The sequence below is a fragment of the Cryptomeria japonica genome, chromosome 8 (assembly GCF_030272615.1).
Source record: "Cryptomeria japonica chromosome 8, Sugi_1.0, whole genome shotgun sequence".
In the NCBI taxonomy this organism is placed as follows: Eukaryota; Viridiplantae; Streptophyta; class Pinopsida; order Cupressales; family Cupressaceae; genus Cryptomeria; species Cryptomeria japonica.
Window position 1 is genome coordinate 84,578,045 of NC_081412.1, and position 72,089 is coordinate 84,650,133.

The window sequence follows — 72,089 nt, forward strand, 5'->3', positions numbered from 1 at the left end:
ACACGCGATATAAAATGCAGCAATGTGTTCATCAAGATGTTGAGCACCATCCCCCCAAAGCTTGGGTAATTTTTTTCTAGAACCTCGAGGAAGTTCATGTGGAGGTGGTGTTAGGCTTAAAGGGCCAAACATAGTACCCCGTTGACTTTGAGCAGCCATCCTTGGTGGATTATATGGGGGAATTACAAAACATCTTACAGTTGGGATAACTGCAACTTGCAAACTTAATGTCTCACTTGGAATAGGATATCGTTGTGTAGTAGGAGGAAAACTCCTTGTTCGCTGCAGAGGAGATCTTGTTCGTGGAGGAGTCACAAATTGAAAATTATGTTTCTACAAAAACTCAAATGTAGGATCAAAAAATTATTGTACTCTTCGACCACGAGTATAACTTCGATCAGCCAGATTAGCACTTTGAAAAAATCAGCAATATAGATATAATAATGGAAGAATACACTGCAACCCAAAAGAGAAAACACCGGTTGCACGTCGCTCCCTAGCGGAGTCGCCAAAAAACTGTTGGGTGAATATTTTGTCACGAGCATACAAATGACAAAATATATATTTCACACACAGCTATGTTAAGACAAAGTCTTTCCTCTCATCAAGGGGAGTTTCCCTAGAAGAATTTGGGTATTTCAACAACTTTAAAATTAAATTTGGGGGGAAGCTTAGGCATGTAATTCTTTTTTTTTTCAGAATTAATGTATCTCCCTTCACTTGATGATATTTCTTACAACTAACAAAACTAACAACTAATAGAACTTCTTTACAATAATTTTTAATATTTCAACAATCATGTAAGCTCAAAGTCTTACGTGAGTGCAACTTACTTTAATCACCACACTTACAAGTATAATCACAACTTGTAGCTCAAAGTCTCCAAGATGTGATTAGTTTTCCTAAAAACTAAGAGCAACTAATAGCAATATAAATCTTAATATGTAATCACTTTACTTATCAGAAGAATTCCCAAATATGCAAATAGCACAAAGTCTACTTGTCACAATTAGAAAGCTCTCTTACTCATATAAACAATATCACCAATAAGATTCAAGTATTTAAGAAATGATTATGAGAACTAGACATAAGAATAATTCAATCATAAATCCAATCTTCGGCCCAACACAAAGTTTGGAAACTAGCGGATTGCTATCTTTATTTCCTTGAATCAATCTTTACATCAAAAAGCTCAAAGTCTTCGTTGAGGCAAAAATTCGATAAGTCTTGCTTAGCATAATAAAAGATAAATATTTGCAAATGAAGTCCTCCTTATATAGGAAAAGAAGTTGAGAAAAAGGTGGGAACAATTGACTAATTCAACTGCATAGTCCCACTTGACTATAACTACTGCATAAAATAAAAATAAAAATGCAAGAAAATTTGCAGTAAGAAAAGATGCAACTACATGAATTCTACTTAGTGTCAATGAGGACACTGTATCCTTCATTTTATTCCATCTAGATTTAGTTGGAGAAAGATCAGTCATCCGCCAAAATCTGCAACATTTTCATCATGAAAATCAACATTCACCATTAGATCGCCAACTTCAAAGATCTGGAATGATGCCTGAAAGATCAAATTACCCTTAGACAAAAAGATAGAAAAATCAGCAGATTGGGTTTTAAAACTCGATCTGCACTTAGGTAGGTCAAGGCTGCAGGTCAGGTTTTAAAACCTGATCTGCAGTTGGACAAAACTTAGGTTGTAGGTTGGGTTTGCATAAAATGACATGCAAGTCGGGAAAAATTTCCCGACCCGCACTTAGGCACAAATTTCCCGACCTGCATTACTTTATAGACCAAAACTGCACTTCGGGTTTTAAAACCTGTCATGCAAGAAAACACAAGAAACACTACATTTCGGGTTTTAAAACCCGAAGTGCAGTCAAAATATGAAATAAAAGATTAAAGCAAAAAATGAAAATAAAAAATGACAAAAAGGAAGATGCAAACTAACACGACTTACAATATAAGTCAATCGATTTTGGAGGACGTTGGCTACGAAACAGACAAATTTCATAGAGGTTGTCCCATGATTCATGCTAGTTAAAATCAGTGACAACAAGGATCAATTGTTGTGATCTGAACAACTACATTTTCAAACACCTGTGACACCTCATATGGGCCTAGCCATCTTGTGTGAAGTTTACTCGGATTATCTTTATACCAAGAATCATATAGAAGAGCCCAATCTCCTAATTGAAATTTATCGTCTTTGATGTACTTATCATGCCACTTGATTCGTTGATTTTGCATAAGTTTTGTGTTTTGCAAGGCAGTTGATCTGATTTCATCTAACTCATTTAACTGCATGATTCTTTCTTGTTGTGCAGCAGTGATATCTATCCCCAATTCAACTGTTGTTCTGAGATTTTTATGCTCAAACTCAATGGGTATCATTGCCTTCTTCCCATATAGCATCTCAAAAGGAGTAAACCCTATTGTTGTCTTTCATGATGTCCTATATGCCCAGACTGTTTCGGGCAATCTAGCTGCCCAATATTTTCTATGGAGATTAACAGTTTTGGTCAGGATGCTTTCAATTTCTCTATTTGTGATATTTTCTTGGCCATTGGCTTGAGGATGGTATGTTGTAGATTTCCTATGCCTTATATTGTATTCATTCACTAATGTTGTAACAAGTTGAGATGTGAATTGTGATCCTTGGTCTGTGACAATTTCTCTAGGAACTCCATATCTTGTGAAGATTTCTTCATATAGAAACTCAGCAACCTTGTTATCTCTTGCACGTTTCATTGCCTTAACTTCTAACCATTTAGTGATATAATCAGTATAGACCAGAATATAATACTTACCATTAGAAGGTGGATCAATTGGTCCTACAAAATCAAGGCCCCACTTGAGGATGCAAGGGCATCTCATCTAATTTGGTTGGTCTTCCCATCCGCTAGCACCTGTTGCAGACACCTAAAAATAATTAAATTAATATTTAATTAATTTAAGCCTTTCCACATTATTAATTAATTTTATTGTGTTGGTCCTTCTCTTCCTAAAATTAATTAAATGAAATGTAATTAATTTTATCACTACAGTCCTATAATTAATTTATCAAAATTAATTATTCCCCATTCTTCTAAAGTCTTCTTAATCATTAATTCTTCTAAATTCCTCTTATTTAATTAATTTAAGTTATGTGATTCCTACAAATCACTTCTTCTAATCCTTACTTAGTCTAATCAATTCTTCTAGAAGCATGATTTTTATTATTCCTCAATTTAATATTCCTCCACTCCTTATCTCTCCTCATGTCACATCCTCCTAACTTTCCCACTTTCACTCTAATCCCTCACTAAGCCACCTAATAAATCCCCTTAATAATTTGCACATCCCTAATCACATTGATTAGGGATGGGTCAACTTTGATCCTTTCAAGGAAATTCAAATTCTTTGAATCTACCCATGCATCCTCTTCCCAAGAAATTTTTAATTCCTTTATCCATTTAGTCCTCCCACACATCCTCTTATTTTGGAATTTTTAATTCCTCCTCCCTCTCCCCAAGGAATTTTATATACATTTTTCTCTTCCCAATGTACTTGGGATCTCTTGCCCATGAACCTTGAGAGGTGAGGAGACAAGAAATGCCTTTATGGCATATCTCTTGAATCCCACACCTTGTCCTCTCAATCCATTTTCTCCCTCTCAAATCAATCTCAACCCTTCATTTCAAAATAAATCTTGGCCCTTCATTTTGGCCTCCTCCAATCTATAAATTGGTGTCTCTCCTCACAAACCATCCACTTTTCATACATTCTTATGATGTCCATTTTATCCCTTGATCCACTTCTCATCTAATCTTATGTTGTGAATTTGGAATCCAAAATCATCCATCACACCATCATAATGCCCAAATCTTCTCTCATCTAATCTATATCCATCATCATTAAAATCCAATCCAAATCCAACCAATCTTGTTGTGTGTGGAGAGCAATCAACATTGACAACCAAACAAAGGAGCACATCCAATCAAGTGGAGCAATAGGGTGCATTCCACTTATCATTTGCTCAATCAAAGGAACAAGATAGATCTTCTCTTGAAAGGTATAAATTAGTTAGTTTATTGTTCTCATTTGGTTTTATATACTTATTTGTATTTAAACTAACCCTCTAACGCCTTGCATGATTTCCCTTGGTTCACCTATCACATTTCTTTGTATACTTGGCTACATCTTTATGAAGGGTTGGCCAATAATAGTTTGTGTTAAGTATTTTGATAGCTGTCCTTTTTGCTGCAAAATGCCCCCCACAGGGTTCATCATGGCATGCATGCAGTATGTCATAAGTATCATCTTCTCTCACACATCTTCTCGTGACCTGGTCTGGTCCTGTGTAGAATAAGCATCCTTCTATCCATGTGAATTTGAAACTTTTTTCAACAAGTAGTTTTCTTTCTTTTGGAGAAAAATGAGAGGGTACCTTTTGAGCAACTAAATAGCTGGCTATATCAACATACCATGGTATTTGAACATCAATGGAGAATAGATGCTCATCTAGAAAGGAATCATCCATAATGGGTGAATCTTGGTTTGTTGTTAATTGTGAAAGAAAATCTGCAACTACATTTGCCTTCCTTGGTTTGTCTATGATTGTGATATCAAACTCTTGCATCAAAAGGATCCATTTGGCCAACCTTCCTGAGATTGAAGGTTTGTTTATAAGATATTTGATTTCTGCATGGTCAGTATGATAGACTTTATATCCAGTTATATAATGTCTGAACTTATTAAGAGCATAGATGACTACTAACATCTCTTTCTCTATTACTGTATAATTAAATCTAGCACCCTACAAGTTTTTGCTAACAAAATAAATTGCATGTTCCATTGTTGTTTCTGTTTGTCCTAGAACAACTCCAATTGCATAATCAGATGCATCAGTTTGTATATGCAATGGAAGTTCCCAATTAGGACCTTGAAGTACTGGTGCATGAGTTAGTGCTTCCTTCAACCCAGAGAATGCTTTGCTACACGAGTCTGTCCACTGGAATTATGCATCTTTAGTGAGGAGTGTATAAAGTGGTGTTGCATTTTTATTGAAATCTTTGATGAATCTCTTGTAATAGCGTGCATGTCCTATAAAACTCCTTACATCTTTTTGTTTTGTAGGTACAAGCAAATTAGAAATAACTTCAATTTTTGCTGGGTCTACTTGAATGCCTTTATGAGAAAGATAGTGGCCAAGAAAAACACCTTCCTACATCATCATAAAGCACTTCTCACTATTCAAAGACAAATTATGATCTTCACATCTCTATAAAGTCTTTTCTAGGTTACTCAATTCTTCTTCAAAAGTGCCACCATGGGTAGTGAAGTCATCCATATATATCTCCATACAGTCATGAGAAATATCTGAGAACATGCTTATAACTACCCTTTGAAAAGTAGTTGGGGCATTACATAGACCAAATGGAAGTACAGAGTAGGCATAGGTCCCCCATGGGCATGTGAATGTTGTCTTTTCCTAGTCCTCGGGGGCTATCCTTATCTGGTTGTATCCACTAAAACCATCTAGGAATGAAAAATATTTCTTTCCTGCTAAGGAATCCAACACTTGGTCAATGAAAGGAAGAGGGAAGTGATCTTTCTTGGTTGCAGCATTGAGCTCCCTATAATCTACACAAACCATCCACTTGTCATTTTTCTTAGGAACAATAATAGGAGGTGATACCCATTCACTGTCAGAGATAGGATATATAAATCCCACATTTAACATTTTTTGTAATTCTTGCTTAACTATTTCTCTTAATGTAGGGTTGATCCTTCTTTGAGGTTGGCTCACTGGTTTATAGTCTTCTTTGATGTAGATTCAATGCATGCACAACTTAGGATGTAAACCTTTCATATCTGTATAGTCCCATGTAAATGCTTCCTTATGATAATTTAGTACTCTTGTTAAGGACATAGTTTGATCTTGAGTAAGGTTACTATTAACATTCAACCATTTATCTGGAGCCACTTAGTTCTATTATAGATGTTGCAGGAAAATGCGACATTGTTATTTCATGTGGTAGCAATGTATGCAGTAAATTTATGGCTGCAGGAGATCCTGCATAAGAGGCCGGTAGTAGTGGTTGTAAAGAACATGCATTTTGTGATTTACAATGATCAGTTTGATCAAGAACTACATATTTATTTTGTAAGATATTAGAGAGCACATCCTCTTCTTCTTGAAGCTGGAAGAAGGGGTCCCTTCTTATCATCATAAACTATTGTATTGTATTGACTTCATCAGATTCTTCCTCTATATCAGGATGGACTATTTTCTCTTGCTCAAGTTGAGGTTGTGCAGGTGAGTATAGTGAAAGTGTTTTAGTTTTTGTCCCATCTGAGATGGTCATATCCCTTGACCTACATCCTATGAAAGCATTCATTGTGGCTAACCATGGTCTACCCAAAAATAATAGGATAGACCCCCAGAGTTGCTTTAGGTGAGAGGATGACAAATTCAGTTGGATATTCCCAAGAATCTAGTGTTACAATAAGGTCTTCGACCATACTGTCTGGTTTAACAACAGAACTATTTGCAAGTTGTAGGATAGTAGGTGTAGATATTAGGTTGGTAATGTTGAGTTTTTGCATCACATCCTTTGACATAACATTTATTGCTACCCTGAGGTCAATAAGAGTATTTTGAACTTGAACTCCATTAATGACTACTTGTACAACAAGACTCCCTGGATCTGAATACTTAGGTACACAAAATTTTCCTAGCATAAGGTCTGCTAATTGGCCTACAACATGGGCTGTCTATGGGTCTTTCTTCTTTCTTTCTGGCTTTTTCAAACAAGCTTCTTTAATTGCCTTTTCATGTATTGGAACATCCTTTATTGCTTGAAACAATGGAATCTTGATGCATACATTCTTTAATTGATCCACAATATCAAACATGGGTTCTTCCTTTTGTTTGGTTGGCTCTACCTCCAATCTTTGAGGAAATCGAGGTGTAGTGTTTGATTCTTGTTGTACTGGCTTTCATGGAATAGGTGGGGTTGTGACACTTTGTTGGATGTGGTCTTCAACATGCATCTCAGTTATCACTGAAGGCGAAGGTGCAAGAAGAGTTGTTCTTGACCTTAAGTGGATGTCACTAATATTAACATCATAGGCAGGATATTGGTTTGAATCAGTAGAATAAAATTGTTGTTGTTGTGGTTGTTTACTGTTAGGATTGGGCATAGGCTGAGCTGGCAACTAAGTAGGTTTTCAGCGGGGTAGAAATATTTTGATTAGGTGGAGGCATTAGAGCCTGTTGTTGGGGTTGTTGAGGAGGCTATAGGAAACTAGAAGACTGATTTGGCCATTGTTGTCCTCCTCTCCACTGAGGTGTTTGTTGCCACTTTCCTTGAGGTGGCTGCCAACCTCCTTGATTTTGTTGCCAAGGAGGAGGGAGGTTTCGGTAATTGGTCCATGCATTTTGGTAATTATTCCAATGTTGCGGAGGAAAGTTCCCATAATGAACGGGATATGGATTTTGCCACTGATTACTAGGATTATATGAATTTGAATAAGGACCATTAAAGGATAATGGATTAGGTGACATACCTTGTCATGGATCCCATGGTCTCCTTTGGTCCTCCTCTCTTTCAATAGGTTTGAACTCTAATGAAGCATGTAGGTTTTCAATATTCACTATTGTCTTGCATCTGCAGTCTCTTTTCTTTTGCCTATAGTGAGGGCAATATTCAACTAAGATTGCCTTTGTTTCCTCGTGCTTCCTCTTTGCCTAAAGTGTGTCCAACTATGTGGCCATGTTGTTGATAATATCTTGCTTGAAGTCAAATAGTAAGTGAGTAATTTCCATCCTTGAAACTCCATTGGAAGATTTTCCTTTGGTAGCTTGATATCCTCTTCACTTCTTTACAGCTGCTCGGGAATAGTTCTAACATATCATCTTAATATCATCCCAAGGAACTTGAGTGATATCTCCTCCTTCTATCAGGTCTAGGGAATCAATACAATTGTCATTGATCCCTCTAAGAAAAAACAACTTTTGGTACTCTTGATTAAGAGTATGATATGAATTTTTCTTCGGGAAGAACAAGAACCTTGAAATGTAGTTCTCCAAATTTTCATCATCCTTTTACTGCATCTTGAAGATGTCATCTCCCCTATTACCACTTCTACAATATTCTTTGTATTTCTCAATAAATTTGGTTTGCATGGCTTCCCAGCTATCAACAACATCTCTCCCTAAACTCATAAACCATCTCAAGGTTCCTTCTTTCAAAGTAGCAGGAAACAGTTTGAGTCTATGAGCATTAGTAGTGTAATCATAGCTCTGACAGAGAATATCAAATTCAAACAAAAAGGTGTTTGGATCCTCTGTTACAAGCCCATAAAACCTAGGGAGAACTGAAGCAGGGATATTCTTGAGGTTGTTATTATCATGCTGATTGGTGATAGGGAATTCAAAGGTAGCTTGATTAGGCTGATTTTGTCTAGCACCAACCATCATTTCCTGTAATAAAATGCCTTTAAAAGTTACAAAGACCTAGTTGGACTATTGAGAATTGGGTAGAGGATTCTATAGCTATTATAAACACCTTTGATAAAGTTTATATTTAGGGAAGCTAATGGTGTTGTCGACTCCCTTGCCAATATTGGTGTCTATAGAAATCATAAACTGGAGTGGCAAAGGGGTGATATCTTGCCAACTCAAACCAAAGATCTAATAGCCTACGATAGGTAGCACACTTGTCCAATGAGCTTTACTTTTAATGATCATATTGTATCAAAGAAAATGCGTTCTCAATAGGTTCTTGGTCAGCGAGCTCCTCAATATTGGCAAACAACTCAGCTAATGGGTTTATATCTTAGTCTCCATCTTCAAATAGATTATAAGCTTGCTCAAGATTATTGCCATGATAAGGGTCGTTAGGAAGAAAACTCCCTAAAGTGTCTCTTCTCCTAGGCATACAGTAGTATTCAGAAGTAATTATGGGTCATTACTCTATGAAGGTAAATGGAAACAAAAGTTTTAACTACTAAAAACAAAGTACAATTATCAATGACTGCAAAGGTTTCTAGTTTGGCACCATCCCCAATAAAGGTGCCAAAAATGATTGACCTTCTTAATGGTTCAACAATTAGACCTTGAAATTATACCTCAGAGATTGGACATCTAACTAAGTAATTATCTTTCATCATGAAGGTGCATTTAGTTGTCAACCCAGGGCGTATACTTGAAATGGGTCTGCAAAGTATATGCACTAGAAAGACCAAAACAACCACCTTTCCTACTGCTAGAAATGAAATGTTGCTTAAGAGAAATGTTGAAAACAAGTAACTAAAATGCTTGAAAGGAAAACTAACTAACTTATAAGAAACAACTAAGAAAGACAAGACTTATCCATGATCAACAAATGGGTTTCTACTCAGTTTGCAGTGGTTGCAGGAACAGTCACAGGGAGTATTCCTGTGGCTATAGGAACAGTCTGTGATCAAGATAATGCTAAGTACATAATAAAAAATAACTAATAAAAGAAATCAAAGGAATACTCACTAAGTGGGGCCCCTTAGCAAGCATCTAAATAACTAAATCAAATGCCTAGAACTTAAAGCATCATCTTATTGATTTAAAAGTACTTGATAACATAACAACATATTGCTGGAAGTCTGCTTCTTCAACTTAGAACTGTATTACAATTGCTGGAACTATCTTATTCTCCACCACCATACAAAAGAAGGTGAGAGATTATTTAAAGCATGAAATTCCTAACTAATTAGCATACCACTCCCAAAGTTCAAGGAGGATGCTTTTATTGAACAAGGAGAAAAGGAAGGTGAAGTTACAAGTGTTGAGAATCAGTCAATAATCTGTTGGAACAACAAAGGGAGTCTAGCGTAACCTTAGTCCTAAATCTACTCCTTCAGCAAAGGAAATCATTTGTCTTCAGATAAGTCATAATGAACCACTTTCAACCACTAGCTGACTCTTTCAATGACAATCCTTGATGTCTCTTTTATCGACCAGCAACTCCATTATCTTTATTGCTAAGCATCTTGGACTGGTTCAACATTCTTCTTTAACCCTGCATGAAATTGTTAACGTGCACAAATATAGGCCTAATTATCCTACTAGAGTAACATTCAAAATCTACATGCAACATTACCCTGGATATTCCTCATAGCACAATTACCTATTATATTGCATCAAAAAGGAACATATATCAAACGAGTTCATGTCACATGACCATACCATCAAAACATATAAAATCTTATCACTTTAGCAAAGGTTTTGAACTCAAAAGACATATCTAGACTCCGAATGTCCCAATAATGACACATAAACATAGATAAAATAGAGCCATTCTTTTGGCTCATCAACAGGTATGGGGGAAAATAAAAACCTTAAATTTCTAAATTCTACATATATGAAGATAATATTCTAAATATCATTCTCATTTATCTCCCAATCTTGATCATAAGGGGAGGGAGGTCAATCTTGTACTTGGGAATTATTACTAATAATCTCATTGGCAACAAGAGGTAGAGAAATAGCTATAAGTATAACATCATCTTGGATGTCTTGTTGGGCGAGTGTCATTGATCTTGCAAGGATCATGGATAATGCTAGAATTTCCATTAAGGATTCAAATAGATTCTCATCATAAGGGGAGTCTAATGAATCACTATTGGGATATGTGACAAGAAGGCTACCACTAACAATCTCTTAAATGGGATTAGTGACAAGAATAGAAGTGTAAACAACTTCTATAAGAAGAATAGATGTAGAATGATTAAGAGGAAATGGATAAAGTGGATTTAGCTTTTATTTTCTATAGGGTGTGGTTGAGAATTGTTCGAATTTTTTTGGGTTGGTTTGTGGGAGTTGTTTACATCAAAGTTGGTGGGATACAAAATGTCTAGAAAAACTTGATGGCAAGTGCACTAAAATGGAGGAAGTGGAACAGAGTAGCACTAGATACAATATTTGTGTTAGGAATACTAAATTAGATGTGGATGATATGCAAGTGTATGTGAAGAAGCAAAAGTTCGAAGAAAAAGTAGAGGAATGTCAAAAAAAAAAGAGTAGAGGAATATTAGGAAGGTCTAAAATGAGGGGAGGTTCCATCAAGGGAGCTAGAAACATTTACACCCTTTTAGAGTGAGATTCATCAAGATACTAATGAAGAATAAAAGGTTTTATAAGTGTAATACTAGGAGGTAGAGATTGGACAGGGGGAATGCCAATATATGGAGGTGGTTGCATTGGAAGAGGATGCTTGATGTCAAGCATCTACATGGTATCCTATTGTTAGGCCAACACATGTTGATGGTCCTTACACCTATATACAACATGATTTCGTCAATAATGGAGTCTAAGTATAGCTATAGAAGGGTGAACAAGATCAATCTACTCCACATATGAGGATGTATTCACTTCTAAAATAGGAGGAAGAATAGTCTTGGTGGGTGAAGATGGCACACATGATTTAACTTACATTGTAGGTTCTTTTCGTCTTTCCATTGTAGAGGCAATTGGAGGATTTTGTGGTACCATTGGAAGATCAATTGTAGTTACTGAATGGGATGATTCTCATTTAGTAGACTATTTTTCCTTTCCTATTAGAGAGGTAGGTATAGAAATGAGAAGTACCACTAGAGGATGAAAAAGTTGGGGAGAAAATCTCAGCAGTGTGGGTTCCTTTTCTCTATTTATCATACTAACATGAAGAAAAATGCAAATATCTAATCTTTCATCTCCATCAATATAAAAAAAGTTGTCAAATTTTATTTATTAAAATATTATTTTTTCAATTTAAAAAACATTGTCCAAACTTACAAGTTATCTCTTTAGTCAACATAAATTTTCAATAAAATCCAGCACCTATCTATTTGTCAAAATTTATTTTCACTAATCAAAATAACTTGTAAATAAAATCTAACCTACTATCAATTTTGTCAAAGTTACTTTTGTTTTATTCTGTAAATAAAACTCCAACCATTATCTACTTTGTCAGACTAAGATTAGAAATAAAATCCATTGTCAATAGAACCTAACAAGAATTGAAATAAAATTTAACCTAACAAGAATTGAACTGTGATCCCACCTAACAAGAATTGAACTGTGATGAGCTCTGGACTTTTTATTAAAAAGACAGTTTTTAGTTAGATCTGCCCAACAATCCAAACAAATAGATTTACTGTTTAATTATTAATTAAAAAATTAGCCCTTTCATACCTTAAAAAAAGAAAAAGAAAAAGCACCCAATTCTTATTTTCAACTATAAGAAAGATATCTCATACCATTTGTATGTATTGACTGATTAATGAAGTAAACAAAAGCAATGGAAGAACTTCACTCATCAGACAAATATGTTAGAGATGGATCAGTGGACCTCCATGGCCACTCTGTTATCAGAGCTCACACTGGAACATTGAAAGCATCCCTTTTTATAATTGGTGTGTATGAATATACTCTCTTTATGGATGTTTGTGAGGTTTTACAAAATTATTATCACCACTAAGAATGCTTCTGGAAAATCTGTGACAGAAAATTGATAACATATAATATAGAATTCATCTCTTGGATTAATGTTTTCAAGCTCAACTAATAATGGAAAATTTACTACATTGACAATTTAGATTACAGTAACTGATTACACTAATATGAGTCCTCTCTGTTCTCATGTTTTTATTTTTACAGCAGGAATATAAAAGAGAATTTTTTTTGTATTTTTTTTAGAAGAAACAATTATTTTGTATCCTCTTTAATTTGTCTGAAAAAGGGTCTAGATGTTAGGCCTCAAAAAGTCAGTGAATAAGAGGGGATGGCACATAGTTATTTTGTTTCTGTCTGTGTTTCAAGAAAGAAAGATTAGTTTATGGTTCTTTATTAATTTTTTTGAATTAAATCTTATTTTGAGCTGATAATTTGCAAGGATCAGTTATAACTCATCCTAATTACCTCCCATTTTGTGTTGAGGTCCTGTAACACTGAGCTACAAGTCCTTTTATACTCAGAGATTGTAGATTGTTCTATCGAAACGAACAATCCTTTTCTTAATGATATCAGATTTTTACAATCCATAATAAGTAATGCAATTGTTTCTGGATTAGATTGTATAGTGATTTTTTTTCATGCAATCTAATTAAGAAATAATTGCATAACGTATAACCCTTTTTTAAGTTTTCTTCTTTGATTTTGATGTGTCTATCTATTCACAGTTACCATTACATTTATTTGTTACTCACAGGAGTGGAGATTGCAGAGAGGTTTGCTCATGCTGGCATATCTTCAAATTTGATAAATTATCTCACAAGTGTTTTGAATGAAAGCACTGCTACTGCTGCAAGCAATGTGAACATATGGTCAGGGGTACAATACATTTTGCCTTTTTTGGGAGCTTTTGTTGCAGATTCATATTTGGGTCGGTATTGGACAATCCTCGTTGCTTCACTCGTTTATTTACTTGTCAGTATTCTTTTCCTTCACAAAATCCTTTTCCTTTGCATTACAATCGATGGGCAGAGTAATTTGGATCCTTAAACAGTATTATCTACAGGCTAGGAGTTCTTGTGAATATGGAAACTGAAAATTATACTCTGAGTTTGTACACTTGTTGGAAATTGAATCAGACGTCCATTTGCTTTCAAAATAGCTGAATAAGTTTTCATTTTCCTGTGTTTTGACATATCCAAGTAACACTTCATACAATGGAATGTGACAGGGGCTAATCTTGGTGACTCTATCGGTCTCTCTCAGGAGTCTCAAACCCTCACTATGCAAGTATGAGTCAGAGTCTTGCTCCAGACTCAGATCATCACAATTCAAGATCGGGTTTTTCTTCTTCTCACTTTACTTGGTTGCTTTGGGGTCAGGGGGTCACAAGCCATCTCTACAGGCTTTTGGTGCAGATCAATTTGATGATGAAAACCCAAAAGAGAAGAAGCACAAAAGTTCATTTTTTAATTGGTGGTTTTTTGGTATTTGCTTGGGATCCCTTGCAGGGGTCACTTTGCTCGTGTACGTTCAAGATAATATTGGGTGGGGTGTGGGATTTGCCATTCCTGCCGTTACCATGGCAATGTCAATTCTTGTGTTCTTGTGTGGGACTAGGGTTTACCGAAACAAACTGCCTGGTGGAAGCCCTCTCACCCGAGTCATCCATGTGTTTGTTGCAGCATTCTACAAACGGAATGCCCCTATTCCTTTCCGAGAACAAAATCAATTAGCTTCTATTCAAGAAGAAGAGTCTCTGATAGAATCAAGAAGACAGCTCCTGAAAACAAAAGAGTTCAGGTAAGCACTCCATGGTACAGTTTGCTTTAAATCTAGTGCTATCATATTTACCCAGAATTCTACTCTAGAGTTCAGGCTCAAATAATTACAACATAGATCATTTTTATGTTTTCAACCTGGGAATGGACCAAATGGGTCGTGGTTTACTGATCAGATAGAAGGGAGTTTCAAGGTGTCCAGTTCCACCAAGTGTCCATTCCAGGCATGCCAAATAAAAGGGATGTTGGATGCAATTTCAAATTCTAGTTCAGTAATAGTATTTGGGAATAATGCTAGTTCAAATTCTTGGAGTTCTCATCTGTGTTTGTTTTAGCCCTATACACCAGGGATAATTTTTTTGGTGAATGTCCTCGTGTTGTTTTTTCAGGTTTCTTGACAAAGCAACAATTGAAGATGAATTAGACTTTGAGTGCAAAACAACTCGCAATTGGAGAGTTTGCACAGTCCAACAGGTTGAAGAGGTAAAACTTCTTCTGGGCATGTTACCTATTTGGATGGCATGTTTGATGTATGGCGTTGTCGTTGCACAGTCCTCCACATTCTTCACAAAACAAGGCAGCACAATGGATAGAAAAATTAGTCGACATTTTGTGATCCCTTCTGCAAGTATGCAGTGTTTTATTTGCGTATCTATTATGCTATTGGTCCCTGTCTATGACCGCTTCTTTGTTCCCATTGCAAGAAGATTATCAGGGAACGAAAGAGGCATATCATTGCTCCAAAGGATAGGTACCGGTATGTTTGTTTCTGTAATTTCCATGATTGTTGCTGCAGGGATAGAAATTAAAAGGGTCAAGACAGCAAAAGGCAATGGACTGATAGACGTGCCCTCTGCAACAATCCCAATAAGCATTTTTTGGCTGCTTCCACAATATGTTCTCTTTGGCATGGCTGATGTGTTTACAATGGTAGGAATGCAAGAATACTTTTATGATCAGATGCCAGACACAATGAAAAGCTTGGGTATTGCTGTCTATTTGAGTGTTATAGGAGTTGGTAGTTTCCTCAGTAGTTTCCTAATCTTGATCATTGAGAAGGTGACTTGCAGAAAGCAGGAGCATTGCTGGTTTACAAACAACTTGAACAGATCTCATTTAGATTACTTTTATTGGCTTCTAGCTTCTCTGAGTCTGCTCAGCCTGGGCATTTTCATGACCTTAGCTAGCTGTTACAAGTACAAGAAGACTGCATCTACTGACAAAGAGAATGCTACCTAGAAACTAACTTCATGTTATACTTATCAGTTTTACTGTTGTATTTTGTTATTTCAATGTAAATATATGGCCTGGTTGGTGCTTCACAAATTTATGAACACATCAATGCACACTCTGTAAGTAGCATGCAAGTGGAGGAGTCAAACTCTCATATTCTACAAATTCAATGGGTTGGCACCATAAATTCGATCTAAAAATTCATACCTGGACCTCGCTTCCACCATATCAATTCTACTTGCAACTGTTGGAACATCAACTTATATATGTAACTGAAACTTAATTTCCTATTTCCACTTAATGAAAGTGTATTTTAAACCATAACGGTTCTACAGGAAAAACTACTCACCTGTGAATTCTCAGGAGGTGGTTTTCTCTATGTATAGTAAAAATGGATAATGTTCTATTAGTTGGATAAGTCAAAAACCTCGTTGGTCTGATTTGGTAAATGGGTTTGGGTCCACCTTTTGAGACTGAGGAGGGCTTTTCTCTTGATTTTTCATATTCTCGAATGTATAGCATAGTAGTAACAAGGGAGAATGTCTTTTCTCTTTCTATCTTAATATAGATTTGGGCTAATAAGCTAAGAAAGTTAAAATGTTGTGTTACTATGAGTTGTATGACAAATTTTTATTTTTATTTTTTTTCCTTCAAAAAGGATATGCACAAGGTTCTAGTTGAGGAATTATAGTTTTTTTTGTTACAATATTAGAAATAATTTTTCATTACATAAATAAAAATGTGGTGTTGACTCAAGTGTTGATCTTTGTGCAATAGTTCTTACCTAGGCTCATTTACTAGACCTAAACCTCTTGAATTTTGGGATCTTATAATCATAGATAGTAAATTGTCAATTCTTTTAGTCAATTTATAATTACTGAGAGAGTCACTAGAAAAAAAAATGTATTTGTAGGGTTTTGTGCAATTGCAGAATTAAATAAGGTTCTACCTTCACAAATAGTCTTACAATCCAAGTTTAACAAATAGACTCAATAGTACATTAAAAATAATGCATGTCCCTCAATATTAAGGATTGATTCATTGCTTGTTAACAATATTACATTAAATATAGTGCATGTCCCCCCAATATTAAGGATTGATTCATTGCTTGTATCAATTTAACCTTAGCCTTGCCCCTATTCTTCTCTTTTGGTGTCACAAAGGATGCCTCAACCACTACTATTAAGCCTCTAGGTTTAAGCCATAAAATGAAGAGCAAGAAAAAAAATCTATAAGACCCTTTAGCATAAGGAGAAGGTTGATTTTAACCTTCCCCCTACCTAGTCTCTTAAAGTTGTTGCCCCCACTACTCTTGGGAAGTTCCCCAAAGTTAATGCTAGTATGAACTAGCAATTGCACCTTGGTGTACAATGGGTACGCTGAAGAGGTGTGGAAGGTTTGACAAGAAAAAAATTGGTCTATATTTTTTACTTTTTTTTTGTAATACATTAGGTTAATTGGTAGCTCACTTAGTAAATGATATTATTTTTGCAGTAGAGGTCTTAAAAAATGAACAAAACATAGCTAAATAAAACCTCTCAATTACAAAGACAATTAGACTCCATTATTAATAGGCTCATCTGGTGAGGGAGAGGAAAGATAGATGGAGGAAAAGAATGACAAAGAGAGAGAGAGAGGTAAGGAGATATAGAAGAAGATAGAGATATAGATGGAGGTAAAGGAGAGGGATATGGAGAGGAGAGGGAGAGATAAGGAGAGAAAGAGATATGTAGAGATGAAAGAGATAAATTATAAAGAATGAGAGGAGAGATAGAAAGATAAATATAGAAAGTTATATAAAGAGAGAGAGGTTGAGATATAGATGCAAAGAGAAACAAAGATATAAAGAGATATAGATATAAGAATAATTATGGAGATATAGAGATAAAGAGGCATAGACATAGAGGTTTAGGAAGAGAAAGATGGAGAGATAGTGATGGATGGATAGAGGAAATTATATATATATATATATATATATATAGAGAGAGAGAGAGAGAGAGAGAAATATCTAGGGAGATATAGGAAGATAAAGAGGGAGTAAAAGAGAGGAAGAGATAGAGATATATAGAGGAAGAGGGAGAGGGATATATGGAGAGAGATATAGATGGTGGTGTAGATTGATAAAAAGAGATCTAAGGAGATATATAGGAGGAGAGATAGATAGAAAGATAGAGAAATAGAGAGTAGATATAGACACATACAAATGGAGAGAGGGAGAGATATAAAGAGGTAGAGAGATCTAGGGACATAAGAGATATAGTGATATAGATATATGGGAAGAGAAAGAGAGAGATAGATAAATATGGGAAGAGAAAGGGAGAGATAAAGATATAGATAGGTGGATAGTGAGGAAGCAAGAGAGGGGGGAGATAGAGAGAGGGGGAGAGAGAAATTGAGATAGATAGGTAGAGGAGAGGGAAAAATAGGGAGAGATAGGTAGAGATAGGTAGAGAGGGGGAGAGAGAAGAAGAGAGGGAGAGATAGCTCAAGGGTGAGGAGATGGAGATATGGATAATCAAGCACCATTACCAATATGCTCATGTTATGTTTGCAATAGGGATGAAGAGGAAGAGAAGAGAATAGAAAGAGGGAGAGATAGAGAGAGGAAGAGAGAGGGATGGGGAGACAAAGATAGGGGATAAAGATAGAAAGGAAGATTGAGATACAGATGGAGAGGAGAGGGAGAGATAGAAAGATAGAAGAGAGAGGGATGGATAAAGATGAGAGAGGATAGGTGTAGCATTAGAGTGTTCATAATCCAATTTGTCATTGAAGTGACTCTTTGATTCTTGATTGATTATGCTAATGACCCATAAAATGTATGTTTGTAGTCAATAAATTTAAATTTTAGAACTCGGGAATTGAAGTTGTAATGAAGAGAATATTAAGTGGCCTAATCCAAGATATCAAATGATTAAGATATATGGATCATTTTATATTAAAATACTCTATAATAAAATTTGCCTAACAAATTTTAAATAAAACTTAATTTTAAAACCAAATAAATCACAACTTTATTTAGTTTACAAATGATATATAAATATAAAAATAAATGTTTTTATCCCTTACATATAGATACAAAAAATGAAATCTTTTTTTTACATTATTTTAACTTATGTAATATTTTTCTAAATTACATTTAAAAGAACGAAATAAATATACAAAATACAAAAGACCAACATTCTTCTCATGAAATATGTTGCAATAAACATTTGTGATAAAAATAAAAGACAAGTAAGCCCTTCTTTTTCTACCTTAAACTGAAGCGCCATTAAGAATTTGAAATGGTTTTTTTTAATATTATATTATATTAGTTTGTTACTATAAATTATTTTATTATATCAATATTATTTATACCATAAAATGTTTAATTGAATGTTCAATTTGTTGGATTCTTAAACTATTTGATCTATCTTCATCTTCATGATATATCATTTGTCTTAAAAGAAAAGAATTAAGTTTGCAAACCTTAAACTTGAAACCACAACTTTTATAAGTTCATTACTTCAATGTGATATGTATGTATGTATGTATGTGTGTGTGTGTATATGTGTATGTGTATGTGTATGTGTATGTGTATGTGTATGTGTATGCGTATGTGTATGTGTATGTGTATGTGTATGCGTATGCGTATTCGTATGCGTATGTGTATGTGTATGTGTATGTGTATGTGTATGTGTATGTGTATGTGTATGTGTATGTGTATGTGTATGTGTATGTAATGTGCGCCCTATCTCCTCCCACCCACCCCCAGGGCATTCACTGAGACATAGGCCTAATCCCTGTATATATATATATATATATAGTAACACAAGTACAACTTAATTTTATCTTAAAAGCAATTAAAAAAAATTAGTCATTCTTTTAGCAATTAAACTAGTAATATTTTTTTTATCAAAAGACACCTACAACTCAATATAGAGTTTGTTGTTAATAGATTATCTTTGAACCAATTCAATTACCAATACTTAATGTGTGAGAAATATGTAATTCAATAGAAATTTTATCAAAATAAAGGTTTTGTTTATATTTGAAACTATTGGAATAAAATATGGGGAATTAGTTCAATTTGAGAGATACAAAATAATTGTTGTAGATTTTAGTTATAAAACATTAATAGCTTTATAAATAGATATTCAACTTGTTAATAAAATTTTCTTAATTTTAATCATATTTACAATATTAGATAAATTATTAATATAATATTCAACATTTTTACAAATAAAGTAATTATGATAAATATTATTTTTTATAATCTATAATAATGACTAAAAGTTGTATCAACATGTCTTCAATGAGATGTGGTGATCCATTATTAAGATAAACACATGAGATGAAGATTACATGACTTCTTACATAAATTATTTATCTTAATAATAAATTAAAAGATATACACTAAAATAATAAAAATAAATAAGTAACAAAAACATTTCATTTAAAAAACACTAATTTTTTTTAAAACCACAATGGGAAAACCTCATCCAAAAGAAATGGAATTCAATACCTCAAATAGCTTTTGATATGAATGTTAGGAATGTTGGTCATCCATGATTCATAGCTTCATGTCCATGTGTTTAGCTATTTGATTTTTCCAACACCATTTGGAATTTCAATTTTGTAAATTGCCATTCAAAATATAGTCTAACGAATCCTATAATTTTCATGCTTTTTTTTAAGAGATTGTGGTTGATTTTGTGATGTCTTTGACTACATAGGAAGATACCTTTAATCCGATCAAATTGAATATATGTATTTATTGGCATTTGATAGAATGACACAATTATTAATAAATAATAAAAATCAATAGAAAGTTTGACAAATTTATTCAATTCAACGCACTTCACTTTAAAATCACAAATAACACAATACAATAATGTTAGTTCCACATGCATAAGCTTCAAATCAATTAACCTTATCAATTATGTGCTCAAATCACTCACTCATGCTCTCAAGAAGAACCTTTTAAGAATAAAAATATATATAACATTTTCAATAAAGTTATGCCCTTAAAGAAACTCTATCCCTATTCGTATTTGTATTCGTAAAAAAGGGGAAATAAAACTACTCTCAAAGAAATGTAGATAGTTAAAATGTTTACAAACACTCTTTAATGGGCACTTAACTATACCTTTTTGTACTATTTTTTTATTTTTCAAACTAAACTTATGCGTCGATTTTAATTTGTATAATACTTTTATTCGTTGGTTTTTAAAAGATATCGAAGTTGGAGAAGGGTTTTAGGCTTTTTATTGTGCTTCTTGGTTGTATGAGACAATTTTTGATCCAGTTTTGATTCGCATCTTTATTGGAAATGGTTGTGTTACCCACTAACTATGTCTATCCAAAGGCTCACAATATCCCATGTGAAGCAGGTAACAATCGAGATCGGTTGATAGACCAAGCAAGTAAGTTGCATGTATGTAGTCATTTTTACTCTGATAAGGTAATGGATGACAAAGATCTTTTGAATCATCTTAATTGATTTGTAACCATTGATTTGTAAATGTAGGTCATTCCTTTCAAATAAGAAACAAATAAGAAGCCTCCTTACTCTATCCTTAAGAATATTATTGTATATTTGAAATAAAATCAGACTCGCCATGTAATTGAGATGAAAGGAAAAGAGAGGGGGAGGCTACACATAGAACAAGGCATCAAGAATGAAAAAAACACATGGACCAAAGAGCAAACCAAGAGACAAAAAAAGATCAAAAAGATATTAATTAAAATAGATCGAAAATTAAATCATTGCCACTATTTCACATTTTCATTCATTATATTTTTTGAAATTAAATTGACTTATATATTTACCACTAAAAATCATTGAGAAAAAGTGGGTCATGGTTGTCTCATTATTATATCTACAAACTTTGTAGTAAGTATAATTTCATCTGAATTTAAGAAAAAAATAAAAATAGTCAAATAGAAGATAATCATGTTCTACTTTTGGAAAAAAATTGAAGACTTGAAACTCATCATAAATATTTATATTTTGCATTCAAATTTAGATGCTTTAGATATTGATAAGTTAAATATTATTCTTGAATAATTTGATTAAAAACTTTAAAATTAAAAAATAATAATGTACAAAATAAATTCTTGAAGCTTTATTATAAAAAAAAAAATGTGAGTTTATAGAATATTATAAACAACGTAAAGAAAAATAAATCATTAAATATATTAATACATATAGTTAGTAGCAATAAAGTTAATGTTTTATAAGTTGATTCAGATATATCTGAAGTAATTTGCATACATTTGGATCTCACCATTTCAAAATGGTAATAGAACAAAGTTGTGGTCAATGCCAAGGATGATTAATGGTTTATTTTAGCACTAGCTTGCACATAAATGGTGATGACTTTAATTTGGATTAAATTTATGTGGTAAGGGATTGAAGAGGCGAAATAATCATTCATGTAGATTAATAAACATGAAACATATTATTGTTGGTATTTTGAAGTAAGGATATGTGTGTGTGTGTCTGTGTTTGTGTCTGTGTGTGTGTTTCTTAACAATTTATTATAAATAAAATATCCAAAAAAAAAAGTATTAGTGATTAATAAATAATAAATAACTTTATAAAATCTTGATAAAATGAACTAGTCAATGGTTTAAAAGGAATCCTACAACTATTATTTTAAGGAATCAATAAGTAAGGTGTTTCATTATAGTTTACATTAAAATCAACTTCAAGCTCTTTTCTTTTATTGTTTAATTTTTAGATTCTTCTAATATATGTTTCATATCTTCAAGCTATTAACCAATTTTATGATATCATTTTTTTGGGTTCTAATACCAAATTTGTTTGTGTTTTTCTAGTCCTTTGCCTTTACATTCAATATTATGGATACGTTTATTTTCAAGATCATATATTTGTTTAAATAATGGAGGGGAAGTAGATGGTTCAATTATAGACCTGGTACCTTTAGAATCACTACCACACATACATGCCTCCTCATCATTATATGCCTTATAAGTTTTAAATAAAGAAATAGGATGGTCATAAGCCTTTCAATTAACGTTATATTCTTCAATAGCACAAGGCATGGAATCTAGTGATGTCTATCATCATTGGATAAATTTCCCTTATTAAATATGATACCTTATTTTAAAATATTCTTGTCAATAAAATAAATTTACGTAATACGACCATTTGACATATATTATATAGTTGAGGAACAACATATTTACAATTTTTTAAACCTATGTGGCAAAATTCCACTCATCTATATAAATTGGATAGTATGACTTTCATAGCATGTAGCCATGGGTGTCTTATGATCGAATTTTGTAAGATATGTTTTGGCATCACATGGAACAATGTATCTAATATGCAAGGTCCAACTATGATTGAAAGAGCAATAGTATTGGTATAAGACTTGCCAACATGATCAAATCCTCTAATGGTAAGCTTAAATGGTTGTAACTTTATCATGTCTACATTTAACTATTTTAAGAAATATTTCTTACATATATTTGGATGATCCATTATCACCTAAATATTATTTAATAGTGTTATACCTTGCCATGATGTGTAAAGGCAAAAATTTATCAACAATTAACTCATGTGGTAGCTTAAATTTATCATCAAATGAAATAGTGTGTGGCTCCTTATGACTAATAGATTCTATCAATGATGTTATCAATTGTGAAGTAATAATAGAATTGATTTGAATCTTCTTTAAGACTTTTTCATGAACACTAAATACCAAAGTAATTTCTTAGCATGTGTGTTCAATATTTCATTAATAGTATCATAGTCCTTTAAAATTTGAGTCATGAGTGTAGGCTTAAAAACTGAGGATCGGGTATAGTAGGAAGTAAGGTAGGTTTTTACAAAGGAACAACTTGATCTCTAGCTAGTCTTTGATGTGCATTGCTAACTAGGTTATAATCATATTGTAGACACATAAATCTATCCACTAAATTAAATAAATATTTAATATTTGTTTAATACACAAATGTTCTTCTATTAATTAAATTCACATTTAATTAATTCATTTTAATCCTATTCTTCTAAATTAAATAAATTTCATAAATTTATTTAAATTAAAAATTTCTAACTATAGTCCAAATATTAAATAAATTAAAATATAATTAATCCCCCTTTCCTCTCATTTAAATAAATTGAGCATTTATTTAAAAATCTCCAACAAAATCCCTATTTAAATAAATCAAATATATATTTAAAATTCCCCATCCACTTGCATTCTCCTACAAATGCAAGTGGCACTATTATTTTGAATAAATAAATTATTTATTTAAAAATCCTTAAATCTTCACCCACTTGCAATGCCCACTTGCTCACTAACCTTCTTCTAGATTCTTCTAAGCTCTTCTAAATGAGCCTAAACCCCCTTCTAACCACTTGCACAATCCTAAACCCAAATTAACCCTCAACTCATTATCTCCCTCATTTAAGACTCTTACAGAGTCTTAAAAGCTTTCCTTCTTCAACACACTAACCCCACATGGGTTTGGTTCCCTTTGGCCAAAGCCTAACCATGGGTAAACCTTGCACAAGAGTTTACCCGTTGGATAATAGCTTTACCATTGGATAAAGCTTTTATCCAATAACCCAACCACATGAGGTTACCCTCATGTCCTCTCAAGCATTTAATGCTTCTTCCCTCTCCTCTCAAGCCCTCTCATGATGCCACTTGTCACCATTGCATTGGTGGAAGTTGCAATAATGGATTTAGGATCAAACCCTTCTCATGCAATTCTAGCCCTTTTTAAGCCATATCAATCTTGACCCTTCAATCAACCATTTTGCCTATAAAAGGAGTCTCATTCCTCAAGAAAAAAAAGAAGCATCTTGAGCATTATTCTTATAGTTGCATTAGCATTTTACTTAGCTTTCTCATAGCATTCCAGTTTATACATTTGCATAGCAATAGAACTACACTTCCAACCATATTCAATCCTTCAGTTGGCATCCATGACTTCATGCTAAAAACTGAGGGCTACACTCAAGCAAGCTTTGGATCTTGGAGAGAAGAAGAACAAGGGAGAGGCAACAAGAGCACAATGGGAGCATCTTAGGGAGTCTATTATCTCTTCTTTTCATTTTGCTTCCATTTGTGTGGTTTTTAATCTCTCTTGATATGTATGTGAATGTTTTGAGCTCTTTTGTTTTGGTTTTTGGTTGAGACTTAATTATTGATCATTTGAACTTTATTTTTGGCTTGTTCTGCTTTCATGTGCATCACATATAAATTAGGAGAGAAATAAAAATTAGGCAAGATGTCCATGAAAATGTGCATCTATCAGAATTGAAAAGGTAAATTATAATCAAAGGTATTGATACATCTCTACTGTCCTTGTGAGAACTAAGTTTACCAAATGAATTATGAAAAGTGTGTTAAATTCATAAAATAATTATAAGGAAAAAATGATGAATCCAACCATTGCAAAGGTTTAATATTAGGATGGATTCTAAAATCACTATCAATAAGATATACATACTTATTGTATGCCTAAAATATGGTGTCAACCTTCAAGAGGGAAAAATATCTCAAACATACACATGGGACATTGCATTAGAGGTTAGAAATCAACAAAGCAAGTTAGTGAATCTAAACTCTTAAAAACATTCCATGCTCCTCTATCTCTTAAGATCCTCAAGATTCAAGGTGGCCCTCACTTGGAAGAGCACTTGATCTCTTGGATGACAACCTAGAGAACAAGATTTAAATGATTCTAGGATCAAAATGAATGCAACTAAAATCTTAGTGGATGGTGAGATGATGGATGAGAGCTAGGATGCAAGATGCAAGACTAAATGCTCAAGATGATGAATATGATATGAAACTAGGTTGATTCCAAATTTAAGATTAAATGATGTAGTTAAGCTAAATGAAGATAAGATGCTATGAAAAGATATGCAATAAAGCTAGATGATGTTCTAAAATGCTAAAATAAAGCTAAAATGCTATGAGATGGATGCTTGATGCTAATGCTTGGATGCTTGATGATGACTTGAATGCTTGAAGATGACAAGATGAACTCTTTTAATAACCTACAAAAGATTATGATTTTGATGCACAAGATTGGGATCATGGTCCATTTTGATATGAGACAAGAGCTCATTTTATAGAGTTGATGGCTTAGAAATGGATGGCCAAGATTGATTATCAATTAAGGGTCAAGATTGAAGGAGGAAAGTGGTCCCAAGTTGAGAGGTTTAGCCTTGTGACAAATGTCACAAGAGGGAGATGGTGAGGATCAATGTGGTCTCAGATTTGCAAGCTTAGCCTTGTGACAAGTGTCATAAAGGGGAGAAGGTGAAAAGTCAATGTGGTCCCACAAGTGTGTGTTAGATACTTGAACAGTCCCAAAGACACTGAGAGAGAGGGGGGGGGGGGTGAATCAGTGTCTAACCGGTAAAAAAAGATTTAAACTTGTTTACAAATTTATAACCCAAATTAATATTTCGGTAAACAAGTAATAATGCAATAAAGAGAAATAACAATATAACCATCAATGCACACCATAACACAAATATTTTTGGCAAGGAAACCCGGTAGGGGAAAAACCTCGGTGGGATTTGTGACCCACAATATTTACTCACTGGCCAATATGAATAAATATTACTTATACAATAGGGGCCTGCACATGTAGGAAGGCCAACAACCTAGAGCTCACTGCTCAATCACAAAAATGGAGTCACACTGACTACAAAATTGGATGATTAAATCCAATGACAATGTACTGCTCAAAATAGCATCTGCAATGTTGGATTCAGTATCGGTTTAAGCTTTGTCAGATACCTCTAGCATAAACGTTGCTTCTCTCTGCTCTGCTCTTATTTGCTCATAAAATAATTACATCGTAATGCATATACAGATATTCGCTCTCATATAGCACTTATATTCATTACCTATACATATTTTTCTTACTTACAAAATGACCTATAAGATCTCATACATATATGAGTCTTTACAATACATCATGTCATCTATACAATATAATTACAATACAAAACAATATAATTTCCATGTCAGCTGGGAGTGTCGGTAAGATCTTATGTCGGTGTAGAATGGATGTTGGCGAGAATAATATTATTGTGCCTGTCGGTGCCGATAGATGATGTCTATTGATAGTGTAACCTGTGAACCATGTTACCAGTTGGTTGCCATCAATGACAACATCAACTATTCTCATCTGATTGTATAATGCCAGTAGTGTGGTCCCACCTTGGGAGAAGGGGGATATGTGCTCACACATGTGTGAGCAACCTTGGGAAGCCCAAGTGGATTAATTAGGATAATGAAGGGATTAATTAGGTTCTAGAAGGATGATTAGGAGGCAGGTGGGAGATGTAGGATTTTGAAAGTGGGTGAAGGAAAATAGGATTTTTAGTTAAATTAAAATGATTTAGTTTAGCCAAAAGGGATGCAACTTGCATTTGTAGGATTTTGCAAGTAGGGGGGGGATTTACAAATAAATTTTGATTTATTTAAATGCAAAGGGGATTTTAATTAAATGTAGATTTAATTAAAATGGGAAAGGGGATAAATGGATATTTTTAATTAAATGTGAATTTAATTAAAATGGCTAGAGGGGGGGGGGGGGGTGGTATTTAATTAAATGGCTTATATAGAAGAAGGGGATATTAATCAAATCTTAATTTAATTAAAAAAATCAATTAGAAGAATTAATTGGAATGATTAGGGATAATTAAATGAAAAAACCCACTTAATTCATTGTGCAACTTTTAGGTGTCTACACTTATAATTGGAAACGAAGAATGATTTAACATTTAAAGAAGTATTTGTAATATTATCATAATCATCAAGTGAGATTACTTCACTAAAGATCATATTGTCATCATGTAGTGTAGGAGAAGGAAATGTGGTATCATAATGCATCACATACGAAGTTTAAGAGCTAAAATCAAGTTATAATATATCATCACATGCAAGGTGTGATGATGTAATAAACTATCATGATTATCCATAAGCTTAACATGTGATGTAGAAAAATAATCACCATTGTAGTATCCACCCCTCAAACACTACAATTTTTTTTTACATTCACAATTACCAACTTAATTGACCAATCTTCTTGTTCTATCATAGAAGTGTCGACTTCATAATTTCTTTGATAACCATAGTGGTGAAAACTCCATTCCACCACTTGCTCTTACTATTAAAGGTGCTAAGCTCTTGAGGTCAAGGTCTTCTCTAGACCTAGACGTATGTCTCAAGGGTTCATTACCAATGACCCTACCAACATATCCCTTTGAGGGAATTCAAAGGCTTCATAGTTCACCCAAAGTGTTAGAGGAATATCCTTCTCTTCTCTTGTATGAGATCCTTGATATCTCTTTAACCCTAATTATTAACTTCATGCCATCAATTAGCTTAGTTCATTTAAATATTAGATAACCATCAACCATCAGGTAGTGTACAAGCATACATACTCACCCAAGGATCATATTCTTCCAATATTCCCAATTCCATAGAGAGTGACTCAAGCACCCATCTCATAAACACATGGTGACTAGCTGATAAATATTACAAGCATAGAAACTAGCTCTATAGCATATGTCACTTATACACAGTGACTAGCTCCAATGTATGTCACACATACACAGTGAGAGACATACACGTTTATAATAGTTAACTATCACTTCCCCCTAGTGCATCCCTAATAAAAGGAATTTCAATGCATTGCACACTATACCATGGGTCACATTACTTTCCTCGGTCTTTTGAACCAACAAGCAAGTAGAAACAATATTTGATATATCCCATACTACACCAAGTGTCTATCCTCATCCTAACAAAGCCAAGTATACCATTTCCACATCAATATATGACAAAATTATATAATGTGATTGATCCAATTATTACCTGTACCTATTCTTCATTAGAAATTATCTTTCCTATAGTCCATTGGATGACTAAGAAACAAGGACATCCATCGTTGGCATGAAAATGGCCCCCAAGCCTACATGCTCCTAACAAAATCTGCCCAATACCCTAGATCAATGTGGGGTATCCCTCGCTTGCATGCAACTTGTGGTAACCATCTACAAACTAGGGTGTATAGTTGATAGTTTACTGACATAGTATGCTCCTTGACTACTGTCAATCTTGAGCGGATAAGATTATCTTATGCGGGTCATAGGATTTATCAAATATTATCTATGTGCTAGAGGAATACAATCCTCTACCTATGCCCTCATAGGATCCTATCTCCATCCGTCTCATAAAAGTCAACACCTATATACTTGGCATAGCACTATAACTAGAATAGAGGTTTCTAATTTAGAACAAGTAGATCACAATGGACTAATCAAGGAGTATATACACATAGTCTTATAGGTCTAAGATTAAATTTACAAGAAGATAAGATTACTTGGATCCAACATAAGATGACCAATGCTCAATAGATTAACATATTGATTATAAGGTAGTCTACCCCTTCACTTATTAAACTAGCTATTCAAAACACATTATGTATTAAGTACCAATGGCCAGGTTTTCATAACCATCTAATACCCACTTTGACCTCATTTGAAGCCTAGTGAAGAAAAAAGGTCAAACCAATTAGGAACAACTCCATAACTTGGGAGTTATTCCCCCCCTAGACCCTACCCCTACGGACTTGAGGTCACAAAGGTATTATTCACCCAAGGACCACCTATGTTCCCACTTCCAAATGGGTCAAAGTCACATGTAGTTCCCCTTACAAGGTCTCTCAAGGATACCTACACTCAAGTTACTATAACCAAGATTTCGTTAATGTTTCCCTTAGGTACTAGCTCTTACCAAAATAGAGTTCCCTAAATGATTTGCAGTAGTCATTAGTGCTTAATGGAAAATAGGGAATTCTAATTCCATTTAGCAACCTATACTACACCACTTCCCTTCAGATATTGACATCTTGAATCAAACTCTTCCTACTATTATTCCTAAACTAACTCAAATGACCAAGTTTTGTCTTATCAACATAAGGGCTAGGCTTATTACTCAACACAAAATTACTTTGGTTTACCCAAACACATAGGAAAACACTACCAATCAAAACTCAACAAATAGGTTTAGTATGGAGGTTCTTCTACCCAAGGGGTTAGTATATATATCTTGTATTGCTGATACCACAAGTATTTCAAAAACTCATAGGACTTACAATATAGGTGTATCTTTTCCTAGGCCATGATTCCTTCATGAACATACAATCATCCAACACAACCATTTTACCCTTCCTTGGCTCCCATGATAGTTCCTCCATCAAGTTTATTGTACTTAAGGGGTTAATATTCATTGTGTAGTCATAATATTGATATGATACAAGAATATTGCAAAAGCCTCAATAACGCTTCGAATGGCATCCCCCTTCAAAATGATATCAAGAATCATAAAAATATAAGATATCATCCCATTAAAGCCACATAAATTTCTTCTTGATCCCTAAGACATGTCCAATGTTTACAAACTTGCATCAAGCATGATCAATGTTTGTGTCACACTTAGGGAAATGGGAACACTATGCTTTGTGTATTTCATATAAGATATTCACTCCTTGATATTAGGAGTAATAATATTCTTAATGTTCTTGTTTTATTTTCTTTATTGTGTAACCCATTGTGCCTATTATAGCTTGGTTCTAGGACTAGATAATTTGCACTTGGCATTTTATAATTAAATGCTAGTAATTGTAGATACCAACATGGTAAGATATCCACATAAATTTGGAGAAGGCTGCATAAAAATGGCTTCACTGATTATATGGAGAAATTGCATGAGATCAAGAAGCCCGTTTCCTTTGGTTTTGCCAAGGGTTGGAAAAATAACAGTTACTCTATTTGGTCAGACCTGGAGAGTGGATGAAGATTTGGTGGCCGAGGTGAATGGTTTGCAGAAGGACGACATTAATTTTTATAGAGATCGTAAGTTCTCAGTGGAAGCCATAGAAAATTTCCCCAAGAATGAAGAAGAAAGGGCTCGCATTGCCAAAAAGGATCATATTTCCTATTATCTCCCTAACCAGGTAAACTCCTTTTGGTAGAAAATGTTGAAAGTGTTAATGGAGTATCTTACTGTTGATGGTAGGTTCTCGAAAGTCTATAATTATCACTTTGTTATCCTTAATCACTTTCGCCATGGTTCTAAGATATCTCTGCCCTTCTATCTGGCCTCCTCCCTTAATGACAGTCTGGCTAACCATGCTAAGAAACCCAATTCATCCTCCTCCTAAAAGGAAATCGAGGGTTAGTAAGAAAGCTGAAGAAAATGTTGAAGAGATGGTTGATCCTGAGCAGGAGTAGGAGAAGGAGGTGGAGAAGGAGGCGAAGCATGCATAGGAGAAGGAGGTGGAGGGTGAGAAAGGAGACAAGGATAATGAGCAGGGTAAAGAGGATTTTGATGAGTCAGAGGAGAAGGAGAATCCCTATGATACAAACAACATGGATGCGGTTTAGAATAATATGGAGGTGGGAAACCCTAGGCTTGAGGATTCTGACTAGTTAGAGGGTGAGATCATAAAGGGAGATGTGAAGCACCTGGAGGATGTGGTGAGGAATCTCAAAGAAAAGGGTGAGCCTGATTATGAACTGATAAACAACAGGGTTCAAAAAATTGAGAGTGCTCTGAGGAAAATCATGGAGCATAGCTTGGTTGTGATGAAGGTGACTTCCCAAAATATGAATGTGTTGGTTGTCTGCCTAGAGAAGGATAAGCAAAACAAAGATACTATGATTTTTGATGATGAGTCAGGTTCTAGCTCTGTCCAGCAATCTTCCAGACACAAAACTAGGCAAAATGCTAAAGAGTTGGAGTTGAAGACTAAAGGTAATCAACAGGTGCAGGAAAGCAAAGACCTTAAAGAGGCAACAAATGCAATGATGATGCTTGTCAAGGATGCTTAGGAGACCATAAATATTTTCACCTAGATGTTTTAGTTTTGTTTTAGGTGTGCCAGTTCCTCGCTGGTCTTTTGTTGTACTTTTCTTTGGCTATTGTCTTTTGTGCTGATCTTTTGTTGCCTTTCTTTCTTTGTTTTGTCCTTTCTTGCCTCTCTAATGCTTTTCTTTATGATTTGTAAGTGGGTTTTGGGTCCCTTAAATCCTATTTTTTCTTAACCAAAAACATGGTAAGATATCCATCATATCATAATATGTTTCTTTGATATATTTACCAAATGTAGAGAGCTTGAGTTTAAAACTCAACCCCTAATCTTTACTTTGATTCATTAAACAAATCTTTAGATCATATACCATTGTCACATTATTTGTAACTATTGTCTTCAAGATAAGTATGTCATGTATATCACCGACCAATAAAAAAAAGTATGTAATGCATATTGTAGTGTGGTATCCAACTATATAGAAGAATACATTAAGAATGGTAAACTTCCTTTAAGTGTAATTATTGTCAACACCATGCTCAAGATAGGTGAAGGCACTATATTTGTTAAGTATTCATATACAGATATACCCATGATAATAGTGATACTCTATACTTATGATTTTAATTACTAATAGTGTAGATCAATAATCGCCACATCTCATGATTAGGTTCTACTAGATAAGGTTTAACGAACAATAGTTGTGAAGTTATTAATAATCAATGCTATGTTCAATTTTCCATGTATCATAGTTTTACTAAATTAAAGGACATATTGATATTGATCTTAGGAAAGATGAATAATAGATTTTGGCATTGATATTATTAATAAGATAAGGGGATCATAATCCTAAATAACATTTCAGCTAAAGCCAAGCCCACTAGGATCTCTTCACCACATGACTATCTAACTTCATGATAGAGGTCAAGGTCCATGAAACTTCTTAGTCATGGAGTAATAACATAATTATTTTACACAAACATCTGGCTATAATATTTTGAGTTTATTGTAACCCAAAATAATTAGTATTGCATATTATGAAATATGGTTATCAACAAAGAATTTATTAAAGCAATGCCATGTATTAGTGTGGCTATGGATGAATATTATCAAGGCCTAATCTTGAATTGCATTATCTTCTTTTAAATCTATAAGTATTTAAACTATAAAGAGAACATACATGAGATTACTTTTGTGAGAATTAATATCATATTTCCTAGTTTCCTTTAATCCTAAATAAAATCAAGTAATGTTAATTTATGATCATTATTTCATAGGTTGTAAGCTCCTACATAACATGAAAATAAATGATACTCATAAGAAAGAAAATCTCAAATGCCTTAGCATTCTACATATTTTACAACTAGGAAGGGACTTTAGAAAATACTTTTATTATTCAACATCATGCATCTTGTATGAGAACTTAAATAATATAACTTCCAACCATCACTCTTAAAAAAATTATTTTAGTTATCATTTATTTTTCCCAACTTATTCTTCCCTAAAATTCTTACATGACTCCCAAACCCAATGGTATGTGAGAGATGTTTATACTTAGCTTTGAAAATGAAGCTAAAGTTCTTCCTGATTCAGGAATTGAAATTTGCAACCGTTTCTCCTTGTGCATCTATCCCACTTTATACTTCCAATATATCCTCTTTCCCACATCCTTGTAGGTTTTGCTCAAAATCTACTCTCATGTGTCATTGAAATCCCTCTATCTTCTATTCTGATGAATGTCCCTACCTTTCTCTACATAGAGTACTTGCTTACACTTTTGAAGTGCTCATGTAGAGCTAGCTCTCATTTCATTGCAAGTTTGGAGGATGTTGTCAATGGCTATGAAATTTGGCCTTAAATTGCCAATTGCTTTCACTTGAAAGTTTCTAAGCCTTTTCAACAAATACAACTTGTGCAAATCATTTTGCATACAAGTCTAGCATAACAACTGCAACTTCTACATATTCTATGAATTGTCCTCTCCAATGTCCAAGGGGAGCACCTCCATTCTCCTACCCACTTGTCTCTCTTCCCTAAAATCATCACATTTTTTCGGTCCAGTGTCTATTTCGCCCCCTTCATTGCCTATTTCTTTTTGTTTTCTGTTTTAATCTCTTTCATTGTCAACACAAATGATATCGGAACAATCGTGAATTTAAACTTTATCATCTATTCATACCTTCCCTCTCACTTGCACTCATAATCCCACACGAGTCTCTGCATTTTCTTCTCTCACATGTTCACACTCTCCCTTCTCTTTGCTTGGTTCTTATCCATCGATAGCTACTAACCTATCAATCATTTGCATGCCAAAAAATGGTCTCCATACCATAATAATGACACATATGCCTTCACTCAATTGTGTCTATTCTTCCTTAATGACATATAAGAATTTCCCCCACTTATACTAGAATTTGTCAGCTGCAACCTTTCCTTGCACCATACTCCTTTATTGATGGGTCATCGGTTAGTCATTCTCTATTCATTTTTTTCCCCAAAATAGACAATCAAGTGTTGTCTTTTTCTTCCAATAAATGCCCACATAGCAAGGCCATATGCAACCCATGCCTGGTTAATTCAACAACCATAAATATTGATCATCATCATGTATAAAAGAAGGAGATTCCTTAAAAACATGCAAATTTGTGGATATTGGACTACTATGATATGCAAGAGAAGTATCATTAAATAGATAATGTTTGGCTATTATGTCAAATATATAATTGATGTGCATGATAAATCCTCATTGGGTATGCAATTATCATTATCACATGCCATAGGAGAAGTAATATTAATATGTGATTCATGGATAAGTGAACTATGTCTAAAAGGAAAGGATCAACACTAACAAAATCAACGGAGGGAAAAGCTAATACATAATAAAATAACACCTTTATAAAAATGCATCCTCATTCATAGCATAAATATCATAATATAGTATATATTGCGGATAAGACGATTATGTATCCTAAAGGATAGGAATAGGTCAAAATAAAAAATGTATGCATGCCTAAAACTCTCCAAATCTTTTTCTACATTGTGACTTTTCCAGAACCCTTTGGGAAATAGTTTGCCTCCAATGGCCAACGAATGAAAGCTTGGTGCAATTATTGTAGGAATCGGGCAACTCATCCCACAACCCCCTTGTTGGCTAGCTCTGGAAACAGATACCAACACTCCTTGCTTGGTAGCTTGGATGTTGAAAACTCTCCACATCTTTTTCTACATTGTGACTTTTCCAGAACCCTTTGGGAAACGGTTTACCTCCACTGGCCAATGAATGAAAGCTTGGTGCAATTATTGCAGGAATGTGGCATCTCATCCCACAACCCCCTTGTTGGCCAGCTCTATAAATAGATACCACCACTCCTTGCCTGGTGTATCAAGAAAGAAAGGAACAACAAAAATTTCTAGGAAATTGAAACCTCTGCTACATTGGTCTTTCGAGGATTTCTTAAGTAGTTGTTGGAAAATCTTTCAATTATTTCAGTTAAACTTCCTGCTAACCCACCATCCACTACTAATTATGAAATTGCTCGCAAGTGGAATCTTCCAACTTCCTTTGCTACCTTTGACAACTCTAAGTGCATATGGAGGCTAAACACCAAATGGAAACCTCCTGATCGGGGCTACACAAAGCTTAATTTTGATGGTGCTGCTCAACAGGGTTTGGGTGTTGGGGGTGGAATCCTGAGAACTTCTACTAGAGAGTTGGTGGTAGCTTATGTATGTAGTTTGAATGGCTATTCTAGCAATCAAGATGAAGCTATGGCTCTACTTTGGGGCCTTTGTATTTCCCTTTCTACTATGGTCAAGATAATTACCATTGAAGGTGACTCAAAGCTAATAATCGATGCTATTAAAGGGCTGGATATAATAAATTGGTCTATTGATGGTATTATTAGAGACACATTCAAACTTTTAAATGACTTTGACTCCTTCCTACTGAACTATATCTACAAAGAAGGCAATTGTGTGGCAGATGCCATGACAGCCCTTGGTCTCAATTTACACAGACGCAACTCCCTACCTCCCTCCATCAAACTCCTTATTTAAGGAGAGATTAATAATACAACCCATGATGGGTATGAAATCTACTAAGTCTTTCCCTTCTTCCTACTGTGGTACCTCTAAGGGGTGGATGAGGGAATTTTAAATGAATTCAAAAAATTGCAGCCTCCAGTCCAACGGTACCAATGACTATCTGAGGTGGACTGCCATGCATGCCATAAAATGATACACTCACTTTTTACTATTTTTTGGCATTGCTTTTTTATTCTTATGATGACGCAATTCTCTTGTGCAAAGAGCTATAAGGGTTGTATGGACTCGGATCGTGTGACTAGAGGGAAAGTAAAAGATTTTCTAATAGGTGGCATCTTGGATAATGAAGAGTTTTCATGCTTCGACTCCAAGATGGCAATAATTATTTCCCTTAACATCCCTTCAGTTGGTTGGGAGTACGCTTCACACACTTCTACTAGTCTGGCAAATTATTGTAGCAATTATTTTGTCGAAGGATTACTAGATGCCTTATTCTTTTAAGACAACGAAAAAATCATTTTTCTAAGACAATGCTTTATTACTCTTGTTTCTATGCTAAATGTTAAAGAGAAAACTCAGGTTGTCTGTTCTAAGGAGGCAGAGATGGGAGGAGTCAGGGTTCACTATGAGCCAAATAATTCAAAGGACTTCAAGAAGGATGTTGTAATATGGAACTATTGCATTGAGGCAGGCATGGAAAATCTTATGGAATTCCTTAAGGGGCATGATGAACAACTTTCCATACAATTTGTGACTTCATGGAATAACAGGTGAATTGTGGTCGGTGGAATCTTCTTTGAAGTTACGGAAGAAGTCATTGCATAGGCCACAAGCCTTTCCCTGGATGGACAAAGGTGGAAACATAACAACCATACTGCCAATAGTGAAGGTCTGAGCAAATTTTTCAGAGGGAAGGAAACTTTGGTGCAACTCCAAGGTAGATTCGACAAGGAGGAACTCAAATACCCCTAGGGTGTGGTATGTCTTTTCATCATGAAATATTTTACTTTGGAAGACTGCCATAAAATTTTTTACTATTATCACCTGCCTCTTCTTAACCATTTTAGAAATAATAATTTACTTTGTTTGCCCTTTTATTTACTCCATTCTATGGAGAGCTCCATCAAAGATGCCCTTGACCCCAAGAATGAAGGAAAACCCCCAATTCCCCTTCATCGAGGTTTAATTTACAAACTATGACTACCATTTGTCCCTTTTCCCTCCCAGGAACATAATGTCGGTTCAGTTGCCCCTTATGGCCTCCCTCCCTTTGGTGGCTTTCGCTTCTAGTTTTACTCCCCCAAATTTTTCTAGCTTTCTAGTGAGGCTTTTAACTCCCCTACGGTGCCTTCATCCTTTGTCATCATCACTTAATTAAGCTCTCCTTCTTGCCCGATCCACTTTGGGATGAGACAAGAATCCTTTAGGCTCTAAAAGAAAAGGAAAAGTCAGGGAACAAAAAAAATCATCATAGATAATTCCAGTTTTGAAGGTTCTGAAGAGGAAGACCCCATATATGAAACTATTGGTAGATGGAGATCTCACAGGCTAGTCTCTAAGGGCTATGTAGATAAGAAGGTGGAAGCCTACACTCAACATGACCACTAAAGAAGATATGGATGAGGGTGATGAAGGTAAAATTATTAATGACCCCCAAAAGGAAGAGAATCTCGCTGCCAACATGGATTATGTTGAACTGGTGGACCTTGGTCCCTTAATGGGACTCGATTCCTCTCAACTTTTGGAGACCCAAATGAATATGAACTTGGATAATATTATTGAGGGACTAGAATCTAGGTCGTCCTCTAACCTTGAGATCTTGAAGAATGATGTGGACTTCCCATAAAGAACTCGCAAAGAGAGGAATTTTAAGACCCAAAAGAAGAAAGACAAGGATGGGGACCCCAAGGGTGATGGGAATATTGAACCCACTGATCCCATGAAGGAGGAGTTACAAAACCTCGACAACTATAGACCTGATTTGGAGCAAGAAATTAGAAAATTGAATGAGGAAATCAGGGTTATCAACTACAGACTGGACGTAAGGGACAAATAGTAGGTCAGTATCAATAAATTATGCATCAGGGTTCTGCATAGCTCAACTTTGACACTCTCCCTACTCCATGACAGAATAGTTGAAGATGAGAATGATAGGAAAGCTACCAAGAAACTCTTCAAGTTCCTCTTTAAGGAATGGGAGAAGGTCATAAGTATGATAGGGGCATGTAATATGGCCCCTTAGTTTCTAGGTTTTTGTTGATGCTTAGTTTAATCTGGGGTTTCCCCTGTTGTGGTAAATTTTTGCTGAACATGTTTCTGGTTTTTTGCTAAACTTCATCTGAACTCTCGTTTAGTTTTTTTGTTGTTAATGTGCTATTGATAGTCAATGACTATGTTAAAGGGTCAACACCCTAGATATTGTTGCATTTAAATCCAAAAACAACCAAGCAAAATTGATCCAATGATAGCTATTATAATGTATTGTTCCAAGGTAGGTTTTTGAGAACAAAAATGAATGTCACTATTGTACATTCCAAAACCTAATCAATGTATAATGAGTGTATACAAAGAGAGGTTTATCCAAACATTAGAAAATCTAAAATGAAATGGTAAATTAGGCTAAAATCATAATTGAAAATGAAAATGTAGATGTTAAATAAAGATGGGCAAGGTGCATATAAGCAACATGATAAAAATGAATCCTAATTCTTAAAGTAGAATTCAATGATGAAGCATGAAGAGTAGAAAGGAAATAAACCTTAATCAAGTTTAAAATAGATAATAAACAAGTAGAAAACAAATTATATTTTGATGACAAAATAAGATAAACTACTATAAATGTTAGCCCTTAAAGAGTATGCAAATCTAATTTTTATTAATGCAACATTTAATTATCCATTAAGAGATTACATGGAGGCAAATAGAAATCAACAAATCACAATTTAAATAAACACATGACACATGATATATGTAGAGAAAAAACTAGCGAGGAAAACTCCACTATCAAAGAGAGGCACACGTATGTATTGATATTCAAATAAGAGTACATATGAAATGTACTTTCTCCCTTCAATTTGTTAGCATTTTTGGAAACCTTCATGTACTTGTGAAATCTTTTGTAAACTTGCTATTACAACCCCTCATGCATGTGCAAATATTACAAGGCACATAAAAGGGTAGTTTTACAATAAAAAGGACACGAAAACCATGGTCCAAGAAAATAACATGAAAAGTACTTGCAAATGATAAAAAAATTATACTTTTAGAGCATTCCCTTGAACTCCCACTTGAGATTCCCCCCATATGTAGCCTTTAGCTATGTATGTGTGGCCTTAATTGCATATGTGAGACTTTGGTTCTAATTAGTGAGGAAAATATGGTGCAAGGCCCTTTGAATCCTCTTGTCACGTGTAGATAGGATCACAATTAAATATCACACACAAAATTGAAAACCTTAATCAACAAATAAAAGTAATGTTAAAGGTCAAACTCTGGGTTGCTTCTAAGAATAGGTTGGGTTTCACAAAAAAAAAAAAAAGAAGTCTCTATAAATGTTTAACATAAATTCTAGGCTATAATTAAATGTAAAGAATATAACACAATTAAGCTACCTTATATTATTGCGAGGTTAATAAATATGCATTGAAAAATTAAAAAATAAAATAAAAAATAAATACAATTAGCTTTGGGAACAAGGTGAAGAATCCACATTTATAGCATTCAAAATACATTTGCCATGGTACATAAATTCATGATCGTCATATAAAAGATACCCTTGGCTTAGTGCAATCTTTTTTTTTATCAGTAAAGGCAAAGCCAAATTTGTATTAATTATGCATAATTACAGTATTGATATGACTAGTTGATAATTATCAAAAAGCTTGTTGGAGGCATCTGTGAGCCTTCTGAGAATTGAAGAAGGAGAGCAACCAGACAAGCAGACCATACCAAACATTTAGTATCCTTCCAAACCTAACATATATAGTCTAAGATCATTAATAACTATAAAGTGTCCGGGTGGCAGATTCTCTACTGCCAAATTAACATAGATTTTACTTGTTAAAGCCAAAATTAATATTTCGAGAGTCTAAAAAAACAGTAAATATCTTTAAACAAAGCTCAATTAGGAACCTAGCTCGCATTTTCATTGGATGCTTCAAGTTGAGAAGTTGCATTTCTCGCTCTCCAACGGCCTCTGCTCAGGGGACGGCCACAACCACGTCTAGGCCCATGACAACCCCTACTAGAGTCGCCCCTGCATACCTACTGAGCCTGGGGTCTCTCATCTTTTGCTTTCATAGGCAGGAGGTCGTTGAGTCTAGCAGATTGGAGAAGGTCATCCTCTCTGCCCCGGTCTTCTGAATTTTCCCCCAAAAACCGCCATTTAAGGTATCCATGGCCTACTCTGGCAAACACCCTATGTCTATCCAAATCCTTCCCTTTCAAATCCAACAAAAAAGGGTAGTAGTTGATAAGCTCGCCATGGGCATTAAATAGAATAATGTCACCTAGCTGAGGAGCCCCTGAATCATGGATATCCTTGTTTAGGATTTCTTGAAGCTCTTGGAGTATCTCTTCTGGGAATAGCTTCTTTGTGAGACTCCAAACTGCTTGCTTTGCTAGTTTTAAGTCCATCAAAGAAGCGACAAACCTGGAGGAAATGCTAGTGTTATCCCGGGGATACTCGTCCCTGTTCAAATGCCCACTACCCAAAATCATCTTGACTGCCAATATAACTGGGAATTATGAATGGAGAAGGAGGCGCTTCAGCCTCAGGTCTGTTATCTTCCTGAAAGAGATTTGGCATGTTGAGGCTGAGAGAGAGATTGGAGTATCTGCACCAAAATAAGAGGTGGGCCTAGGGTAGACACTCATTATAAACCCAAATGGAGGCTTTGTCGACATGATTAGCAAATGCAAGGCTACCAGACAAGAAATAGAATGAGAAAATAGAGCTTTGGGATAAAACTAACAAGAGATTGATAACGACTTGCAAAAAGCATTACAGAGAAATAATCGGGCACTCTCTTTTACGCCAAATTATGAGGGGCAGAATTGCATTTAATTCGCCAGCTAAGGTGGCAGAGGATGTTTGTCCTCGACATGCCAAATCTGTCACTCGGGCTACGCAACCCTTAATTAGATTTGACAACTTTGTCAGCTAGATCTCGAGAAGTGGTTCAGGGAAAGCTTAGCTCAAAAGAGCGATTTAGGTGACATCACTAAATCTGGGCCCACTCTACCCAAAGAAAAGTGAAGTTTGAATTTTAAATGGGAAGTAGTTGTTTTCACTAAACCACCAAAGAAGAAATTTAATGTTTGCTCTGTAAAGGGAAGCATTTTAACTAACTTTCATGCCTCTCTGAAAAAAAGTCTCTTGCATTTGAGCTTGGTGTCCTTTAGGGGCATTTACCTATCAATTAACCTGATCTGCTAGGCCAATAGGTAGGTTTCCCTGATCCCACCTGTAGATGTAGGTTCCTTGGGCAGCAATTTTTGAGAGAGCATCTACCTCTGAATTTGCTTCTCTATAGATGTGCTTAGCTTCATAATGTTCAATTCTTTCCAAGCTTGCTATTATATTGTTTAAGATTCCTTTCAATCTCCAATTTGGAGTTTTTTTCCTCTTGTTTGCATTTACTGCTATCTCTGAATCACCCTCCACTGAATTTTTTTTTAAACCATGCTTTATGCAATCTATCAATCCAAGCTGCAATGCTTTGAATTCTGTTATATTGTTTGTGTTCGATGGAATCGGCTTTGCCATTTTCCCTAGAATTGATCCTTTGTGATCTCTGATTACATATCCTATGCCTAAAGGGCCTGGATTGCCTCTAAAAGCACCATCAAAATTTAGTTTTAGCGGGCCAAGATTTGGAGGGGACCAGGTAGCGGCCTTCCTTATATTGTTTCTTTGCCCAAAGGAAGTAGGGATCCTAATTCCATGCCAGTTTTTCCTAATGATTTCATCCCATGAGAAGAAAACTTTAGGCGGTTCCAAAGAGAAAGTTGTCTTGCAATTGACTATATCCACTATAACTGATTCAATTGAATTTAGGATTGATTCTAACCTTTTGGATTTGTCATCAAATAACCTGAGGTTCCTCTCCTTCCAAATTTCCCAGACTACACATGATGGGGATACTTCCATAATTATGCTCAAGGTACTCTCCTTACTTGGAAGAGGCCAACTTTGAAAAAGGGATTTAATATCATTTGGCAGAGCTGTGATCAGCCCAAGTTTAGCACAATGCCATCGCCAGCATTTGGATGCAAAGGGGTAGTTCAGCAGGAGATGGTCCACTGTCTCTGCTTGAGCTTTACACATAATGCACCTTAAGGTCCTTCATACCCCATTTTTGTGAACTTTTCTGCAGTTAAAATGTTCCTTTGATAGGCTAGCCATGCAAAAATCCTTGCCTTAGGAATGACCTTGGAGCTCCAAAACAGCTTCTTCGAAGTATCCTGTTGATCCTAATTAGGATTACTAACTAGCACTCTATACCATCTTTAGGATTGTACTATCCTGCTTTAGAAGATGCCCACATTAAAGAATCTTTCCCTCTTCTCGGATTGATATTTCTTGCTTTTAGAAGTTATGAAAAATGATCTAAATCTTCCCCTGAGATTGGAACTCCTTCCAATGATTTCCACCTCCATCTTTGAGAATTGGGTGGGTCATCCTCAATCAAGTAATCTCTCACTCAGACTCCCCAATGTTGCTTAAGCTCGTTCTCTGTTATGGGTATGTTAAGGGAGCTCGCAACAAATGGGTAGCCTCCCCAAGAATCCTCCCAAAAAGGACTTGATAATCCATCATGAATGTCCCATGTCATTTGTTCTGAAATCAAATTTCTGCAAGAGATAATGAAATTCCAAGTTCTCGAACCCTTGGGGAAGATGCCTGTTCCTAGAAGATTGAGAGGCTCTTGATCTGGTAGATACTTGGTTGGCAGCATATGGACCCATGTGATGTTAGGATTCTTTATGAACTTCCATACTAGCTTGGCCCCTAAAGCTTTGTTTTGGAGTTTGAGATCCTTAATGCCTAAACCCCCTAGAATCTTAGGCTTGATTATTTTTTCCCAAGCAATTAGGGCAATTTTATGTTTTTCCTCAGTATTTTGCCAAAAAAAGTTTCTCATCTTCTTAATTAAGAAGGCATTGGCACTTGCTGATAGGGATAGGATGGATAATAGATAAATGGGAAGAGCCAAGACCACTGCTTGAATCATCACTAGTTTGCCCGCCCAAGAAAGCCATTTTCCTTTCCAAGAATTCAAGGTCTATTCCACTTTTAGCTTTAAAGGATCAATGCTTCTCACACCTTGATCAATTGGAATGCCCAAATGGATACAAGGGAGATAACCTTCACTGTAGTCTAGAATTCTAAGTATTTTAGTCTACAAGAATTTAGAGGTAAAGAAGAAATAGGCCTTCGACTTATTCTTGTTTCTTAATAGGCCTAAAGCTTTCCCATAGGTTTCTAATATCTATTTTAGGTGAGTTGCTTCTTTTATTTTTTCTGCCCCTAAAAGGGGATTATCATCTGCAAATTGTTGGTGTGTGACTACAAAGTTCTTAGTTACTTTGATTCCCTCTAAAAAATTACAAAGGGCTAATTTTAATTGCCCTTCCCAATGCCCCCCCACTATTATATAGAGAAAAGGAGAGATATGATCTCCTTGTCTAATCCCCCTTGAAGAAGAGAAGAAGCCTTCTAGCTTTCCATTTACCAGGATTGAAAATTTAGGAGTGGAGATGCATTCAAACACCCAGTCAATCCATTGTTTTGTAAAGTTGAAAGCTTGCATAACCTTGCATAGGAAATGCCAATCTACACTATCATAGGCTTTTGATATATCTAATTTTATTATCATACCTGGTCTTTTTGTGCTTTGAAGAGTGTGGATTGCTTCTTGCGCTATTATTGCCCCATCAAGAATTGAGCGGCTTGGTACAAACCCTATCTATTCATTTTATATAATAGTTTCCATGAGGGGCTTCATTCTATTTGTCATGACTTTTGAAAGAATTTTGTAAACTACATTGCATAGAGAAATGGGCCTGAAATCTCTTAGATTTAATGCATTCTCCTTCTTTGGGATGAGGGCAATAAATGTATTGTTTACTTCCTTAAGATTTCTCCCTGATCTTCTTGACAATTCTAGAGCTTCTACAAGATCCTGACCTAAAATATGCCAACACTTCTTGAAGAAATCCGCAAGGAAGCCATCCGGGCCAGGAGCTTTACCCGAGGGAAGTTGATTAAGAGCTTGAAATACTTCCTCCATCTTAATTCTCTCATTAAGATTTTGATTCTGCTCATCTGTGATAATCTTGGGGATCACTTGCAGCAACTGTTTTTGCTCAGACAATTGAGATCCATCTAGATTATTTAAAAGATTAGAGAAGAAGGTGGTGATTTCTTTCTTTATCTAAACAGGGTCCTCTATGATTTGATTATCCTTAGAATCCAATTTTGATATCCAATTCTTGCCCCTTCTAATCTTTGTTACATTATGAAAAAACTTGGTATTTTTGTCACCCATTCTAAGTCAATTCTCTCTAGATTTCTGTTTCCAGAAAATTTCTTCTTTAGATAGAATATCCTCATATTCCAAGAAGAGATTTTTTTCTTGATGAAAGAATTCCTGATCCATTCCCTCCAGGATGATCTTATCATTTAGTGTTGCCATTCTTTCTTCTATCAATCTTTTTGTAGAAAAGATATTTTTGAAATGTTGTGAATTCCATTGAAGCAATTTCTGTTTTACAAATTTCAGTTTTGTAGTAAAGCAAAAGAGTTTTGAACCTTCAAATGGTTCCTCCTTCCACCAGTTCTCTATCAAAGTGAGGAAGTTTGGATCTTTCATCCACATGTTCTCAAACTTGAATGGGGCTTTGCAACTATCCTTATTGCCAATCAAAGAAAACAAAATGGGATAATGATCTGATCCTGAGCAAAGGAGAACAAAACAAGAGGGGGAAAATGGAAAGTGCCTCAAATCTCCTTGCCAAAAGAATCTATCTATTTTTTCTGCTGTTACTAAATCCTTTCCTTCTATTTGACCAAGTGAACAAGTCCCCTGAATCTATTTCCAAAAGACCATTCCTATCAATCCAATCATTGAAGTCCTGTTGAGATCCACCTAGGCGGGTAATTCCTCCCCTTTTATCAGAAGCTTTTCTAATAGCATTGAAGTCTCCACCTATAAAAAGTTGTTCCTCAGTCAATGAAGACAAGACTTCATCTAAGGAAGACCATAAGAGTCTTTTTTTGAGTGGGAAAACTGGGCCATAAGTGTTTATAACAAAGAAGATTGAATTTGTTTGAAGATGGGAAATTTTAGCCAGAATCCAATTTCTATTTGAAGCAATACCCTCAACTTTAACTTGGGAAGGCTTCTAGATTATCATTAAGCCTCCTGAAGCCCCTTCTAAAGCCACTGTCAAATGCAAAGATGTCTGAAATAAGGGGCTAATTCCACTTCCAAATGTGACTGCTTGCTTACTTTCCAGTTTAGTTTCTTGCAAAAAAATGATGTCTGCACTGACCAAAAGAATCCTTCTTTTGATCACCCTTTGTTTGTTAGGGGCATTGAGGCCCCTAACATTCCAAGATAAGATTTTCATTGTTGTTCAAGAAGGGGATTACCCTTCCCTACTTTCCATAGATCTTGGAGTTTTGATTGATTCTCCGCAACACCATCTAAAGATCTGGCTTCAATAGGGGATTTGCAAACCTTCTTAGGAGGGGAAGAGCCAAAGTCTGGTTTCTCCAATCCCTCATGGTTCTGATGCAAGCCTAGTTTCCTTTTTTCTTTAACTTGAGAGTACAGAACTGCTAGAGGGGTATCTAAAATTGTATCTGGGTCTTCATCTTGAATCATAAGATCCTGAAGAAGTTTCTTAGCATTCTGGTCTAAAGAAGAAACCGGATCTTGGGGAGCTAAAGACATAGACAACATGAATGGATTAGGGATTTCCGCTGATAGATTAAGAAATTGGTCTGAGGTTGGTAGATCTGAGGAAGAGTAAATCTCACCATCAGATAGATGTGGCTCCTAGTCCTCTTCCAAATCATCTTTAAGATCATTTTCAATGACATCCTCTTCCTACAAGATTTTAGCAAGTTGCATAGGTTTTTTGCTAGACTTAATTTGTTGAAGGGATCCTCTTTGCTTATTTCGCCTTAAGCTATTTTTCCTTTTTGAGACCTTAATAGGAGGCTAGGAAAAAATGTTAAATGCTCCTTTGGTCAGGGAAGGAGTTTTTTTTTTACCAAACAGACTTCTAACAACTTTTTGAGACTGGATCTTAACAATCAAGGAAAGTATAAGAGGAGGACAACTAAAAGGAGAAGGAAGAGACGACTGAGAGACCATACCTGTGCTAGAATGAGTCAACTCGCCTAGTTTCCCTTTAGATAGTAGATTTGATCTAGGAGTGTGAAGGAGCTGTGAGTCTAGGGGAGCTGAAGAAATAGGTGAAGAAACATGAGCTCTATCTTGAGGCTACTGAGTAGCATTTTTGCATGCCTGATCTGCAACCATTGCAGTGGGTACCAATAGATTTTCCTGACCCCTAACCATCTTTTGACCTTCTTGTTTAGTAGCAGTTAGCTCCACAGGCTAGTGTGAAAGGTGGATAGCACCCATTGAAGCTGCCATTGAGCTATTTTTGACTATTTGGTTTCGAAGGATACATTTGCCAAGGATTTCCTTTCCCATCGTTCTCACTTTCTGTTTCCATTTGCCCATTTCTGAAATAATTTCTAAGTCTTTGTAGAAGCCTTTATTAAGGTCAATTTCCACATAGATATTTGCTACATCTCCTTTAAGGCTTTTCAAAAAATCCACCTCAATACCCACCAGGGATCCTAAAGCGTCGCCTATCTTCAGCAAAGCCTACGAACACCAAAACTCAGATGGGAGGCCCACTAAAGACAACCAGACGGGGGATTTCTCAAATCTGTGAATCACTGGGTCAAAGCCTAGTTTCCAATCTATAAAGTGAAAGGTTGACCCTTGGAAGAACAAAGGACAACCTTCCATGATTGCTTTCTTTAAAGACGAATCAACACATTCTAGAAGAAAGAAATCATTCTGAAGTTGTTTGATTGAGATCAAGTCTGGGAATGAAGACTTCCACCATGAGATTATATCTTTGCTATTCCCGCCTATACCACACCATTGTGCAAAAAAGGCATTTTCTTTGAATCGGGCAATCATGGGGTTCATTGAATCCGAAGGAAGAACAAACAGTTTGCTACCCATGGATTTCCTGCTCCATTTCTGGTCCTTACAAATAAAGTTAGGAGTCGGTTGATGAGAAGATGGTTTTTTGAAACCCAATGCCTTGGTGCCCCTGAAAGACAAGGTGGGTGCATCTAATGGGCAAGCTTGCACATTTTGGCGAACATCATGATTGTAGGACAGAGGTGCCTTGGATGAAGAGCATTTCTGAACCCTAGCTGAAATTGGGATGTTATTTGGGCATGTTGCCACTTTCTTAGCCCAGGAGTCTAAGCTTAAGTGTTTCGCATCAACATTGAACCATTGTTTTCGAGAGCTTACATTTTGAGCATTGCCAGACCAACGAGGAAAGACCTTTCTCTGTAGGGGGATACTTGCTTGAGAACCCAACCAGGAGTTCCTTTGGTAGGTTTGGTTCTTCTTTTCCTGAGTACTCGAGAGCTTCTGGGTATCTGTCCAATTAGTCTGCCACCTAGAGGGGCCCTAATATGAGTGGTGATTTTGGAATCGCACTGATTTCTGAAAGCCTTGATTTCTATGGGATCCATGAACAACCAAAGAAGGATCCTGAGGTCTGGAAGAATATCCTCGGAGGATCCATGGCCTACCTAACCCCCTGCCTGGCCTTGGTTCGAATCCACCATGAGTCCACCATGAATCCGTCATTCCGTCCCGTTCTGGCTTAGTGCAATCTTACAATTCTGTGTGGTGTGTATTCAAGTCCTCTAAGGGCAAACTTAAGTGTCACAACCTTGATTCGATGTGCAAGAATGATCCTTGTCACACAAGATTGAACTAATACAATAAACTACCAATAAATATCATATATATATGATAATACAAGTCAAAAATAACACAAAATTATATCACTTATCTATATAAAGCAAACCCAATTATACACACATTCTCTAGATATATGAAAAATTGTAAATACTAATTTAAATTTATATTATAAATAGTAATTAAATTCTAATTTAAACTAACTATCTATCTGTATATGTATATGGGGGTGGGGAGGAGAATGAAGTTCAAACACCTAACCTTCCCTCTCCAAAATCTAGTCAAAACCACCTAACAATGACTGAAATGTCAAACCACCTAACAAGAATTGAACTGTGATGTAGCCTGGAGTTTTAATATAATATATAATAACTGTTTTTGATTGAACTTGGCCCAACAATCTATACATAGGCCCTTCCCTCCCAGAGAAACAACCAATTGTTTATTGCAAACAGAAGAAAGACATGACATCTTTATTTATGCACTGATCAAAGGCAATGGAAGAACTCCACTCAGCAGACGAACTTGTTAAAGATGGATCAGTGGATCTCCATGGCCACCCTGTTATGAGAGCTCGCACTGGAACCTTGAAGGCATCCCTTTTATAATTGGTGTGTATGAATGTACTCTCTTTTATGGGTGTTTTCGAGGTTTTCACAAAATCAATACAACTGTGAAAAACTTGTGACAGAAAGTCGATAACATCAGTGTTTGGAATCACATTGAGTACAGTGACAAATTGGATTCCATAATTGATTTACACCAATATGAGTCCTCTTTTCAAAAGTTACTGATAATTTGCAACGAATCACTTAGAACCCATCCTAATTACCTCCTATTTGGTGTCCTTTATATCTATACTCTGAGCTACATCTCCTTTTATACTCAGAGAATGTAGATTGTCCTTTTCTTCTTTGCTTCAGAGAATGTAGATTGTTCTTTTCTTCTTTGCTTTTGATGAATCTATCTACTCACTGCTCTTAATCTTGATTTCAATCACTACATTTATTTGTTACTCACAGGGGTGGAGATTGCAGAGAGGTTTGCTAATTCTGGCATATCTTCAAATTTGATAACTTATCTCACAAGTGTTTTGAATGAAAGCACGGCCACTGCGGCAAGCAATGTGAACATATGGTCAGGGGTGCAATGCTTGTTGCCTTTTTTGGGAGCTTTTGTTGCAGATTCATATTTGGGTCGTTACTGGACAATCATTGTTGCTTCACTCGTCTATTTGCTTGTTAGTATTCTTTTCCTTAACAAAATCTTTTTTATTTTTCATTCTTATCGATGAGTAGTGTAATTTGGAACAAATTCCTCAAGCAGTATAATGTCACTGTATTATGAAAGTTTATAATTGAAAGGCAAAAAGTGGAGTATATTATGTACTACAGGTGAGGAGGATACAAGAAAGATTCTAATATCATTGTACATCCATTTGAATTAACTTAATCAAGAGTGTGAAGTATTATTTTTGGCTGTTTTCTAAGACGCTCATATTGAAGAGATGCAAGATTGCATAAAGGAACATTAGAAGACAGCATCACCTAACAATACAGTAACAAAGCACTGAACCCATGCTCTGGATCATGCAAGCAAGGACAAATAAAAAACCCTAGTAGTCTGTTGGTATCTATATGAAGAGCCTTGTTTACTCTGATGACAAAGATCCCATATTGGTCTTTTGGTAAAGGAACTATATGTGGTGCATGTGTAAAACAATAAAAGTGGGTACCTTGCTGATGATCTCAGTCAGGTCTTTTGATTAAGAACCCATCACTGCTAGATGTATGAATCTATAACAAGTGAAAATGATACCGAGCTCAAAAACTCAGTCTTTTGCTTCAGCACCCATATCTTCATGTGTCAATAGATAACAAGGAAAATGGGTACCTTGCTGAAGACCTCAGTTTGGTCTTTTGGCTAAGGACACATGTCTACAGATTTGGGAGTTCTTGTGAATACAGAAACTGAAATCATACTCTGAGTTTGTGCACATGTTGGAAAGTAGAAATTGAATTACAGGTCCCTTTGCTTTCAAAACAGCTGAATAAATTTCCATTTTCCTGTATTTTAACCATATTCGTTATATCCAAGTAACACATCATTCAATGGAATGTGACAGGGGCTAATCTTGGTAACTCTATCAGCCTCTCTCAGGAGTCTCCAATCCTCATGGTGCAGTTATAATTTTGAGTCTTGCTCCAGAGCATCACATTTCAAGATTGGGTTTTTCTACTTCTCACTTTATTTGGTTGCTTTGGGACAAGGGGGTCACAAGCCATGCCTACAGGCCTTTGGTGCGGACCAATTTGATGATGAGGACCCAAAAGAGAAGAAGCACAAAAGTTCATTCTTTAACTGGTGGTATTTTGGTATTTGCTTTGGATCCCTTGCAGGGGTCACTGTGCTCACGTACATCCAAGATAATGTCGGATGGGGTGTGGGATTTGGCATTCCTGCCGTTACCATGGCAGTGGCACTTCTTCTGTTCTTGTGTGGGACTAGGTTTTACCGAAACAAACTGCCTAGTGGAAGCTCTCTCACTCGAGTCATCCATGTGTTTGTTGCAGCATTCTTGAAGCGGAATGCCCCTATTCCTTTCCGAGAACAAAATCAATTAGCTTCTATTCAAGAAGTAGAGGTCCTGAGGACAGATTCAAGAAGACAACTCTTGCAAACAAACAAGTTCAGGTAAGCACTCCATAGTACTATTTGCTTAAATTCTAGTGCTATCATATTCAAGCAGAATGCTACTTTAGAGTTCAGGCTCAAATAATTGCAACCGAGATTGTTTCTGTGTTTTCAAACCTGGGAATGGACCAAATGGGCCATGGTTTACTGACACGAGGCTGATGGAATTTCAAGAAGTCCACAAAGTTTCCATTCTGGGGTTCTAGTCTATGCTAAATGAATGGCATGCCAAACAAAAGGGATGTTGGATGCAATTCGGTGTGGACAGTAATAGTATTTGGGAATATTGCTAGTTCAAATTCTTGGAGTTGTCATTTGTGTTTGTTTTAGCCCTATATACTTTTGAGATTTTTTTCGATGAATGTCCTAGTCTTGTTTTTTCAGGTTTCTTGATAAAGCAACAATTGAAGATGAATTAGACTTCGAATGCAAAACAACACGCAATTGGAGACTTTGCACTGTCCAACAGGTTGAAGAGGTAAAACTTCTTCTAGGCATGTTACCTATTTGGATGGCATGTCTGATGTATGGCGTTGTCTTTGCACAGTCCTCCACATTCTTCACAAAACAGGGCAGCACAATGGATAGAAAAATTGGTCGACATTTTGTGATCCCTTCTGCAAGTATGCAGTTCTTTAGTGGCATATCTATTATGCTCTTGGTCCCTGTCTATGACCGCATATTTGTTCCAATTGCAAAAAGATTATCAGGGAACGAGAGAGGTATAACATTGCTCCAAAGGATAGGCACTGGTATGTTTTTCTCTGCACTTTCAATGATTGTCGCTGCAGGGATAGAAATTAAAAGGCTCAAGGCAGCAAAGGATAATGGACTCATAGACATGCCCTATGCAACAATCCCAATAAGCGTTTTTTGGCTACTTCCACAATATGTACTTTTTGGCATTGCTGATGTTTTTACAGTGGTAGGAATGCAAGAATACTTTTATGATCAGATGCCAGACACAATGAAAAGCTTGGGTATTGCTGTCTATTTGAGTGTTTTAGGAGTTGGTAGTTTACTCAGTAGTATCCTAATTTTGGTCATTGAGAAGGTTACTTGCAGAAAGCAGAAGCAATGCTGGTTTGCAGACAATTTGAACAAAGCTCATTTAGATTACTTTTATTGGCTTCTAGCCTCTTTGAGTCTACTTAACCTGGGCATGTTCATGACCTTAGCCAGCTGCTACAAATACAAAAAGGTTGCACCTTCTGGCACAGAAAATTCTTCCTAAAATCTAACTATGTTATACCTATGTGCGTGCCACTAGTACTGCTTTTTTATTTAGTTCTACTGTTGTAATTTGTTATTGAATGTGCTTGCCACATTTATGAACTGGGTTCTACTTACAATGCACACTCTATAAGAGGAGAAGTCATTGCTCTGTAATTTTCTTTGTGCTGAATAAATTTTTACCCCTTCTAGTAAAAAAAAAATCATCCTGATATTGCAAATCAACTGCATCAAAAAATTTGGTATTACATATTGTTATTGTTCAGTTTTTTAGCAAGAATGTTTACAATTACTCTTCTGCGATTCATTGAGAGGATATTATTTTAAAAAATTTACTATGATTAATTCCTCGCTACTAGAGTGCATTTTTTTCCTTATAAAATCCATCCAGTCTCTATGTGCTCTCTTCCTAATGGGATACCATCTTCAACATTCCTTGGATGGTGAATAAATTATGGCTTCAGTTCCTGTTTTGTGATGATTCATGGAGGATTTAGGTGTTCTACGATTTTAGAATTGTTTTGGTAAATAAATTATTGATAGGATTTGAAAAAGTATATATAAAGCTAAGATAAGTATCAAATGAGGAGCAAGATGATTGCTTATGTTAATTTCTTGTCATTGACTATAAGATTAACACCCACCAAAATTGGCATAGTTAAAATTTCTAGAGAAGAGCTAATGTTTTAAATTTAACCAAACCACAACCCCTATAAATAAATTTGTCTATAATATAACAAAAACCAATATTAATTATAGTACTTCCACTCATATTTGTTTGAGTGAGACGATTAAAGAAAAATCTATCATGACAAAAAACAATCATGAAAGGAAGAGATATATTAATTTTTATCTCACTTTGTGTTATAAAAAAAACTAATCACTAATTAAAATAAACTTTTGTGTACAAACTAAATTAGAGATACGATAAAGAAATTTGCAAAAGGAAAGGCAAAAGTTCATTGAAAGTATTGAGATTGGAAGGTCTACACTTGTCCCACCTATTTAGATAGAGATTTTTTTATCTCCTTATCTAGTTATCATTGTAAAAGGTTTAAGTAGCTTGAATAAGAATCACACAATTTAACTTTATGTATTTGATTTTTTCCATGATAATAGTTGAAGTAGATATTTTAGTTGTATTTTTTATTTGTTATTTTAGTTCAATAAAAAAATCAAAAAAGAGGTTAAAAATATGTTTTCACTTAGTGAAATGTTATGTTTTCTAATTAGTTAAAAGTATCCTTAACTTTATATAGCATATTTTATTTACATGAGTTCTTATAGGCAATAAACTACAAACAATATGCCAAAAACATTCTTAACTATGAGGGCTTTTGAATTTTGAGAAGGTCGGAGTTTGTTTTCCATGGGTGATTGTGTGTATGTGTGTTTATGAGGTGGGAGGTGGGGGCATGGTTGGTGGATGGGGCAAGGGGCTAGGGTCTCCACTCCCCCCTAAGGCAAGATAAGAGTATTTTTAGAAGGGTACACTAGTCAAATAAGTCAAAAGTCTCATTGTTTTGATTTGGTCAATGGGTTTGGGTCCACATAAGAAAGGTGTATCGTCCTACCTATTTTTTTGGAGATTGAGGGGGGCTTTTCTCTTAAGCTTTTAGATTCTCTTATGGTCATCATAGTAGCAACAAAGGATAATTCCTTAGTGGCTAAGTCTCCTTCCTTCTATCCTAATATAGATCTAGTAAAAAAATGGGCTAATGAGGTATGGAAATTAAAATCTTGTGTTATTGTGATGGCTATGACAAGAGGTTTACTTTTGTTTTGTTTCTCCTCTAAGGAGGTAATACAAATGATAGTGGTCTTACCTCCCCTTCTAGTATAGAAAAAACTTAGAGTAGTAAAGTAATCAAAGATTTTGAGGAGAAAAGAATATCGAAGCATTTTCCAAGGAGCCCTTTTACGAGGGGATTTTAGAAGAATGGAATCCTATTGTTAAACAAAAAGCTAGTCAAAAGAAAGATCATGGAAAGCTAGTGAATGTTGAAACCATTGTAGCCCCAAAAGAGGAACCACTTTTTAATGGGAATCCAAAATCAAATCCAAAAGACTGGAATTTTGCAGGTAAAAGGAAAAACCATAAAAAGGGAGAAAACTAAATTTATAGATGTTGGGATTGAGAAAAAATTAGAACATCCATCTCAAAGAAAAATGCACATTATTCAATGTGTATGCCACTAAGTCCAAATTTGATAGAAAAGTGCTTTGGGAAAGATTAGCTAATGCCATCTCTCACATTCACAATAGCTAGTGGATGCTAGTTGGAGACATTAATAGTCCTCAATTCCCTTTGAAAAAACATGGTGGGAGACTTATGTGATAATATGGCTGATTTGGTTTACTAATGTGGGTCTTAAAGTTGTGGAGCTCACAATAAATCAATTTATTTAGTCAAATAGATATTTCAATAATAATTTTATTCAAGTCAAACTTAGTAGAATTATTATATCTAGTTCTTAGAGCATCATTACTAATATTATCTTTTTTACCTTCATGATTCAAACATAACCCCCTACTTCTTAATTGGTCTTCTCAAGTCAAAAGAAGGCCCTATACTTATAAATACAAGATATGCGGGCCTCTCATCTTGATTTAAGGTGTCCTATTGAAGATTCTCTGAATAATGTTTTGTCACATCCCATGTCAGTCATATCCATGCTGGAACACATACATGAAAAAAAAACACATAGAAAAAAAAAAGATCGACAAATTAAATGCAAAGGTATGGACATTCATAAATATTTACAGAATAGTACTCATAGAGGTAAAGAGAAATTGTGATTATCCACCACCATTAAATGGATGAGAACTGGCGATAAGAGGACAATATGGGTGGTCATTCCCATCTCTTGCATTGAAAAAGGAGAGATTCATAGGCATTAAAGTTGAAAAGAAGGCAAAATTGGTAGCTAGTGAAAAAAAAAATGTAGAGAACGATTGACCCACAAGCCCATAACTACAGATAAAGACTTTGTTTGGAAATAAAAAGAAAAATGGTGAACAACAGTGATATTATGGAATGTTGTAATTGCAAGGTGTGCACAAAATAAATTGTTAGAAAGGGCTCAAAAGCTTTTAGAGAGAGGCAATCAACAAGTGAAAAGTCAAATTCCATAATGAGAGCCAAAATTGGAAGGAAAAATAGGAGAGAGAGTGATAGGAAGGATAGAGGAGGGTGATGTTGCAATGGTAGGAATAAATCATTTGGAATAGGAGAAAAATCTTCAGTATGTGAGAAAAGAGAGGAAGAAGTGATCTATATGTTCATTGGCAAGAGAAAAGCATGATCCTTAGGCTTCCTTGGCATTGTATCAACTCTTGTGTTCTTCTTAGGAGGGCTCTTCATACAAATTAACCCATAAAGAGGAAAGGATGTGGGCTTAAGGTTGAGCAATCAAGCCTTGCAACTGACAATAGCAAATATTTGGAAGTTTCTAAAGCCTTTTCAACAAATATGTTGTTGTGGCACATAGAGCTATGAAGGAAAATGAGGTGCATTGAGAGTGTACATGGATGGGTGCAATAGCAAGGGGTTATGCAGTTGAGGTGGATAAAAAAAACTTAACAAAGATGAGGATGCATGAAAAGGAGGTAAGAAGATTTCAATGACTGCTAGAGAAATATATTCCACATTGTTTAGAGAGCTAAGTATACTACTCTGTAATATTATTTCTCTAAAATAGAAATAATTTCTAAGTTATTCTCTCTACGCTTTGTGGAAGTTCTACTATCTCATAATTTATTGTCTCATAAAGTTGAATGGCTAAAATAATTGTTTAAGATAGAATGACTATGGGATTTTCCTTAAAGCACTTGGTTAAGGGATCTCACCCTACTTTGCATGTTTTTATTAATATTTCATCATATTATTAGCAAATGCATCTCAGATGATTCATTTCTATATAGAGAAAGGGAGGGTGAGCACATTGTGTAATTATGTTTCATCTTGGTTTTAATTATATGATAAGATATAATTGGTTGTAATATAATATTGGAGCGGAAATTACTATTAATAGAAAATAGATGAAAATTGAAATATAATGGAATGACACTTCTATGAGACTATTTGTTGATTATTTATTAAGAATATCATGAACATCACAATTTTTGTTCATTAATAAATTTGCATAGATTTTTGGGCCGGATCTAAAGTTGCATTGACCTCCTTACATTGTGTACTAGGAATATTACTTAAGACAAGCTTGACTTAAAATCGCCTAATAACATTAGGGAGAATTATTTCACTTTGTGGTACTAAAATACCCTATTATTAAGCACATCTTTGGTTACAATTGATGCCCTTAATTGTTCGACTCAAACTAATGGATAATAGCTTTACCTGACTACATGATGTTTATTGACCTCTTAAGTACAATAACCTTGATGGGGGAACTATCATGGGAACTATGGAAAGGGTACTATGATGTGTTGGATGATGGTATGCTTGTGTGGGAATCATGGCTAAGGAAAAGATACGCCTATATTGTAAGACCTATGAGATTTTAGACATGGGTAATACTAAAAACAAATCTAGAGTCACTATGTAATTAAACTAGTTAGAAATGGTCATTATATATTGACATTAAAGGGATAACATAAATCATGTAGAGCTAAGTTAATTTTTTGAGTCTTGCACTAAATATGGATGATACGATATACCACTATTTAAAGATATTTAACTAAACCTCTAAATTAGAGAGGAATTTGTCATTATACATTTTGAACATAATGGATCGTGCTTTCCAGTGTGCTAAAACTATTCAACCTTGTGCAATTCTATAATTTAATATGGTTAAGGTACTCAATATCATTGCACCATGTTGTAGCAGAACCTCATTGGGAGTTTTATAAAGGCTTTGGCATTATGGATGGATGGTAATGATATATGAATACTACCTTATATGGACTTATACACTTATTGATTTTCTATTCTTAGATAGAATCATGATTGCCTAGACAATCTCCCTAGGTATGCCTAAATAGAGTAGTAAGGGGCCCCAAATCTATTTTTTTGTCCCTGATGGTATTGTTCATTCTTGTGAGCTAGCTCAATAAAACCAACATGGCCCTACCTTAGAATATAAATTTTCAATGTGGTAATTATGAATAGAATAATGTAACTTCATCCATTATGGCCTAGTGTCTTAGCCTAGTGATAAGCATAGGGTTTCTGTGAACTAAAATAATTTTGGTTTGAGTACCAAGTTGATAAAATCAACCTTGGAATGTCAATTGGTCTATGAATAATAAAGAAAGTACTTTTAGTCAAAACTTTGATATCCTAAAACGGAAGTGTTATAATATGGGTTGGTAAAGTATGAACTAGTTGTGATTCCCCAACCAATGTTATGTGTTATTAATTAAAGAAACCTCAGTTATGGGAACTTGTGCATAGGCATGCCTTGAGAGAAACCTTTTAAGGAAAACTATGTGTGACTTTGACCCATTTGGAAGCAGGAACGTAGGCGGCCCTTGGGTGAAGGATGCCCATGTGACCTCAAGTCTGTAGGGGTAGGGTCTAGGCGGAAATAACTCCAAGGTTTGGGATTGTTCCTAACTTGTTGACCTTTCCTATTAGTAGGCTTCAGATGAGGCTGAAATAGGCATTAGAAGATTATGAAAGATAAGAAAACTGATATCATATACATAATATATAATTTACTTTTGAATTTAGCAAGTTGAAGGAAGTGATTGATGGACTACATTATGGCCAACTTGTTTATCTATTGAGTAGAGGACATCTTATTCTAGATCTAAGTGATCTTATGTGGTTGTGTAATTTAATCCTAAACCTATAAGAATTTGTGTATATATTCCTAGATCAGTCAACAATGATCTATTTGTTCTAAATTAGGAACCTCTCTTCTAGTTATAGAGATAATCCAATAACAAGTGCTAACTTTTATGGCAATAGATGGAGATAGGACCCTACAAGGGCATAGGTAGAGGATTGTATTCCTCTAGCACGTAGACTAGTCCTCTCTATCCAAGGTTATCACCACAGAATAAATCCTATGGTCTGCATAAGATAAGCTTATCTGCTCGAGATTGATAGTAGTCAAGGAGTGTACTATGTTGGTAGACTGTCAATTGTACCCCTTAGTTACCAGATGGTTACCACCAGTTGCATGCAGGCAAGGTATACCCCACATTGATCTAAGGTATTGGGTGGCTTCCATTAGGAGCATGTAGGCTTGGGGCTAGTTGCATGGCAACGATGGATGTCCTTGTTGCTTAATCGTCCAATGGACTGTAAGGAAGAGAATTTCTAATAAAGAATAGGTAGGTAATAATTGGACAAATCTCAATGTATAATTTTGGGCATATCTTGATGTGGAAATGGTATACTTGTCTTGTTAGGACAAGGATAGACACTCAGTGTAGTATGGGATACATCGAATCCTATTCCCACTTTCTCATTAGTGCAAAAGACTAGGCAAAAGAATGCATCCCACAGTGTAGGGCGCAGTGCACTGACATTCCTTTTATCTGGGATGCACTATGGGCAAGTGGGAGCCAGTTGTTATGGATATGTTGGTTCCTCACTATGTATATGGTAATAACTAAGTATATGTGATGTACATTGGAGCCAGTCATTGTGTACATGTGATGTATGCTAGAGCTATTCATAGTGTATTTGTGACATGAATGAGCTAGTCATCCTGTGTATAAGCGATGTGTGCCTGAGTCTTTTTTTTGTGGAATTGGAAAATTAAGAAGGGATATAGCCCTCATATAATTGTGTATGTTTGTACACTACTTATGGCCATTAGTTAATGATATATTTTGATTGGACTAATTTTAATAAATAGTATTGGTTTGAAGAGAGATCAAAGATCTCATACGAGAGGAGAGAATGAACTCCCTCTAAACTTCAAAGGGAAAAATCCAAAGCCTCTAACTTCCCTTGAAGGGATACATCTAGGCAAGATCATTGGGAATGAACCCTCAAGGCTTAGGTCTAGGTCTAATGGGGACCCTGATCTCAAGAGCTTACCACCTTTGTGTGTAAGCATAAGTGGTGGTGTGGAATTGCCATTAGTATGACAATTGAAGAAATTAAGAAGATGGCACTTCTAAATTAGATCAAGTAGTATGGTCAATTAAGTTGGTACTTGTGAATGTAAAAAAAAACTATAGTGTCTGAGGGGAAGATATTACATGTTTTTAAAGGTTTGGCCATTTTCTATTTAACTAAGAAAATAAACAATGTTAGAAAACAAGTCAAAGGCTAGAACAAGCTTACTTTTGGTCATGTCTTTAACATAAGGAATATGTCTCTCTAAAACAAACTTAAGGAATTCAAGAAAAAATAGTCGTAGGTCAAACGTACTTTGACTCTTCTCTTTAGGAGATTTGGTTGATGGAGGATTGGAATAAAATTATTCAAAAGAATTTTCTTGAAACAAAAGTCCAAAGTTCATTGGTTGACTAAAGGAAAGAGGAAAACTATTTTTTTCATTAGTCTACTCTTCAACATAAAAGAATAAATACAACTTCTAAACTAAAGGATGAGGATGGATCCACAATTATTATAGAAGACAAGATTGGGAAAATCAACACTACCCTTTTTGAAAACATCATCAAGGAGTCTCCTCATGATTCTACTTTAAACCTCAACAAATTTTTCAAAGTTATCCTTCCATTTTGATAGAAGAAGACAATGTGAGAATGACAAATGGGGTTACTAAAGAAGAAGTTAGAATATTATTTTTTATTTTGGGCCTTTAAGGCTTTGGGATTTGTTGGGTAGCTCCCATCCTTTTTAATAATTTTTAGATATTGTGGGTAGATATGTCATAACTAATACTAAATATATATTTTATATTAGGCAAACTGATTAATCAACTTAATAACATATTTATTGTTCTCATTTCCAAGAAAATAGATGTAACTTGTATACCTAATATTGGACTTTTAAGTTTATAAGTCTTTGTAACACCCCTTCTCCAGGTACCTATTTATCATGGTGGCTAAAGTCCTTGGGAGGAATATTCCAAAGATAGTTTCTTCTCAAGATTTGTTAGGTGTTAAATTTGGCTCCTCCTTAAATCCTTCCTCTCACTAGTAGTTTGTGGATGATACAATTTTATTTGGCACCTCTTCTCTTGTGGAAATCAAGATATGGAAAGAAATGCTAAATCAATATGTAGTTATTATTGGATATTGTATCAATTATGAAAAAAGTGCTTTATTTCTTTGACACTAGAGACTATATTCAACATAAGATTGTAAAAGTGTTGGGATGTGTTAGATGTAAGTTGTCTACTACCTACTTGGAATTACCTCTTAATTTAAAGAAGGTTTCCACTAGTTTATAGTATGATGTTGCGATTAAAAAAAAAAAAAAAAAATCCTTGCCAGATGGAAGGTAAACTATGTAGGTAAGTTTCAACTGCTTAAAGTTTATCTTTAGTTCTTGTCTATTATTATCCCTTTAAAATTATAAAATTTATTGGGAAGAAAATAGAACAAATCCAAATGAAATTCTTTTAGACATGAATAAAAGAAAAAAGAGGCTTTCCTTGGTAAGCTAGGAAATAGTTTGTGAAAGAAAAATAAATGGGGCCTTGCATATTAAGAGTATACAGAATTATAATAAGGCTCTCTTGATCAAGATTGGTTGGAATTTAACAAAGGAAAATGGAGAATAGAATTTAATTATGAGGGATAAATGTCTCTAGAATTAGGATATTATTCACTTCTTGACTTTAGCAATTCTTCCTAAAGAGTCCATTATATGGAATCATTTATTGAAGATTAGAGGGTCTCTAAACAAGAAAGTAAGATGAAAAGTAGGATCTCATAGTAAAACTAGGTTTTGGGAAGGTATCTGGTTTGATTCTAGGCCTCTCTCTTCTCATTATCAATTCATTCATATGATTCAACCAAGGTGATGGACCAAGATTAGATTGGGATTCTTCTTGTCCACTACATCATAGAGAAATGAATAAAAATTCCAAAGAACTTACACAATCCCCTATTATTGTTGCTCCTAGAAATTGTGTGAAAGTTAGGATTTGATAGACACTAAAAGGAAGAAAATTAATCCATGGTTAGACCAACAAATTATTCGAACACAACATATAATCAAGAAAGAGTTCAATATAACATTCATCCCTTCATAGAGGCAAGCTATCTACCCAAAGTAAAATAAGTGAGGAGAGGTAAAAAATAGTCATTTTTATAAAATCTAAGGCTTGAAAGAAAGTTTATAGTTACAAAGAATGAAATTACAACAATTTCCTCCATAAATTAAGGGAAGAATCCCTTGCCATGAGTAACAAGGTGCCTTAATGATGAGCAAGAAAGAGAAGGAGAGAGAGGACATGGAAAGGAGAAAACCCTAACCACCATCTTAGAAATCTTAACACATCTACACAAGGAAAATCTGATTCATAACAAGTAGAAGGCGTTCCGACACACCTAACAATGCCTACATCAATTAAAAAGGGGGCAATTTATAGGGCTAGGTTTTGGTAAATGGGATTAGGTTTTGGTAAATGTTCTTGAGTGGGACTAGGTTTTGGTCTGATTTGGTAAATGGGTTAAGGTCATACAATGTTCTTGAGTGGGACTAGGTTTTATCGAAACATCCAAGATAATGTCAGATGGAGTGTGGGATTTGGCATGCCTGTCGTTACCATGGCAATGCCACTTGTTGTGTTCTTATGTGGGACTAGGTTTTACCGAAACAAACTACCTACTGGAAGCCCTCTCACTTGAATCATCCGTGTGTTTGTTGCAACATTCTACAAATGGAATGCCCCTATTCCTTTCTGAGAACAAAATCAATTAGCTTCAATTCAAGAAGTAGAGGTTCTGAGGACAGAGTCAAGAAGACAACTCTTGCAAACAAACAAGTTCAGGTAAGCATTCCATGGTACTATTTGCTTTAAATCTAGTGCTATCATATTTAAGTAGACAACTACTTTAGAGTTCATGCTCAAATAATTGCAACAAAGATGGGTCATGGGAGTTTCAAGATGTTCCCAAAGTTGCAAATTTCTTGATCTCGCATCTATGCTAGTTCAAAAATCTTGGAGTTCTGATTTGTCTTTGTTTTAGCCCTATATACTTGGGAGATTTTTTCGATGGATGTCCTAGTCTTGTTTTTTCAGGTTTCTTGATAAAGCAACAATTGAAGATGAATTAGAATTTGAGTGCAAAACAACTCGCAATTGGAGACTTTGCACAGTCCAACAGGTTGAAGAGGTAAAACTTCTTCTGGGCATATTACCTATTTGGATGGCATGTTTGATCCACATTCTTCACAAAACAGGGAAGCACAATGGATAGAAAAATTGGTCGACATTTTGTGATCCCTTCTCCAAGTATGCAATTTTTTGGTAACATATCTACTATACTATTGGTCCTTGTCTATGACCGCATCTTTTTCCAATTGCAAAAAGATTATCAGGGAACAAGAGGGGTATAACATTACTCCAAAGGATAGGCACCGGTATGTTTATTTCTACAATTTCAATGATTGTCGCTGCAGGGATAGAAATTAAAAGGGTCAAGGCAACAAAGGATAATGGAGTGATAGACGTGTCCTGTGCAACAATCCCAATAGGCATTTTTTGGCTGCTTCGACAATATGTTCTTTTTGGCATGGCTGACATGTTTACAACTGTAGGAATGCAAGAATACTCTTATGATCAAATGCCAGACACAATGAAAAGCTTGGGTATTGCTATTTATTTGAGTGTTTTAGGAGTTGGTAGTTTCTGTGTGTGTGAAAAAATGGTTTGTAGTTGAAGCACAACACTTCAATTAAGTCATTATATGCATAGTTAGTAATCAATAATCAATAAGTAATAAACCATAACAAAGCAACTAATTGCATTCTAAAAGATGCGAGTATAATATTACTCTCAGATTGTTATAAGCAATACCAATGACTAGACTACACCAAGGTGAAGGATTTAATCTATATGATATTAACTATATGGATGCAAGATGGATGAATAATTCAAGCAAATAATCAATTCAAGCAATAATGGATGTAAAATGGATGAGTAAAATGGATGCAAATAATCTAAAAAAACACAATAATTTTCTATGACTCCAGAGCGAAATTAGCGTGATAATAATCTCCAAGCGTGTTCTCAAAAATCTCTGGGGTAAATTGGAATGAGAGTTGAAGACGGAATTTATGGAGAATTACCAAGAGAAAAGCTCAATTTAAAATTAATTGAAAATAATTGAGAAATCAGGTTTAGTTAACCTTGAGATAGATTCTAATTATAGTTTAATTGAAATGCATTCAAATTAGAAGTCCAAGTTGCATTGGAAATAATAATAAATTAATTCTATGCATTTGTGATAAAAATAGATAATTCTTTTATTTATTCAAGAAAAGAGTCTTTTCAATGCAATTGAACTTCTTTTTCTAAAAAACTTTGAGTTCCAATTTTAGAGAATAATTCAATAATTCAATTAATTGCTTTTTTGATTTCAAGTTCTAATTTAGAAAAAGAAATAATATCTCAAGTTGATTTCTCTCTCGATTCAATTCTTTTTGTTTAATTTCAATTCAACTCTTGCTTTGTAATTAATTACCCTTTTGTAATAAATTAATTCCTTTTGCATGATTAAATGGCAATTTTATTAATTAATTAAATATGCAAGGATATTTAATAAATTAAAATGGGATAATTGATCAAAATGATATTCTTGGAAATGATTCATTTAATTAAATGAATATTTAATTAATATTGAGTAATTGATTTGCCATGTGATATTTGATGATTAAAGACTTAATAATGTGCTCAAGGTTGATTTAATTGCCTTTGGTTAGGACCTTGGTGATGTTGTCGAGATTAGGGGCCCATGGTTTAGATGATCATTTTTAGGGTATTACATTTGCCCCTCTTTGAATTAATGTGTGAGCAGTGCGTTGGTTCAAAGAATGTGTGATGTCTAGGAGATGTCAGTTCTGAACTTGAATGATCACGAACTAGATGAAGAGCAAGGTGTTTAGCTTGATTCAAAGCGACAAAGCTAAATGAAGTCTGATTAAAGCGATACCATTCCTGAACTTAAACTTGATTGATCAAGAAGCGGATCTTACTGATCTAGAACTTGATTGAACGTAGATGCAGTGAGTGATGATAAAAATTGATCTTGAACTTGATTGATCAAGACACGATGAAGATAAACTGTCCAGCATGATCAAGAAACGAATACTGAACACCTGCTTAGATTTGAGTGTGATCAAAGATACTCTTTAAACTTTTGATTGAGTTTAAATGAATAATTAGCTTGATGTAAAGCGATGAAACTGATTAACGTTAAGAGATTGATTAAGATGAAAGACAAATATCAGCTTGATTTGAAGTGATGAAACTGATATGCCCCTAGCGATTGATTCAATTCAGATAATCGAGAGATCTCAACTTGATGTGAAGCGATGAAGTTGAGATGCTCCTTAGCAATAAGAATTGATTTTCTTTAAAAATATTTTGCTCGACTTTTGATGAAGATTTGAAAAAAAATATTCTCAACTTTGAAGATGTGAAGTCATAAGGTCGTGAGTATGCCCCCTCGGGAGCGAAATCGAAAGATAGCGAGGGTACATGATAGGCAATTGTTGGCGAAAATAAGTTATTTGAGTGCAAATTGTTTTTGAGGAATATTTGAAAAATTCAGCGTTGATTGATAAGAAATTGAGCGCAAAGTTGATGTGTAGAATTGAAATTGATATTCAGCGTTGAAATTGAGCGCAATTTGAAGAAAGAATGAGCATTTGATGAAAAGATCTCTAAGCGGTCCAAATTGTGAAATTGACTAGCAAAATGATCTCGAATTTCAATTTCGATCCCGAAAATGGAATCAGAGTGGTCAAATTAGCTAAGGGTACAATTTTCATGTCCATCGGAGAAAGTTGAAAAAAATTAAGTTTTTGGCTATATATGGGACGAAAGTGTCATTTTCAAATCATTTTAACCCTTAGACTTGATACGATATATATATACGAGATCCGATTTGACTTCATCGTACTTATGTTGATTCGTTTATGAGATGTCTTTTATATGTTTTATTCTATATGTATGCATTTCTTTTCAATATGAATGTATGTAATGCAAATGATTATGGATGTCTATTTTTGTTTCTTTTCATATGCAAATAAATGAATGTGTAATGAGTAATATGAGTAATGCAATGTTTTCATTTTTTTCTATGCAATAAGATGAATGCAGATGAGTAAATAATGAAATGTATGAAGCTATATTAAATGTTATGTATGCAGCTAACATCTCAAAACAAAAGTACTCGATCGAAGAAATGATGATAAATAGATCGCTTAGCGTAAGAAATGATGATGTTTTCAGCTCTCATTCAGAAGATAAAGAGATTATTATCATACCGAAATCACTCTAAATTCAAAAAAATGCATAATGATATGCAAAATGATATGCGAAATGCATCCTAAACCTAGTCACTGGATTTAAAATACTTAAGATTCATCACTGAGCATAACGAACACAACAGGCAAGTTAGAGTTCCTTTCTTTTTCAATGTGCAATATTAATTATCTTGTCCACAATGACCCTTTTTTCATTCATATCCTTGGACAAATTTCATAGGGATCTGAATTGCATCATAAATAAATTCCCTCAAAATAGACAAAGAAATGATATGGACCTCCCTGTAGCACACAAATAAGTGGAGTCGAGGTATGTGAGGCAATTTCACCTTGTTGTGAAGGTTCTTATCACAAACACCCAACTAATTTATATGTTTCCAGATCATTGGAATCATTCCTACAAGCAAAAAACAAAGAAAATATTATGCCCCCAATCCTTGCTCCTCTTAGTCACAATAGACTTCCTCGAGTCACTCAGAGGGATAATAATTGAAAACCAATATAAAAGACAACACACAAAGAAAATTTTCATTCATAGCTCAAACTGTTTAGTGATTGTTTTCCGTTATGTTGTTTTGCTTATTTACTTAGTGATAAAAAACTCTTTGGTAGTTAGGAGATAGGTAACTGACTCAGAGTGGATGACCACGATTCACTGATGGAAAGATGACTTGGTTGACACTGCTTAGGATATGTAATGTGCTCTGTCAAGTAACCTAAGACTAGGACGTTGATCAGTTTCAAGTCATGAGGGTTCCAACAAACCAGGATGTCACGAAAGTGACTAAAAAATATGTGTATACGATGAAAATGGATAACAACAATAATATTGAAAGACTAAATGAATTCAACCACAAAACCCTAGCCTAACAACAACAAAGATCCACCATAACATATGAAGATTACCTAAGACAATGCAAATCAAATGAAATCACAAAGATTATACCATCACATGTCCAATAGGGTTTGGATCTCCATTCTTCCTATCTCCATTGATCTTGCTTGATATAGTTGCTCTCAGATTTTATGTGCACAAGAGCTCAACAAAGAACGAAAATGTGGTTGCAAGTAGGATCACATGTAAAAAGCGTAGTGTAATTGAGTGCGCAATTGAGTTAGTCAGGGTTTGATAATGAAGGAAGCATCTCCTTATATAGAAGACACTATAAGAAATGGAGGGATAAGATTGAGAGGTGTAAAAGAGGTCGGCTATGATTAAAGGGTAGGTAGAGAAAATAAGAAAATATTGAGAGGGTAGGTAGTGTAGGAAATAAGAGATGAATGACATGTGTCATAGGTAGAAAAGGTTAATGAATTAATTAAATAAATAAAGATTTATTTAATTAATAGAAGAAGTGGGATCAATTAAATAAATAAAATATTTATTTAATTTAGGAAAAAGGATAATTTAAATAAATAAATGTATTTATTTAAATGAGAAATAAGGCTAGAAGAGGATAAATGAACTACTTAAATAAATAAAGATTTATTTAATTAAGAATTAGGCTTAAGATAATTAAATAAAAATATTTATTTAATTAGACATGACAATTTTAGGTGTCTATATTTTGCCCCTCTTTGAGACAATGCAACTTGTTGCGTTGTTTCAAAGAAGATAAGATGAATTGATACAAAGTTGCCCCAAGATGGGAATGATATGCCCCCTCGAGAGATTGGATGAAAATGTCTAAAAAAGTTGCAGACAATCTCTCGATAAGAAATAAAGGATAGAATGGATTGACCGGATAGGATAGAGTGTAGTGTCACGGGATAATGAAGACTGACTTGGGCGAGGGCTAGGGCTAGGGCTAGGGTAGTCTATAAGATAGACCACGAGAGAACACATCCTCATTGTCATCCACACATCCAAGAAATCAAAGTGCAGAGAGAGAATTGAGCAGCAACAGTCATCAGCGATGGCATTGGTGCATAGATTCGATCGCGTTCGCTGATATCAGAGGCTAGCAGATGCAAGAGAGCCGATAAGTACCACAAAACCTCTTTGTACTTTGTCGCAATAAATGTTGTCATTAATGCATCTCAGGTAGTGCAATAAATGTGCTTTAGGATAATGTCAAAAACGTGTAGGCGCGTCTGCATTGGTGCCAGGTGCGTCTATGTTAGCTAGGCGCGTCTACGTTTGTGCCAGGCGCGTCTATGCTGGGAAAAGCGTCTGTGCCAGATGTGAGCACGTTTGCGTTGTGTAGGCGCGTTTGTGAAATGTGGGGCATGTCTGTGCAGGACAGGCTCGTCTGTGCAAAGCATAGGCACGTTTGTGCAGAGCAGGTGTTTTTGTGCAGTCTGCAAGCGCGTTTATGTCTTCAAGGTCAAATCGACAGTTCTGTGATGAACATACACTGTCGATTGGATAAGCTGCTAAGAGGATACACTCAAGCAGGTCCTCTAGGGAAGACCAGGATAGCAGATAGGGCTAGGATTGACAATTCTGTGATAGAACATACGTTGCCAATTATGAAACTACTCAAGAGGATACACTCAAGCAGAGGCCCTAGGATAGGATAGATTGAGGCACTTCATGATGAACAGTGAGTACCAAGACATAGTACTTTGTGATGAACAGGGAGTACCAATAGGACCATCACTTTGTGATGAACAGGGAGTGCAAATATGAGTAGCACTTTGTGATGAACAGGGAGTGTAAAACATGTAGTACTTTGTGATGAATAGGGAGTACTACTAGGATAGAAGCAACACTTTGTGATGAACAGTGAGTATCACTAGGATAGAAGCAACACTTTGTGATGAACACTGAGTGTCACTAGGATAGCTAGCAACACTTTGTGATGAACAGTGAGTGTCACTTTGACTGACATGATTGCTTTGCTTGACTGCAGGAGTACTTGCCTATGCTGGAGTCACGGGAGAGATTCCCATCGACTCAGAGGTTACGACCAGAGTTGCCATTCAAGGACAGGGCTGCCATTGAGGTTATGGGTCTGAGATACATTCTGTATGTGCCTGAGTTTCGGGTGAACATGGGTTTACTGACTACGCTGGCTAAGAGATGGCACTCTGAGACATGCACATTTCATTTGCCGATGGGTGAGATGACAGTCACCTTAGAGGATGTGTATAGGATACTGTGGATACCGATCGATGGGGAGCTGATACCCTACAATCGAGATGGAGATAGGGAGGCATTCAGACAAGTGTTTCGGGATCCAGGATTGGAGATGAGGGCTAGACACGTGGCATGGGACATGATGACAATGACAAGACTAGCACTACCAGCAGTGCTAGGAGGAGTGATCAGTGAGTTCTTGTGTCCAGACAGGGCGACATGGGGGTTGGCTGTGGGCTAGGGGAGTACCTTGGAGACACTGGTTACACAACATACTAGATATGCCTGGGGACCGTGCATGCTGGCACACTTGTACTATGAGCTTCATCAGTTTGTTTATCATGGATCCGTAGGGTTGGCCTGCAGAGTTACATTGTTGCAGGTTTGGGCATATGAGCATCTGTCAGTCACATGGCCGATACATTTCAGAGGCCGAGGTCATGGACACAGTTTTGTTCATCTATAAGATATGATTACCTCATAGCCACGGATTGGTAGGTTGGAGCACTAGCATCGAGTGATTGGTGAGATTGACACTGTGATATGGAGGTCATACCACGAGTGCAAGCAGTGGGAAGATGATGCAGTGGATCTACCCTATACCTTTAGGAGCAGATATCTGATTGGGCGGACGCCCTATGCATTGGAGAGGCAGTTAGTGGACAGGGTATGCAGGCAGTTTGGTAGGATCCAGCAGATGCCACGGGGTTCTGGTATGTATGCATGGACAGTGTGAGACTAGGCACACTTTGGGCCACTATTATCATATGATCAGGCCGTGATGCAGTTGGTAGAGATGGTGCCCATGCCATGGGATATGTGGCTTGAGATTGAGGATGTAGGTTTGGATGTAGAATACACTGCATATTGGGCTGAGCATCCATTTCCATGACTAACAGACTCAGGGGAGCAGATAGATGGAGATGGTGGGGGGATGAGGATGATGATGGAGATGGTGGGGGGAGAGGCTGATGGAGGAGGAAGGGTGCAGTTGGAGAGAGGAGGGTGGCTCCACAGAGAGAGGGTGGAGAGGAGAGGCATTCTTGGGTGGTGAGGGATCGTGGTGGATTGCCACTATAGGTGCCAACAACACAAGGTCCTAGATAGGTGTAGGGACAGGGACAGAGGTAGGTACAGGTACAGGCATAGGCATAGGCACATGCACAGACACCAGTACAGGGGAGCCATAGGCACAAGGGGCCGAGGAGGAGGAGGATGACCTATTTGAGCTGAGGGAGATCTGTCAAGGATAGGCAGATGAGATCCAGGATCTAGAGAGGGAGACAACTAGGCTCAGGAGACAACTGAGGGATACTGAGCGGGAGTGGGATCAGGGTATCCAACGCTATACTGAGGTTGAGACAACACTGAGGGCTGGGAGGCAGGCGATAGAGGACACAGGGGCTGGATACGCCTATGTTCTACGGGTAGGGGAGGAGATAGGTTATTGGCGATACATATACTACGGGGCAGTGCCACCAGAGCAGCGGGCGAGGAGCTTCCGCAGACCATCGCGAACAACGATGGCTACTGGAGGGAGTCAGAGGAGATAGGCATCCAGCGGTGGGGTTATGGGTCCGCCACCACTACCAGATAGAGGGGGCAGGAGAGATGATCCTAGGGCAGGTCCTTCCAGGGCTCAGACTCCGTCGAGGCCAGGCGGCTCCGAGGGAGGGAGTTCATCATAGCCATAGAGGGCTCCCTATGTATCAGTTTTGTACCATTTTGTATTATGATGTAGACACCTTCGGGTGGTTGTAGCCATATGATTTTGACATTATTGTATCATGACACTTTTGATTATATATATATGAGATGATTCATCTTTGTGGCAGCTATATGCATGTGTACCTATGTGATGCTTATGTTCCTATGATGTATGTTTCTATGTGATGCTTATGATATTGGATGCAAATATGTACATGAGGGAATGCAATATTTTTTTTTCTTTTATGTTTTTAATATGTTATCCATATGTGAATGTAAATGTATGTGTAGACACCTAAAATTGTCCAATCTTATTTATTTAATTACTTTAGCCTAATTCTTCTATTAATTAAATAAATCGTTATCTATTTAATTAATTCATTTATCCTCTTCTAGCCTTATTTCTCATTTAAATAAATACATTTATTTATTTAAATTATCCTTTTCCTAAATTAAATAAATATCTTATTTATTTAATTGATCTCACTCCTTCTATTAATTAAATAAATCTTTATTTATTTAATTAATTCATTAACCTTTTCTACCCATGACACATGTCATTCATCTCTTAATTCATACAATACCTACCCCTTTCATTATTTTATTATTTCTTTTACCTACCCTCTAATCATAGCCAACCTCCTTTTACACCTCTCAATCTTATCCCTCCATTTCTTATAGTGTCTTCTATATAAGGAGATGCTTCCTTCATTATCAAACCCTAATCAATCATCCTAATTACCTAACTACTTGATCAATTGACTACTTGGCATATGCGATCCTACTTGCAACCACATTCCATTCTTTGTTGAGCTCTTGTGCACATAAAATCTAAGAGCAAATACATCAAACAAGATCAATGGAGATAGGAAGAATGGAGATCCAAACCCTATTGGACATGTGATGGTATAATCTTTGTGATTTTGTTTGATTTGCATTGTCTTAGGTAATCTTCATATGTTATGGTGGATCTTTGTTGTTGTTAGGCTAGGGTTTTGTGGTTGAATTCATTTAGTCTTTCGATATTGTTGTATCCATTTTCACCATAAATAGTATGAAATGCCAATGAATATGATAATGCAAATGATTATTTACATGATGACAATGTAAAATGTGCTAATATGTGTTGTGTGCATGATGTGATGCAATTGTGATATCTATATGTATGTATGAAATGCTTAATATGTGGTAATGCAGGTGCAACTACATGAAATGCACATATTTTTTTGGTATGTCATTATACTCAGTCGTGTGATAGCAGGCTACATGGACTCAAGAAGGATGATGGAAGTCAATCAAGGAAGGGGAATGGAAGATAGAAGATATGGAAGTGAAAGAGCTTCTTGTGCATTATCATCATTGAGCTTTATTATGGCAAAATAGGTTATGACAATCGAGGCATATGTTCGACCCAGAAAGTCATTGTACCTGTTTGCATGGAGATAAGACAGTCACAAACAAGGAATACCCTAGTTCATACTAGACTCATAGTGTCCTCATATCCTTGGACAAGTCATAGCATTACTAAGAGACAATCCACAGACAACAAAAGACAAATAGGTGACGATACCCCATCCTCGCCTTTCTAGTCAAAGACATCCTGGAGATAAAATCTCTAGTCAGAGACATCCTGGAAAAGCTAAAAGACATGTCACCAACAAGATAAAAATCAAAATAAAACCAAGACTCAACACAAACATCCATTGTAGTCCTCAAGTTGAGTGTCTCTTGTCACTTGTATAAGTCTATTTTGATTGTGGTCACAATGTTTACTTTGACAAAAGGATAGATAGCACTGAACCATAATATTGTCTGAGTCTGTTGAAATATTTGATTTGTTGAAAGTCCATTGTTGCTGCTATGTCTCATCTGAAACTAACTGAATCCATGAAACTGATAATTTATTGCGGAGAAAGTGAAACTTTATTGCGGATCGGCGATGTAGATGTTGCTTTATTGGGGATTGTGTGCGGATAGACTGAATAAAAGTGGAAGAAACTGTACTCCTCGAAACGTGTGATGCTCTCAGTTCCACACCCATTACTAGACGTAGGATTTGCCTTAGCCACAGATAGGAGCTGATTTATTATGGACGGAAAGGGTTTTGAAGGAATGTTTATTATGAATGGCTAACCAATCTTAGGTAGGTCAATAACAAGCCATGATGGGAATGGGTAAGCTTGTTGTGGATGAATAGGTTGTGAGTGTGTGCAAAGTGAAGGATGAAAGAGAATCCTGAAGGAGGAAGGAGAAATGTCTCTACGCATGGCTTTGGTGATCCAGTTTTCACCATGGTACTTTCCCAGGGCGCCACCGAAGTGGTTTTCATTGTTGGACGAAAATGTTTTTCTCTTTGATTTTTTTTGCTTTTTTCAAATTTTTTGTATCACAAGGCGCCTGTTTGCCAAGTTTTCACCAAGTAACAATTTTTTATATTTTATGATTTTTTTGTATTTTTGAATTAGGATACTCTGAAGAGCTATGTGTAAAACCTACAAAGATTTATGTTGTTGATAGGATCCTCCAAAGGTTCACCCTCTGTAGTTGAGAGTTGATATGCACTA

At 35.5% G+C, this 72,089-nt stretch overlaps 1 protein-coding gene across 2 annotated transcripts; it reads left to right on the forward strand.

The window, feature by feature from the left end:
- Positions 1 to 12,276: 12,276 nt before the first annotated feature.
- On the forward strand, positions 12,277 to 51,541 carry LOC131038447 (protein NRT1/ PTR FAMILY 5.10). Of its 2 annotated transcripts, none has more exons than XM_059210101.1 (4): positions 12,277 to 12,425; positions 48,442 to 48,659; positions 49,545 to 50,113; positions 50,498 to 51,541. In XM_059210101.1, exons 1-4 carry the CDS (start codon positions 12,311 to 12,313, stop codon positions 51,345 to 51,347), a joined length of 1,752 nt encoding a protein of 583 aa, XP_059066084.1. In that variant the 5' UTR covers positions 12,277 to 12,310; the 3' UTR covers positions 51,348 to 51,541. The 2 variants fall into 2 exon arrangements, with proteins under 2 accessions (XP_059066084.1, XP_059066083.1); XM_059210100.1 differs by lacking the exons at positions 48,442 to 48,659; positions 49,545 to 50,113; positions 50,498 to 51,541 and adding exons at positions 13,220 to 13,437; positions 13,694 to 14,265; positions 14,633 to 15,803.
- The last annotated feature ends 20,548 nt before the right edge of the window (positions 51,542 to 72,089 follow it).

What these genes read in the sequence shown, in the direction of transcription:
- LOC131038447 (XM_059210100.1), top strand. Translation starts at nt 12,311, where the DNA reads ATGGAAGAACTTCACTCATCAGACAAATATGTTAGAGATGGATCAGTG. An exon ending in CTTCACTCGTTTATTTACTT is followed by an intron (nt 13,438 to 13,693) that starts GTCAGTATTCTT and finishes GGAATGTGACAG; the next exon opens with GGGCTAATCTTGGTGACTCT. An exon ending in CTGAAAACAAAAGAGTTCAG is followed by an intron (nt 14,266 to 14,632) that starts GTAAGCACTCCA and finishes TTGTTTTTTCAG; the next exon opens with GTTTCTTGACAAAGCAACAA.